At 44.5% G+C, this 59,766-nt stretch overlaps 2 protein-coding genes across 2 annotated transcripts; both read left to right on the plus strand.

Moving 5' to 3' along the window:
- Nucleotides 1–7,370: 7,370 nt before the first annotated feature.
- T265_06856 (hypothetical protein) lies at nucleotides 7,371–33,773 on the plus strand (the record flags this gene model as incomplete). The annotated part of the gene is made up of 7 exons (XM_009172238.1): nucleotides 7,371–7,732; nucleotides 11,468–11,767; nucleotides 16,922–17,042; nucleotides 18,512–18,755; nucleotides 28,550–28,780; nucleotides 30,822–31,037; nucleotides 33,629–33,773. 6 exons carry the CDS (start codon nucleotides 11,555–11,557, stop codon nucleotides 33,654–33,656), a joined length of 1,053 nt encoding a protein of 350 aa, XP_009170502.1.
- A 10,916-nt stretch (nucleotides 33,774–44,689) lies between these two features.
- On the plus strand, nucleotides 44,690–53,909 carry T265_06857 (hypothetical protein; the record flags this gene model as incomplete). The annotated part of the gene is made up of 6 exons (XM_009172239.1): nucleotides 44,690–44,759; nucleotides 44,805–44,977; nucleotides 49,109–49,213; nucleotides 50,786–50,872; nucleotides 51,757–51,837; nucleotides 53,742–53,909. 6 exons carry the CDS (start codon nucleotides 44,690–44,692, stop codon nucleotides 53,907–53,909), a joined length of 684 nt encoding a protein of 227 aa, XP_009170503.1.
- Nucleotides 53,910–59,766: the final 5,857 nt, after the last annotated feature.

Consider the following 59,766-nt stretch of genomic DNA (forward strand, 5'->3'; position numbering starts at 1 on the left):
CTGAATATTGTGTTGTGTACGACGAGGGTCAGAGTGCAACGACAATCAGAATGGCAATGGAAAAGACAGAGGGCCCGAAAGCTAGGCTTTATTAAAACCTTGATTTGACACTGAGAGCTGAAAACGGAAATGAAACGTTTGAAAAACAGAGCAAATATACAACATATCCCGACATCGGGGACTGCTGTCAGAGTCCCCACAAACACTGTAAATGCGAAATTTACAGCACACTTAAGTGGCTTGTCTGACTGTGGGCTCAGTTGTCACTCATGACCGTGATAGCCAAAGCGACAAATCCTATGACAGGGTACTGGAAAATTCTACATACATTGAGCTGGTCACACTGATTCCGAATGACCTGGGAGTCCATAGTAACAAAATGATAGCGAACGCTATCAACTTAGCCACGTAAACTTCACCCAATCGAACCCAACCAATCGAACCAATCGAATCCACCTTTATTCTTTTCTTTATAATAAGGCTTTCAAATAAATCATGGTTGTACAGCAGTGAAGTATCGGTGTTGAACACTGATGTCATGCTGTCGATAATGATGATGATGCACCCAATCGAACATCTGCTTGGTGGTTTCAAAGTGATGTCCTCTGCAAAAAGAGCCTCATGAAAATGTGCCCTAAAAATATGACTTGGCGGTGCCATCTAACGCACAAGCGACCGAACAAGGTCTTGAAAGGACATTTTGCTGGGCAAAACGCGCCCGAAAGCCCGAAAAAGGACGCCTGTTCACCCCAAATTCTCGAAAGAAACGAATCCTCGCGTCCAAATGTTGACATTCCACGAGCTACAAGCAACAGTCATTGCAGTTTTCTGCCACGAAGGGAAAACTAGCGCCGACAGCATTGCTTCTTCAACTCGCCTCCATTCATACTCCAAGCAGTCTTCGTTATCACCACTGTGCGTTCCTCGTAGCATTCCAGCCAGATCAGCTTGACACTCTTCAGCTACTGGAACTTGCCGAATCTGACGAACGGAGCTGCTCTCCTTTGGCACGCGTAATGCTGACGGGAAGCGAAGTGCTAACCGGGCCCGAACAATGGCATGATCGGAGTCGAGTTGCGTAACCCAGAATGAACGACACTTTTGAACTGAGGCTCTCCATCGGTAACTGATAGTCACATGGCCCAAACGAGTCCATGACTGTCTTGTGGTTGGTGGCTTTCAAGTAACTCGATGTGAGCGTTTATTTTGGGAGTTCGTACTGGCCATGAACTGCCCTGAAAATGCCGCTCTTCATTATCCGTACGATCAGTATCGATTCCAAATCTACAACCTAACTGTGCTTCTTCCGGACTTAATTGTCCAACTTGGGCATTCATATAACCCACCAGGATTACTGTATCCGTCCCTCTTGCTGACCGAAACAGTCGTCACATATCTTGATAAAACTTGTCCTTCTCAGTCTCAGGACTGCAGCCTGTTGGGGTGCGTGCCGATACGATAAATAAACACCATTTACAGCATCGACCTGCGTTAATCTTAATTGAGCCGAATAACCGCACAACGCACAGAAAGTTGTTCACTGGGATCCACTTCATTAATGCGCTTTCAGCCTTGGGGCTGAGTGCAACTCTCACATCATACATAGGTACCACGAGCCATTGCGTCAGGATCACCAACTACCCGAAGAGTGAAGTGTGGAACATCTGAGCTCTTCCTAAGCGGCTTGAGGAGCGGGATCTTGTATGTGTGCTTCGGAGACACAATGTACATCGATAGAGAGGGAAAACAAGGTTTCAGCAAGGGATGCCTGTTGTCCAATTTGACAAAGAGTACAGACATTAAGGGCTGAAACATGGGTCAGACGTTTTGAGGTTGGTGAGTGATTGTTTTGGTTTATTTTCCTGAGCAAAGATTTAGACACGGAGTAGTGGCTAGGACACTGGCAGATGAATTGACTGTATCGCATTGTACGATGGGTGGGGGAGGACTGTGGGCCGGTGAGCGAAAAGGTGCAAGGCTAAATGATGCTTCCCGGTCGCCCAGGCCGAAGAAGAGGGTTTAGTTGGGTTACCCCACCTTGAGCCTTTGACTCAAGAGCCTGACCCACAAGGTAATGGGAGGATGTAGGGTTCCGTTCGTGGACCATACCCCTAGTCTCTGACTCAAGAGTCTGGACCGCGAGACAGCGGTTGTTAAGGTTTTCTTAGGCGACCCTTCTCGGAGTCAGTGACTCAATATTGTGACACTTGGTGTAAGGGGGCCGCCTGGTTCGGGGGCGCAGGAACTAAGGGATTACTGTCTCACTGCTAATGCGGCTGTGCACAGCAGGTGCCTTCTGAACAGCACCAGACTCTGGTTTCAAAAGTATTTCGGTCGTATTGAGTAATACGCCAGCGGTCATGGTCATCCTTTGGGTGATCTGAGTGTACGGTTTTTGGGACGACCTTTTCTAACTTGTCCTTCCTCGGAGGAAGGCAGCATTGCTACTTCCATAAATATGGACTACTGGTAGTCTGGGGAAAACCCCTCACTGTCTTCACACTCCTATCGCAGGGGACAGTACAACTTTTCCTCTTGCAGCACGGGAACTCGCTGATCTTCATCGGGCTGCTCTCCTTTGGCCTTCCTGTCATGGTTGAACTTTTAGGAACAGAATTCCAGCCAGTGTAGCCTGCAGGATGATTGCAGCACAGAAGCCCGACCACTCCGACAAGGTGACAGTTTTAGGTCGGGCTATTTTCATGAGAACACGCGCATCTTGAAGTAACGACGGTTGTTTTAAAATTTCCACCTGTGCTCTGATCAACTATAGCTCCGATTCCTCGAGAAAAATGCTGGGAAATAAACACCCTTTCGTCCTCCATGAATTGCTGAAATATAATCTCAATCGCTGGGGATTTCATTGCACATGTGCGGCAATTCGGTCCATCTGAAACGCAACTCCTGTTGGCAATGGTAGAGTCCTTTACAACTTAGCACTGACCGCTAGTTCCTTAGGGGAACCGTCGCGGTGGACGCCGTTTGCTACTTGACACCTCTCTGCTATTGAGCAACCGTGGATCCAAATCGATCAAGGGGCCAGGAGCTGCTGACAGCAAATCCCAGTACTAGGCTGCCTATCATTCGGGAATGTATGTGTTAGTTTAGGTTACATCGTCGCTCGCTGTATGTTTTAATTGAATTCTCAGTTCGGTTTTTCAGCTGACAAACAGTGCAGCGAACTGCAGTGGCTCCGGCTTCTACAGCTAGCTCAATGTTAAATATCTGAGAGCTGTGTCAGTGAATCATCATAACAAAACCGGTGACAGCATCTGTTATCGAGCTAATCAAAGATAATATTGGAGATCTAAAACGGTAGATCTAGGTCTAGACCGCTCGCTTCCCAGCGTCCACTTGTTTGGTGGTCGGTCCGTATACTAAGATCATTCACTTTACCCGTGGTCTGTGAGTTTAGATTCCTCCTCAGTTTATTAGGTACTAATATGTTTTTCTGCTGTGAAGCGCTGTCGAGCTGTTACACAAAATGAGGCCCCGTCAGCACTGCCCAGAGCAAGTTATCTGGCCTCATCCCGTGACAAGAAAGTATTCTACACAGCTGGGACCAATAACTCAGTCTGCCTTTATCTAGAAGAGTTTTCCGAAACGAATGCTTCAGCCACATTGGTATCAGTGACACGCGCTTCACAACATAGAACTGGCTCAACTAATACTGGACACACAACCGCGGCACGTGAGACGCTATTTCTAAAACATCAGGCAAGATTTCGTTCAGGTGGGGTTGCATTGTTCACATTTTCATACCGTGTCTGGATGGCGCCACACCTACCGCCGGCCAATAGTGGTCTTCGTGGGCTTCAAAGGAGCCTTTGACTGCGTTGATACTTCATTTCTCCTACTTGTACTTAACTAAAATGGTACGTCTTCAAAGTTTGTTGTCTGTTCCCACACTTCTGGTCTTCCGAAAATTCACACTGAACTGTCTGAAAAATTTTCCTACAGCTAATACGGTTCGGCAATGACATCTTCCACCCACGCCTTTTGTTCAATTCCGATACCACTGCAATCATGAGATGAACGTTTCAAGATATTGAGAATCTTCGCAGCGAAAGTGCATGCGGAGAAAAACTAGTTGATATGAACTATGCGGACTACATTGTTTTGTTGTGTGACTGTCTTCGGTCCTCACAGAAAGTAATATCTTGTTTTAGTATTGATTACGAAGCATTGTCTCAGTCTTTTCAGTTCCACTGCGTGTCTCTTAGGCTTCAGAGATGAAAACTTCAGTCTGTTGTTAAGTTCCCCTCTCTTTGCGTCTGCAAAAAACCATGGCTGTCTTGTGAGAGAAGCACATGCACGCGTTTTCGTTACAAATTCGCCTCACTCATGGCCTCAAAAACGAGTTTCAGGGAAGCTAGTGAGTCGCATGCACAAGACTTGCTTAAGGGCAGTGGGACTTTTTGATTATGATACTTGGTCTGTTTGGACCATAAACGCTTGCAAGCTTTTGATCATCGGTGTCTTCGTAGTATAGCCGTTTTCAGCTGGCTGCAGTTCGTTGGTAATAAAGTTGGCGCGGTAATGAGTACTTGGTGATGAATCACAGTTATCGAAACAGCAACTACAGGTCACTAGGCGTGGTTGGTACATGCACGATACATGCATAAACACTATCTACCATAGAAAGCGCTGTTTCCCACTCTAAACCGAAAAAGCCTTTGGGTGCAATAGCTCTAAAGTGCCAACGTAAAATGAAGATGGTTACTGTTGAACTAAGTGCTGTGGTATCTTTGCACATTCCTGATTGGGACGGTACCAGTGACGAGCAAGCAACCGGAATACTTATCTAAGGTTTATCCATCATCGTATGCTGGGCTCTTGTTGCCTAGGACCCACATATGACGTTAGATCAATCCAGTTGATAACATTTCAGCTACGACCGTCCTGTTGTTATTGGAAGGTATGAGCATCTTGATCGTCTTCCTTTAGGATATAAGGCTGTTTGAACTAAGTCCCCGTAACGCAGTGAAGCGCTATTTTTCTCCCGTGATGTTGTCAGTTCTGATGGTTGTGGCGATAATCGTGATTCCTATGACGGTGCTGCTGTTGCCGCCAAGTCCTCATCTTTGTTCTTTCCTTCCACTCTTTGCGAAGACATTTTCCGCTGTGGTGTATGGCATTTAAACGCCATTGTTCGCCGCTGGTATATTTCTATCTGTGGTGGTGGTGATGGCTTGGCCGTTATGGGAAGGAATTTGGGGTGAGAGGATGAGGAAAGAGAGAAAACGCTGGAATTTTTCCAAGTAGAGAGAAATACACAAGTGGAGGAAAAACGATAGTCTGGAGACATTGTGCGAATTAATGGTTGTAAGCCTGTCTCCTGGCCCTCAAATATTAGGAGACTATAGCCCAACAGACTTTTCGAGTAGTAAATTTGTTTAGGAGGCTGTATGCTAATGATTTTGTAAATGGGAACTGTACTGTGTAGAAGTGAGTAAAGGGGGTGTTTAGTAAAAACAATTGGGTGAAGGTTGCAGTTTTCTCCATGAGGACAAACTGATTGCGTCAGAGCCAGATATATCTCAGGTCATCAATAGGATTAATAAAGTACATGACGTTTCTGTCAAACTAGAGCATTCCTGGAGTAGCTAACGATATGGTCACATATATCGTTCCAGAATATTCTGCATAAGGCAGGTATTGACGGAGGGACGATGGTTAAGTGAGAGCGTTATAGAACAGGTTAGTCACAAGAACCATGAAACAATAAGCTGGAACGACATGATGTAAGAAAAAGATCAAGGATGTGCATACTGTCTGTCTTCACTATGAGTGTGTGTTAGATATGAGACGAATTATGAGACTATTTAGAAGACAGAATGAGCACACCTCATGGGGATCACCCAGTTCTGTAAGGTTGCGAATTTCAAAGTCAGAATTCGCATCCATATTCGATTGAGTCAAAGAGGCCCATGTAGTTGGAAGTAACTACTGGGGGGACAGTATATGCAGTATAAACACTCGTTCTTCATTGAAAGATTGGAATTGGTATGACGTGATGAGCAAATGCACAACGATCGGAGGAATTCAGTTGTGCAGCTGCCTGAACCTGAGCACAAACCCCTTCATTGAAATGAAACTACCAAGATAGAACAGGAAATTAAGGTGTTTCATGCCAAGGTTGGCAGGAATTTGAGATCCGGTCATAGGAATGACAGTTAAAGGACATGAATAAAAAATCAGTGTAGAGTTAATATTCATTTCGTAAACGCGACTGAACGGCTGATTTGATTTCTGAATTGCGCAAGGAAGGCCAACTTTTCAGTTGTACATGTCATGTTTCTTCGAAAGGAGGGACTGACAATCCAATTCAACGAACTCAATGATTAGGATCCATATTTCCTTCGGTAACAGATATCTGTGGTAGCCTTAGTGGAAGTGGGAACCTTGTCAGTCTGGAGCACCTGGATGACATCATTGAAGGCGAACACAAAGCCCAGGCACAGTTGAATATATGGTAATGATAATTGCGGTCATTTCGAGTTGTATGACATTGTAGCCCCCGAACAACTCTTTTCATCTTTTAATTCCAATTCCCAATTCGTGGTCTTTCTGATTCTGTCAATTGATTCTCTCAAGATTTCATCACTAGTCCCTCCATCTCAGTTGCCCTCAATAATTTTGTATTTTTCTTACTGCTCGTATGACAGTGAGACCTCAGTGTTGAACACTGATGTTGGATTGTCAATGTCTACTGAGTGTCCTGCCAGTCCAAAAATCCGGTTCAGCGTTCCAGTCCTCTTACGGAATATTCTTAAATCTGCTCTCTTGGATCCGTTACTGCTTACTTCCGATTCGCTACGAAAGATTCTGCACATTATTTACTATAGCCCGTTTTCATCTGGCATCCTTCGATGGAGCAGATTCCACCTCTATCCACTACAGACGACACAGCATTTGATACACCAGCCTGTCTGTTGGTGGTAAATGTAATGTGTGGTGTGTGGTAAATGTAATCTAGTCTCCCTTGACTCCCCCCGTTTACTCTGCTTATTTGACCAGCCGTTCCCTCCCGTCTACCGCCCCACAAAATTTTCTGGTAGCTCGCACTACCTTGCTTGCTTCCTTGTATTTGTTGTTGATGGTTTACGCCACCCACGTCTGAACACAATAACTCCCCATTCAAATGTACGCGTTTGAAGTTGAATATTTCCTCTTTGTATTCCAGTGGTTCTGAAACTTCCCCGGCGAACGCTCTGTTTCCCACTCCAATGAATGACGAAGAGGTTGCCAAGCACCTAGATCTTTGTTTAGTGGAGGTCGTAGAGTCTTTCAAACTGTTCGACAGTAAAGATGAGCGCATAAAAAAGTCAGACTTTCTTTATTTCCACAACACTAATTTTTTTCAGACTAAACATTGTTCGTTCTTTGGAGCATATTGGTGAGCAGTGGGTAAGGGAGCTGGCTAGTGATCAGGTATTTCAGTTTCCTTCCAACATCAACTTCATTTAAGATGTATTTCTAGAGACTCACACACCGACTGAATGATAAAGCCGGACTTTGCCGACTACTGGTTCAAGGTTCCGCCGCGCTGGGTATTAGTTCGAGATCTGGAGACATAGATGCAGTGTTGCTCGTGCCTAATTTTGTCGATCGTGATGACTTTTTCAGTTCGTTTCCTTCTTGGTTGAGGAAAAGTCGAGATATATCGGAGCTAGCAGCAGTTCCAGATACGTTTGTACCGCTTATTCGGATAAAGGTATCTGGCATTCAGGTATGCTTCCCGCCTTGCAGCCTTGCGTTTTCATCGTCTGTTTCTTAGACAGTTATCAATTCGAATGATCTTATTTCATGGCCTGTGCACTAAGTCACTACACATTTGTCTTGGTGTCGTTTGTGAAGCCATCTTAACCGAGCCAATGGTTATGACGTGTCTGTCTACACCCCAGTAGTCCTTAGCTTTGATCCTACTAAAGAATGCTTCATTACAACAGGTAAAGTGAGTGCTGTAGTTGTTAGAGGAATGAGAGTGTTTATAGACAGGTTTGTAGCTGCCTTGGCTCAACCATATAGTCTTCTTGAGCTAGATTCTGTGAGCACGACACAGCTGTATGCTGCCAACAAGTAACCAAGCGTCATCATTCGCTGTTGGTAATGATAATGTTAATGGTGATAAGCCGTTTAGAGGCATTGCCAATTTTTGAAGCAACCGAAATTATCTGACGACATGGCGCCCTCGGTTCACGATAAAAACGCTAATTAATGAAATCTCCATAATTTCTATCTGTTTTGGACCATTTAGTGATTCCCGGTGGTTTCTCGAATATTTGGTTCAACTCAGCCTGTGCACTCACTAGTTACTGCTTGTCTTCGCGTTTCTTGGGGATGTGAAAAATGTGCACAACTCGCCCACGACGAAACAAAGCATGTATGCAGGAACTACCTTATTAGACGCCTTTTGACCAGTCTGTGCTCAAAAACAAGCTTATTGGTCGTAGTTTGCAAACCTATGAGCTGTTAGGTATTCCGTTGTGGAAGCAGTACTGTCAGCCGCATGGTTATACGGCAGCGAAGCATCAGTGTTGAACACTGATGTCATGCTGTCGATTATATGCAGACAGTCTGATTTGTGATTGTGAGGCCACTGACAAGCTTCACCTGTCGTCCCAGGTTAAATTTCCTGTCACAGAATTATATGCATATTTATGAAGCTTCTCCAGTGCTACCGGTTCCGAGCACAGGCTCACCTCGCCAAAGCTAGAGCAGCGGACCGTTTAGTCTTCAACTGTTAGCCAAGTGGTCGCAGGTTCGAAATTCCATGAGTTTCGTTTGGTACGCGCTGTTGTTAAAACAGCTGTACAGTGCATCTAGACTTTTCAGCATAGATTATGTTCACTTACAGAATAAAATCTCTATTGTGAGTCTGCATATACTTGTAGAACAACGCAACTGACCTCGTAGTAGCCTTAGCAGCAGTAGCAGCAGAATTCCTGAAGGATCTCACAGGTGCTTCCCTAGGTATCATGGAATAGTGACAATCCACGCAGCCTTCCTTGATACAGAGACGACTTATCATACAGGGCTTCTTCATGTAACAGTCTGTCACACAGTCTGGGACACAGTCTGTGTCCCTTCACAAATCTGAATCGGTCTTTGCTTGTATGTCGAGTGAAAACTGGCTCCGTGCAGGTATTATATTGCAGATAAGTTGTAAGCTTCATAGGTTTGTTGCTGTGCAGTGCGAATAGTGAACCTTTTTTGTGAGGTTGACTTTCGACTAACTGAAGATCGGTTGGGTTGACTCATTCACTAATCGTGTTAAGGTCTAAGGGGGATACGTGCTCTGGTGAATTCTCTGAGATCATGAAGGTCATTTGAGCGGTAGCATCGTCCTACTTGAAATTCAGGAACTATGGGAGCTCACAAATGGTGGCTCGAGTGATGGTATGAACGTCCGAATGAAACTCTTGCCATATAAGTATCGACGTTATGTGGGAGACCGATAGTTCCTAAAATAATTTGTTGAGGTCCCATGCGTCGTTGGCTTTCAAACTCGATATTTTGAAATGGCCGACGTGAAAAGGTTCAGTCATACAATTCTGTAGAAACATCCCATGTGCGAATTCTGTTATCTCAGTAACCTTCGGATGTTTATAAAAGGGCGTACGGCTCGATACTGTTACTCTCTGCACCATCCCTAAGCTGTGGCAACCAAGTTAGTTGCTCGCGTTTATCTCCCGTTTTTTGCCCAGGGATCATCCTCTTGAAGCAGGTGAGATTTCTGAAGGTTCAACCAAGATCTCCGTTGAACGCGCTCATAGAGACGTTTCCTGTATATTTTTGTGCTCCATACAAATTCCACACGCTGCAGCTTTTGTCGCTCCTATTATGGTATCTCTAGTCTGATTCTACTCTTGATCAGCAAGTGCATCCTTCATAGTTGTTTCGTTGAGATAAGCATGTGACGTGAGAGTACTGGTCTCATTATCATTCCAAAGGACTGAGTGATAATTTTGTCTGGATTACTGTAGTATGCCATAGCATCATGAACTTCATGACCTATGCTTGATTCAGTTCCACTGTCCGGTATACCTCAACTGAATAGAGCATGTTGTAACGTGGAATGTGTTCCTTAACAATCTGACAAAGAGGCGCACAATAAATATGGATAAGGAAGTACAGTGAACAGCGATTCGAGCGATATAAGGATAACAGAACGCATGTCATATCGAGTTTTGTATAGTAGGCAGTAAAATGAGAATGTGGCGCGTGGAAGTTCTTTATAAAAATAGTGCGAACTGATTGATACATTCAGGAGGTGGTAGTCGTAAGCGGAGTTAAACGCTGTGCGTGGCCCCGAAAACTCAGTGTGTTGTGATTCTAAGCGCGAGCCAACCAGTGGATCTCGGGGCCACTGTCAGTTTAATGCAACACGTTTTACTCATCTTAGATTGGAGCGTAGTTCGGCTGGATAGTCGGTCAGATAGCAGTTAAAACACGAATCCTGTGGATAAAGACTTGCACTGTTCAGCTATAACTAGGTTGCTTGAGCCTATTATAAACAAAAGAATCTTCCATGCAACCGCTTCTAACTAGTCCTTATACCCTTATTCAAATAGGTGTTTGAAACCACAGAAGTCTAGGCCTTACACATATCATAACATATGGCCCAACCTCGCACGCGGGGCACAAATTCGTCTGTGTCAAGCAGGATGTCGTCCAGCCAGGGAAGCGGTGATCACGTCTTGGGCAGCGCCACACACCGTCGACACACAGGTGTCGACTCCAAAGCTGCCTTTGTTTCCTCAGATAGGTTAGCTTCTGTACCCATAGTTGGCCAAATAGGAATGCCCCTCGAGCATTATTTATACCCTGCGTGTTCTCCATTTCCATACTTTTGGCCACATAAGAGTTCGCACTGAACGGTCCGAAAGTTTAGACGCAACTACTGGGGTGTGGCAGGTCTTTCCTATTTTCCCTCTTTTGTCTGGCTTTGTCATCTACATAACACAGGACGGTGAACTTGGTATTGAAAATGCATCTGGAGAAAGACCAGTTGGCATGGAGACTGCGAAATACATTTTCTTGTCATGTGAAAACCATCAGTTCACACGATCTATCACAAAATTGGATTTCGAGAGGAATCCCTTTTTCGCTATGCATTTTGCACCTCCAAAGTACGAATTTTTTCGTGTATCCTTTGTCCATCTTAAAATTCAATTAGCATAAATTACGTCTGTCAATCTGTTTACTACTAATCTGGGCACCTGTTGGTTCAAAAAGAACCTTAGGTCACTCCTATCGACGCACGTATCTCGTTTGTCAGAATGATCGAACAACTGCGTTTGTCGTACTCCTCCATTCCTCTACAAGTCGCTGATTGACCTCCAGTTGTTGGTCAACTTAATCATTGCATTTGAAATTTTACGCGTTTGGTTGTAGTAATCCCTTCTGGTAATTTGATGTGATCCATTTGAAATAGTTTCACTTTGTTCAACATCCTTTGCAGGTTGATTTGGTGATCAGCCGTCTCGCTACCTCATACATCCCTCGACAGCTGGATTTTGAGCAAACTCCTGGGGATTTGTACCGCAATATGGATACAATCTCAGTACGCAGTCTTTCTGGATTGCACTTGGCTTACGAGCTGAACAAAATGATGTTTGGTCACGCCCAATTCCTCCCACTGCTCCGCGTCATTCGCACTTGGGTCAAGGTTAGAGCAATTGGATCTTACGTCTATGGTTTTCCTGCCTCCATTGCTTGGACAATCATGGTTGTGTACATATGCAGGCGACTGGGAGACAATGTACGTAATATCCACTCGTGTGTTTTTATTCCTTTACTCCTGACACATTTTTCTCTCCATTCGATTTCGGACCTCAAAGTACTTGTTGTTGCGGAGAAAATAACGGTACTTGGAGTTTGACCGTCCTCAACTTTACGGCTTTCTAGGCGGTTCTGTGCAGTTGTGGGATTTAGCGAATCTCTCCTTGTAGCGACTGCTTCTGTGTGGACCTATCAGATAAGAACGGAACTGCTGAAACTAGTGTGACTTAGCTGCGGTACAAGAATGAGCTGCCACACCCCGCCCAGCAATAGCTGCCATTTTGACCGATGATTGGGCCTCAGTGTTTAAGTGATCTGGCTAAACTAACTAGAACTTTGTTCCTCAAGATTTAGTCATACCAAGGAAATCAAAGTGGAGCAGTTGGACAAAACCCAGCAGGCTCTCATACACTATGGGCCTCTGTGATTGGAGTGTGAAGGCAGTAAAGTGTTTCCTCCAGGCGACCAGTATATCCAAATTTATGGAGGCGGCGTTCCTGCCTGCCTTCGAGGGAATACTGTACACTCCGATCACCCAACGGTTGACACTGACCACCGGTGTGTTATTCAATACGATCGAAACACTCTCAAATCCAAATAGTCTGATCTTCAGAGGACGCCTGTTCTCCATGATCGAATTAGGAATCATACATTTATGCATTGCCCCCTGCAACCCCGGCTAGGCAAGTCCTCCGTAGCTAGGTGTGTCAAACTAATAAGTCACTTGCTCCGGTCAGGGTACCTCAAGGAAACTCCTAGCATGTTGCCTCGTTAGCTAGACTTTTTAGTAAGAGGTTACGTACAGGGCACCGGAGCATAATCTGCCTTCCCCCACAGACAAGGGAATCAGACTTTTTAGTCAAAGGATCAATGTGGGGCACCTCAAACAGACTCGCATTTTCGGCCTTGGCTACCCAGAAGTAACATCTGCTGACGCGGCTGTAGAGCAACGAATAGCCTCCTTATTCTATCAGCTCCAACTATAATTGCTGTCCATATCAGCACAACCTCGTCTGGGTGTATCTCTTTAGATCTGTCATCGGTTCCTAACCCCCGGAGAAATGAAACAAACTTATAAAACAAGATTATCTGTTCCCCGTAATGGCGCTTCGTTGCAGATCGGTTGATAGGTGCCTCTCGCCCATACCTGTCCCACTTCCCAAATCGATGTGTGTTGTGCCTGCAGAGCACATTTATTAGATCCTGCCATGGTAGTGCTGCTGAACACAGTTAAAGGCAGTTTATTCACACGTATCAGGTGATCTAGTAGCGATGCTCCGTGGTCACAATGCTATGGGTATTGCGTTAATTGCGAGAGCCTAAGACGCTTAGCTCAATCGGATTCCTGTGAACAGCAGTGCGTGTGCAGTAAGAATGAGCGGCTCTGTCGGCACGGTCTGCAGTCAACTCTCCAAAACCCGAAATCTGTTCATTAACTCTGCACACCGAAGACCTACATTGGTACAGAAATCGAAGTTTCACTAAGGTTTGGACAGAAAAGCGTCCACTCGAGCTCTGAATAGTTGGAGGTTGCTGGCGTTAGGAAGAAACCGTCTGAAATAGTTTTTCAAAAGCCTGTGATCTCGAGGAAAACAAAAGGATAAATAGTTCTGTTTGGTAATTTTACAAGGGTGAATGTCTGAGTATATCGGGCGCAAGCAGGGTTTTGAAAAACAACCGTCTTTATAGTGGTGATAAAATAGAGAAAGGGTGTGTCCCCCATAATTTGAGAACTCTAGAATACTTCGACGTATTCAGGAAAGCCCACTTGAGTGACGCACAAAATCACAAGCCAGAAATTGTGAATTCTTGAGATTTGTCGAAAGATGCGGTACTACATGTACAAAATACTTAATAAAAGGGGTACAAACCTCAAATTATGGGGGTTTCCGTCTAAACTGTTGCACGAAGTAGTGCAAGCCCAAAGAAAGCCCGGAGAAGATGGCAAATCGATCTTGGCTTGCGACCTAGGCCTGGGTACAACACGTGGTCAAACAAAAACGCGCGTAAAGAATGGCTGACCAAATTGGTTCGACAATTCAAGGGTTAAAAGTTCATGAGGGATTACAAATGCATATCAAGTCTTTGAGGTAGACACAGTAAACAGCAGCAGACAAGGGAGGGAAGTGCAGAGGAAGAAGCTAAGGGTTATAGGACAACGAAAGCAAGTCACTGAAGCGTACGACTTTTTCGGAAACTATGCGCAGCTGAAAAATAAGTAGTAGTTGCACGTCAGTCCCTGTGGTTCGTACGGATCCTATGGGAGCCAGGGTAAGGGCTTCGCGGGTGAATGTTGCTCTTGTCTTATTCGTCGATGGCAATTTACCAGTCTGTGAAGTATCAGGATGTGATGTTTTTTTAAACCGCGTTTGGTATTACTTTGACGACTACTTTGTCTGCCGGTAGTAATCATTTTGAATCGAGAGTTTGTCCCCACCCACCATGCAACCTTTGGGTTCAAGTGAAAACACTCACTTCCCTCCTCTCTTCAGCTGAACTAATTGATAGACTACCCTCAAGTAAAGTTTCTGAGTAGCTTAATGTTTCCAAAAAAGATCCACTTTTCCATCCAACCGTGAGTGACAATATCGTTCACCTGATCGTCCTTCTGTCTGATTGGGTCGTCCTACCCGATCGCCAGTCGCATCAAAATGCACCCACAGATTGTTGGGCCGTTCCTCCCTATGGATTAATGTGGTGGTATAGGCGACTAGGAGATGGTCTATGAAAGTCAGAAGAATCTAACAATACCAAGATAAGCGGAAGTCGATGGCTCTATAGGCTTCAGTGAACACGTGATCGCATGATAAGAACAACGTTTGGGACGATGGATATTTAATCTGGGTACTCGTATCCTTTTGGTTCAGATTTGCAACGCAGGTAACCAGAGTTTCTGAATGTCCCAGGTCATTTCCAGGCATTGCTTGGTTATCACTGAATACGATGTGTGCACTCGATAGTGAAGATAACTACATTTTGCTTTGTTGTTCAGTGAATGTAAAACAGCGTTCTAACCTGCCTGTCTGCTTTATTCCAATCAGTCACAGATATCAACGTTTTGCGTCTGCAGATGGTCATCTGGGTTTCGAACTTCTGAACCGGTAGCCGAGCGAAACAGCGGCGAGGAATCGCTGGCTCCCAATAGTCATGATCTTTCCTGTTTGGTTTACACATTCTTCGCACAGTTCGCGTCCTGGCCTTGGCCCCATCCGGTTCAAATTGCCTCAATCAAATTTGCTTCGGATTTGAACATCTTTTCTTGGGATCCCCAGGTAATCCTTCGCTGAACATCTCGACGGTTTGAGGCGGTTTCGTATTTTCCGCTCTGATTCTCACGGCCGAATTCAAGCCTAGATTTCAAAAATACAATCAGAATATGTTGAATTAATGTTGGAAAATTTTAACCCACCACAGATCCAGGTGCAACACGGAGATCACACATTTATGAAACGATGAATGGGAGGCAAAGACTGTTTGTCATATTGTCTGTTCCAACTACCTCTGAGCTGCTGTCTATGGGACTGGATCTGCACGAATCCAGGCGATTCCCGGTTATCGATAAACCAGTTGTTTCTACGGGTACGTTACTAAACGGGTCTCGAGGATAGATGTCGGCTAGCAGTGAACTTGTTGTGTAGCAAGGCGTAGATCGAATTTATTCACATGGGAAAATATGGAGCTAAGTTGAGTGTGAAATTCTGTTAGGTGAGGCGTCTCTGCCTGTGCCGTTGAAGGCCTTTACCTTTCACCTACTAATAAGTAGCGTAAAATTATAGACGACGCACTGAAACTACTAATCCTAGGTTGCACGGTTCTCCCCAGAAAGGAAACCTCCCTGATAAGCCGCCCAATGTATATCTTACTGAAAGCTATTGTTCTTTGGAGATAAAATCACCTGATTAATGCAGTTTCCCTCTCCTATACCCTTACCACCCTTCCGTCACTCATGAAATTCCGTGAAAACTTTTTTCACTCTGCCATCTTTCGATTCACTGAATCGGTTGACCGAATTTCTAGGCAGACAGCAATTATCAGTATGCCACATCCTGGCACAGTTCCTTCTTTGATGGTACATCGAAGGTTGTCGAATGCTCTGGCCTATATCACCCCAGACAGTACTATCAGATCACTGGAAACCGTTAAATTTTCGGAGCGAAAGGTTCTCACAAAAGCCGATGGATAAACCGAGTCGTTTGGAAGCCGTATAATTGCCCAACTTTAATTATCCCCCGATCACAGTGAAAAAACTGTATACTGCTTCAGTTTATTGGCCGATTTACAGTCTTTTTGGCGTTGTTTTTCCACATGGCTTCACCTTCCTCCATTGCCCCGCCATAATGGTCTAAACAGAAGGTTGTGATTCATCATCATGCTGATCCAGTTGTTTAGTCAGGGTGACATATTTGAAGTAAAAACCGTCATAGACGAGAAATTCAGCTGGGTCCAGTCGAGTCTCCCGTTGGAACCAAATTAGTGTGCAAACGGGAGCATTTGGCGAATCGCCATGTTTTATCGCCCTGCTTTTCGTGTTAGTGGGCCAACCCAGCGTAATTCAGATCAACTAAGCCGCGGATCTGATGGTCCACAACGGCTGTCGCAGCGATATAACATGAACGTGATAGCGCACTCTACACTGTTGTGAGGGATACCCGGTCACTGGGAGAAACAGATGTTGTCCTTACTACAGTCTGTGGTCGCTTTCAATTCGCCCACCACTGAACGTGAATGCAGTGATATGCATGTCTATATTCTATGACCAACTAATTCTTCTTCTTCATTGCGTGTCAGATGTGCGTCAAAACTTTTGTTCGGTAGTTTTATTTATCCTGTGGCTATGGAAACCAGAGGTTTCTTATATGTTCTGGTAGAATGGGTCTCCAGCTTCACTTCTCATTTTGGACGATTTGGAGTGAATTTCTGACCAGCTCCCTGAGGCAAATTAACAAAGACCAACCGACTCGATCAGACCATCGGGGATCCCTTTTTACCCCTTAGTCCGGAGGAGCATCACTATAGCGAAAAATGCTCACCACATGTATCGTGGCCAACTTGTTTCTTAGGACACTCCGAACATGTACTGCAGCAACCCTATACTCTCATCGTCTTATACCGTGTTTGTCCCATTCCATCTTAGCGCAATGCCCAGGATGGTCGTGACCTTATGCCTATTCTTACTCCAGTATTCCCTAATAAGAACGCTGCGTTTACAGTACGTCAAGCGACTCGGAAGATTGTCACCGATGAACTTATACGAGGTTAGTGCTATGGTGTTAGCTTGCTTGCCTTAGCATCATCTTCACCAACGGTTTATTACAAAGCAGCCTATATGATAACTAATACAGCTATGGTGACGATGAAGTGTGTTTATACGCTTTGATAAAGCGTTGTAACAACCCCATAACCACTCATTTGTTTGCTGCAGTTGTTAAATTGAAACCGGCTCGTTTCACACGGTTTTCAAGCCCTCCTCAGATTAATCAGTGTTGGACATGAGCCATTCACCAGCTTCACCATCCAGCAGCAATCGAACTGCTCCGAAGCCTAATCTTCACACGCCTCATGAGATGAGGGAAGGCTGGATGAGGTGACGACCGTTTCGATAGGATAATTCAATAAACCACCCATGTTGGGTCTACCAGGGAAGGCCAAACCTATCTAACATGGGCTCTGTGGCCCTAACTGGTTTTTATGCCGATTCCCAGAGCGATAAATTCGCATAATGGGTCATTTAAGTAAGTTTTATCTGTTATTTAAGGAAATTGTAGAGACAAGTTCCCCATTGACTTTATTTCACTGAGTTCTCCAGGAACCCTGTGGTCACCTACTCTCATGTGATAATTCTACCTGGCTCCTTCTACGAAGGATTGCAGATCAGCAGCAGACCGATTCTTATTAGCAGGGTTAGTGATTGGGGCTGAAACTGACAAATAAACGAAACTGTTCAGGCAGGTGCTGTCCCACCATTGACCGAATTGAAGAAGAGGTTTCAGCCAAATTTGGGTCCTTGACTCGAAGGTTTCCCCTGCAAGGTAGCGGAAAAAATAGATTTTCGTTCCCGTAGCTGTGAGAGGTTTACTCAGCCCGCGAGTTCAAGTCTCGAAACATGATTGTCAGACTCTCGGTGCTACTACCTCATTCATGTCCCTTTTGAACAGCCGCAGGTGCCGGCTGACCTTTGGAGTGTGCGATTTTTAGGACTCGTCTTTTGTCGTTCAGAGAAGGGCGGCAGCGCTTCTGTGCCTATAGGCACATCTGCCACAGAGAACAGTGCGAATTGGTCTCAAGTTCCGCTTCGCAAAGCGATTAATCACAGCTCTTGGTCGGAGTTGACCTTCTACAAAGGCCATCGCCCCTGGAACTCTCAACTGTCTGGTTTATGCCTGTTTTGATCTCTACTTTCTACGCTATCCGCATTCATTATTGCGTGATTACGCCATGCTGTCCATTACGTTACGATAGCTAAACGTCTTGTGAATCTGTCATATAACAGTTTACTAACTGTATGGCGGTTGAGGTAACTCTGCGGTTAAAGTGTCAGAAGGTACGTAGTTTTAGTCTAACCATGGTTTTTCGATCGCTCCTGTCTGAGGTTGGGCCACCTAACAACATCTCAACTCGCGTGCTTCCTTCGGGTTGCATGAATAGCTGTACGCCGAAAAGGTGCCACAGCTGGATGCTCATCTTCTTAGTTTCATTCTTATTGGAGTTCAACACTCATTTGTAGCCGAGACTATGCTAACGTGCGGTTCAAATGAAACCGGTGGTGGGCTTTCAAAGCAGTGGTGCATGAAGGCTAATTCATTACATACTCCTCGCCGTGAGGTGTTTCAATTCCGAGTTTATGTTTCATATCCATGTAACTATTTTGTTGTACCTTACTCAGCTCGTGATATCGTTTCGGATGTTCTTCGTGGATCTGGGACATGGGAAAAGCTGTTCGAACGGTACGATTTACGGGATCACCATCGGTAAGTGGCCTAATTTTTCCGCTTCACTACCCATGCGATGTTAGCCATTTTTTGGAATCGCCTTGTTTCAGCACCGAAAACACCAGAAACTTTGGTTTCTTCCACCATACTGTTTCCCATTGTTCTTAGTTTGACAGTAGAAGCAGTTCGATAGCAACTTATTTATCTGACGGAGAACGCTTATGAATTCGTCAGCAGACTGGCTTCTCTGTGGAGTCTCCAGTGGGGGGACTATTGCGTTGTCCCTTGATTGAACAGTAGAGGTGTTTTTAACATACCTTCCTCGACTTATTCTTGGTGTATGATGAAATTGACTGTGAGGATGAGCTTTACAGAGAGCATGAGGAACACAGATATCCGTGATACCTCTCAAAGAGAATCGTTAGCATCCCCGCACTCTCAACACTTTCTTGTTCAACGGCGCCTGAGTTCACAGTTTATTATAACCTGAGATAAACGGTGTAGTATATGCGTGCTCCGAAACGGCACAGTTTATTTTCAGCGGACTATACAGCGCCTTATGTCGTTTGAGTTGGGATCGAGTCGAAGGCGTCTCATAACAAACACGTTTTGGTAGCCACGGTGGTTTTTAATCACCAAACGGAAAACACGTTTCTTCGTTGTATCCTGATGATATAACAGCAATCCACATGAGGACGTGATGTGAATCAATGTGTATTGCCAATTGATCTGCAGTCAATAGTCGATCCTGGAAATCCTAGCCAGTGGCTAGGTGGTCAGTGCGGCACCGTGTTTATTCTGCAGCAGGAGACACCAGATGGTATGACAGCGTTCCCTACGCCCACTGGATAACAACTGATATGAATTCGTCATCACCCCTCAATTCGAGACCATCAAAGTGTGCCTGCGATGACCTTAGACGCTATTAGGACCACTGTTCACCATAGATAAGTATTGCGACAGATGGGTACAGGCACCGGTGAAGGAAACATTGGCTGAGGAACTGTATGCTTCCTCAGTTCCTTCGCAGCCCATTGCAGCACCTGCCTAATCACCGGGTACGCATGCGCGGATATTTCGCTTAGACTTTACATTAGAGTTTCGGGGAACCGTCGATAAAGTAGCCCAATTTCACGGGCTGGAGCTTACATGCTTGATGCTGAAAATATAGCCATAAGAACGGAAGTGCGAATGGTAGTGTGCAACTTGTCACTCCCCTAGGCCTCCGACTGGTGTAACTGCAGCTGAGATCTGTATGAGAGTTTGACATGATGGCGAGCGATAATTAGTAAAGTTTGGAGCATAAGCAACATGACAGTTTTGGCTGTCCATCATGCAGTTTGTGGCCAGTAGGTAGATCCCGCCTGTGAATCTACACGATGTCCGATGTGGGATGAGGCGATTTCTTTCCACATTGGTCATGGTCGTACGAGCGATGAGAATCCGGTTAGACGCCAAAAACAGGGAAGATAATCACGATCTTTATCTTGAAGTTCCGACAACAAAGCAGCATTGGTTGGCAAAAAGCCATTTTGCAGGCAGTAAGCCACTACATCTGCTACAACCAGGTCCCGCGGCTTTTGAATGGTAGACACATAATCATTGGCTCATGTCAAGGAGAGTACGGATACTCTGACAGCTGACATAGAGTGCACTTCTGGTTTTGTAGGAAGTTACATGAAGAGCTTGTATATTTGTCACCATAACCGCTGAGTCAACACATGAAACCTTACTTGCACGGGGTGACGTCATCATCGATCAAGGCAGGATCTAGTTTAAGAAAGACAGCTCTTGTTAATGGCTGTACCTCTAGCCTTTACACAATCAAGTGTGGCCTGAACAGCAACAGAAAAAGTGTAGATGACGAAACCATTGTTTGTTCTTAAGCTTAACCGCATCCGCCAGATTCTTCGGAGCTAATATTGCTCCGATTTATAACTCAGCCTCCGTATTTCTAAATGTCTCCCCCTGGACAACAAATTTCCATGGTATCCAATATCCTCCAGTGCTGGTCCAACATGTCGGAGGCTTCAGTCCATATTCTCGTGGCAACTGACAACCCCCCTGTGGTGAGGTACCGCATGCCATGTGTTATCTACACTGGGCCCATGTGGCGTTGCCCGTCAAAGTCCACCCCCGTTGTCCGTTTGCCCGTTTATTCTTATCTTAGTGAGATTTGTCGCAGCAGTTTGCTTATCTGATATCATCCCCTTTGGGTCCGCGTAAAGATCGGTAGCCTCCCATGTTTCTCCAATATGCGCCAAGCACTCATTTGCATAGGACTTTGGTTTTGACAGGGTACTCAAGTGAATTCAGCTGTATCTATACTTTGTGATCATCTCCCTCCCCCGTCCAGCTGCCTGGTTGCCATGCCTCCCTAAGGTAGTACGAGGGCTGAGGTACTGTCAGGTTGTCTAAGCCTAGACAGGAGCAGTCGAGATGCTGAGGTTGATGTTTAACCATGGACCTTACGGTCAGGAATTTCATGTCTTGACCACTGAGCTGTCTTGAGCTGTCGCCCGTCACGAAGAGACGATCTTACCGTTGTGTGTCTTTGTGATCCGTTGGGCCGTACTGGGTGGTGTCCGTGCGACGCGTACGGTGTCTCTCATGCCAGGTTGATCAGTAGTAAGGGGTCTAACTGGTCTTCCAGGTTGGGAGTCAAAACATGTGTATTCCATAAAGATGGTAATGCACTTGCGTTAAATGCAAGTGCAAATGCCAAACAACGCTTTGACTCTGAGAGAGGACCCTAATCGTCTTTCTGTCTTGGTCTGGGCGCCCTGGCAGTATCCCAGCCCATGTACAACAATGCTACTCACAACTAACAATACTCTCATACCATGTAGGCTGTCACGTGGTGTCGTCAGCCGGGTCACCTTACTTGCTGCAGGTAAGTGAAAAGATGCTACTGCTGGCGGCTCCCTTCTTACACTCATGTATTCCCGCTTCTACCCTACCCCATGCAAGTTTTAATACTCACTCTATAGGTCCCAGCACTAGCACTGACAGCCATGTTTGCCATGCATCACACTCAGCTGCAGCTGCTGTACGTCCGACTTCAGTAACAACTCCAAAGATTTCGAAGTCTGTTTTCAAACCCCGAAAGCCTGTCTACTTAGCTGCCTTTAATGTTCGCACTCTGAAGCAAGTGGGACTACAAGTGGTTCCTACTCGTACGCTGGATCCCGTTTGCGTTGGTGTATATTGTCTGTCAGAAACAAGGATGCAGGGAGCAAGTACTGGGTTCAGACTGACTGCCCTTTCGCTTTCTTCGAGATTCTGACCTCTGGTGATGCGGAGGCCGCTGCCGCTGCATATGCCGGTGCGGGTCGAAAGCGGAAGCGTCTCTACTTGATTGGATAGTTAGTTTAGCAACATCTATGAAAGAACCTCTATCGCACTCAGTTTGTTGTGTCTGCTTACACCACAACGAACTATTGATCTGAATCTGCCAAAGATAGTTTCTATGATGTCCTAGGTGCCCTTCTATAACTAGTACACTCAGAAATCAAACGAATCTATCAGAACACGCTTCTCGAACGACTGCTAAATGCTTTCAAGAAAAAGGTGGACTGCGAACATGGACCCGCCTTCAGCCGAAGAAGTGATCAAGCGTACCTCCACTCAAGCGTTGTTGTGCTCCTGGCCCTGCCGTGTTCAAGAATGGTGGTGGATTTTTCAGTCAGTGTCTGTCTAGCCTGTTTGGGTCTATTCGGGAGAAGGAGACCGTCCCAGACAATTGAGTTGAGTCAATAATAGTCTCCATTCTCAAAAAGGGTATTCTCAGTAAATGTGGTGACCACAGATATGTCTGCTTGACTCCCGTTGTAATAAGGCTTCTGGTTTCACTGATTCTCACGGTGGCACGCGAATCGTTATCCTGTGAGCGTTGTGCGGGATTTCGACCGGATATAGGCTGCGTCGACCACATTTTCACACTGTCAGGTGTTAGAGTGATGCCATATGTACACACAACCCACAGTCTTTGTGTTCCTTGAATTTAAGTGTGATTCTATCGATTCTGTCGACCAGGTAGTGCTGTTAACTACACTTCTTCGACCGGGTATACCCCCGAAAGTTTGTGAACCTAGTCCTTTCCCTAAATTCTCATGCATTTTGGCATGTGACAGTTTATGGTGAGCTCTCCAACAGCTTCCCTACAAAAAGTTGTGTCGGACAAGGATGTTCACTCTCTCCATTCTTGTTCAACTTCATCATTGATGAAATAATGAGGCACACTCCGGGAAGTCTTCAAAACCCCGGTGTTCAAATTATGGCTGGTGAGAACATTACCGATTTGGAGTACGCAGGCGACATTGCCCTCATCTTTAAAGGCCAAAGCGAAGCACAAGTTACTTTGAATAGACTGACTACCGTCACACTGTCTTTCGTTGTGCGTCTTGCACCCTCAAAGTGTAAAGTCATGCTTCGTAACATGCAGTCTCTGGATATACCTTTTACAATTCAGATAGAATCATTGGCAATTGTATAGAGTTTTACATAGCTTGGTAGTTGTGCTAGCTCTGACGGAAGTGTGTCTGATAAAGTCAGTGCACAGATCTCAACGGCCAGAATCATGTTTGCTAATGTGCGTCACCTGTGACGTCAAAAAGGCATATCAGTGGGTCTCAATGGTCGCGTGTGCCAGGCTGAAGTAAGGGCTGTATTGTTGTATGGTTGCAAAACATGGCCTTTGAGGACAGATGATATGAGGTGTCTTTATGTTTTTGAGCACCGATTTCTCAGAAGTGTTGCTGGTGTCGAATGGAGTCAATGAATTCGTAACGAAATAATTAGAAAACGGCTAGTTGGTCGTGCAGCAGGTAGTTCAGTTGCAGAAAACATCCAGCACCATCGATTGCGATGTGCTACGTATGACGAAACACCGTCTGTCTAGACGAGTGTTTTTCTCCGTACCTCCTTCAGAATGGCACAACCGCGCTGTGGACAACGTATGACTTGACAGAACGGTGTGAAAAAACTACAAATTTGGGCGTTGTTGGTGTTGTTCGCCTTCCAGGATGGGGTCCCCGAGACCCACCTGGCTGAAGATGTTGCAAGAAATGGTGGCTGATCGATGTCAGTGGCGTTCATTGTGTCGGTTTCTTTCCAGATTGTCTGATTGGGTGCTTGGAGGTGTAGGCACCTCAGAATGCCTGACATAGGCCAGCACTAGGTCCCCTCTCTCACCCACTCTTTTTCCCTTCTTTTTACTCTGGGCTTTAATTACAATTAGACCAACTTTATGATTGTACGGCAGTAAAACATCGGTGTCAACACTGATTTTACTGTTTCTGATGATGGTGATGGTCTTCTCGCATATAGTTTGTGAACAGAATCAACAATTTAGGATTGGCGCTCTTTCTAAATTCTTTGTGTGATGTCGTCTTCGCGGATGATAGAGGATAGCCCTCTAGGCTTCTGAGTGTATGCTTCGTTTTAGTTAACAAGTACATATACGGGCTTATTCGGCCGCGTATCAGCCAAATGATGCGTTTTTGCTTTGACACGGACGTGAGTTTAATTGCACCCTGGGTTTTAGCTGAATACGAAATATACGTCAACCAATACATTCATCCTCTGTTCATCGCTACTCCGTCTTGAAATTCGCCTTCTGCAGTTTCTCAGTACCTGGCTGAATCTCACCTGCATGCATGGAACCTGCACTTGTCAGTCGACCAGTTCAAAGTTGGTTGTTTAAGCCTCACAAACCATTATCATTTGTCTGTTTACGTTTCAAACAACCTGTTACATTCGCTACCAATCACTCCTCCCGTGCTCGCCGAATGGCATAGATATGGCCGCCTATTCTGTTTACGTTCAAATTCTTTGTCTAAGTTTGACTACAGCTTGATTTGGACATGGAACCCAAACAGGCGCTTACTTTATGTACTGTGGGCCTCGTAGTTCCATTCCGCTTACACGGTTTTTGTTTTGTATCGAAAAAAGGGTTCAAATGAGAATGGTGGCATTCACTTAACGTTCCCATTCTGACGATCACCGTATCGAAGCATCGGCGTTGAACACCGATGTCATACTGTCGATGATGATGATACTGAGACACCACACATGAACTAATCTGATTTCACGCATATCGTGGATCTCTCGGTGCACTAGCTTCTTTCCGTACATGACAATGATTCCATTACGTGGTTTGAGGGTGCGGAGGAAAGCGACAGGTTTTATTTTATCAGGATCGATTCCTGTTCAATGGTTGCATTTTCAAAGATGCCATTTTTGCGCCTATTCTAGTTTTACTTTGGTTTTCGGATACTACTACCAAAAACTGCTACTGTGGTGTAGTGGTCAAACGCCGCAGGGATCTTACTGACTGTATTATTTGAAATTCTGTTCCTCGTGAATAATCCATACGACTAATTGTATTACATCCTACCACATACCCGATACGGCACCGAACACATCCGTCGTTCGATCAGAAGCCGGGTTTCCTTGTTTCAATTGCTGTGCCCTCTTATTGGGCCAGTCTTTCAAAACCAGATGGGCTAGACTCTTGCGTCGTTGGTTCTGGACAAAGTCGCTCGAGAATGCCCTGACATGCGTTGCCTTGCGAGGCAGATCGAGTTACAGGCCACCAGGAGTGATCCCGGAACACAGATTTACGTTATCTCATTACCTTGTGGCACACTTTTGGGTCAAAAGATCAAAGTTTTGTCTAGGCTTGGGCAACCTGACATTATGCCGGCCCTCGTGCTTTCTTCGGGTAGTATGGGAGCTAGTCACCGAAAGGGTATTACAGATGAACGGTTATCTCAAAGCATCAAAATAGGCTTATCACAATCAAACACCCTTGCTTAGTGTGGAAGATCGGTAAACACAGTTCATCCTCACAGCTGATTGTCCAATTTTTTTACCCTTCAGTAGACGCTTCTGTCAGCCGTCCAACCGTATTCTCTTATTCAGTCCATTGCTCAACAAAAATTAAAGTGGCACTGTAGTCAACCCAACAGATCCTTTCTGCATCGATTATTTCAATCTTTCTACTCTGTATCAAATAGGTCAACAGGTTTCTTGCCCAGGCCTTTCAATCCCTTATATTGTGTTCCTGACCCCATAATACGCTATCTGAACCGGATCTTGCATCTTAAGTCACTTAAAACCACTCCAGGTTTTTCATATTTGACTTTCTTGATTCTAGGTAATCTTGAAACAATGATTCGTGGTAGGAATGGTGTGGGAGTTGCACTCAGCTCCAGTACCAAAGACATTTTTTGCGTGAATTCCAGTAAACGGTTGCCTTCGCACCTTACGGCTATTTAGGTCAATCAAGGTTAATGCTAATTCATATCCTAACCGGCAGTTACTTGGAGTGTCAGCGTATGCTGCGACTGAGAGCAGCTGGAACACCTGCTTAGAGGTTCTGAGGTCCAATGGGAAGATGAACTAGCCTCACTCCATAGGTTGCGCCGATTTGGTAACGTGATCCGGATGCCGTGGAGCCATTTTTATCGCAGATCCATTCAGCCGGAACACATACGGGAGATGGTCCAAAGGGTGTTACGTCATGATCTGGTAATGAAACGTCAAAGGAAGTGCCAGCGAACTTTGTCGCGATAGCAACTGCCTGGTTGAATGGGGACTCCACTGCGCATCGTATCAAAGGTACGACACGCTGACAGAAATAGTCCAGTCGCGTAGCAAATGGCGCTCCTGTATCTAAGCTGTTGCCGCCGGTGCATAGCGTTAACTTTTTCGCCGACCCATGTACTAGCAGAACAGGTACGATTCTCTCATGCTAATCTGTTATTCATCGGCGGACACAATAACCTCAAGATAGCTCAATGGTTAAGGCGCAAGTCTGCCAACCGAAAGTTCCTGTGGTTGACACCCAACCCTGACATCTCGGCTGCTCCTGTCCAGGCTGGAGCAACTTGACAGCGTCTGCTTCTTCGGGTATCGTGACACGGAAAAAATGTTAGAGGTGGCTTGGACCATTGCACGGTCAATACACGGTTTTCTAGCTACTGTTGTTAGTGATGACGTGAAAGCTCTAATCTACATCCAGTATGAGATTCTAATTACCATTGAAACAACGGAGACACGGCTCCTGCGATAATCAGCGATAGATGTCTGTCTACACCGATATACCGCTTAGGAGTGAGGGCTTCCCAGGCCTCTCAACACAGGCCTTTCTAAATAATACGCCCATTCCTTTCACACACTAAAAGGTGAAAAATGCAGAGAAATCTATTGTGGCCGTTTGCAGAGACTGACGGTCTCATCAGCCTCACCGTATAACGTTGACCCCAGATATTACAAGATTTGAATTCTGAAAGCTGTCATTGCTAATGGTGAGGTTGATCTAGTCCATGTAACGTTCCAACTCTTCTTCCCGTATAGGTATGCAATATGTGACGTTATTTATGATACGCACGAAGGGGCAATCTGTAGATCTTTGTATTTCCTCACATAGTAACACGTGTACAACCGTCCCTATGGCTTTCCAATTCCAACCACTCTGTTCTACGGTTATAAGTCTTGTTGTGTCGACTGTATGGCACCAGCCTAAAACAAAGGATGATCACTTTTTTCATAAGGGAAACTACTCACAAGGTTGCTGAAAACTCTTCGACAGCCCACGACCGGTTTCGTCCTTCTTGGGGCTCATCAGGTAGGCGCAGTCCCCAAGTTTCCGTCAACCTTATGTTCTACTTGAACCCAAATTGCACTGTTTTTGAGAAATGCACTCATTTCAGTTGTAGAATATCATTAAAAAATAGGATAGAATAGTAGAATATCATAAACGAGAGATTCAGTTGGGTCTTTCGTGAAAACCAAACTGATTTGCAAATGAGTGTATTTCTCGGAAAGGATGATTACTGTTCATGCATATTCACATTTTGTCGAAATTCAAGGCTGCCCTGCGCTTTCTCACACTGAACTCACTGATTTGAAGACTTGCGAATTGGAATAGAAGAGTATGCGAGAGGTTTTTTTCTTCTTCGGACTATTTTTGATATTCTTTTGTCTCTAGGTCTTGTAGAGAGTTCCAATATAGGAAATTCAGAGAATGTGCGCATTTTCGCTATGTTCGCTCGTTTTTTTTACACTTTGAAAGTGACTTACAGTCAAGAGGCTTATGCCTATCTAGGATGCACATGATTAGATGAACTTTACCTCTAGCAAATCCCCGCAAATGATCTGCGGAGTTTTTTATTTACGTGACACTAGCGGTAAGCATGCCTACAACTCTTTGACATCTCACTACCAGCTTCGTCGTTTTTTTGTGGGTTCATCAGTTAAGCGTAGTCCTCGAGTTTCCGGTTGAATACTTAATTTGTACGCAATTGGCAAAGTACACATGAATACTGGATCTCTCACTTATGACATTCCTTCGACTGAATGAACTTCAGAGAGTCCTCATTTTTCGGCTGGCACGATATTCGATATACCGACCGGTAGTGGATTGTCGGAGAGTTTTCACGAACAATACAAGTAGTGTGTCGCGTCAAGAAAATATAGTATGATATATCGAGTGTCGTACCAGCCGAAAGATGAAGGAAAATCGGCGCAGCATATTCATGTCAATATTCAGCAGAATCTCTCATGAGCACTACAGTAATTTGAAGGTGAGTGTATTTTACCTGTCTCTGGGATTGCTTGGCCCAGTGCCATAGTGCGTTCTGAGGGGAAGAAACTGCTACTTCAAGATCATTTTGCACAGAGTTTCAGTGTTCTTTTTATAACGCTGGCTTAGCTGTCCAAAGAAGTAAGTTCAGGTGGATAAACGCCACCCATAAATGAGCTACCCGAATAGACCAATTCTAATGTAATTTCGAGTGAGTTTTTCCGCTTTATCATCATCGTGACAGTCCTGTTTGGCGTGTGGCTCAACCACCTGTAACCCCTGCCACTTCAAGTCATTCTATTCTCTGTCCTTCTCTTATCAACAGGCATTTTCTGCTGTTGACGCTACAAACCACTTCCAAAGAGGAGTTAGTTGTGGTTGGTGGCCTCGTCGACTCGCGATTGCGAGATTTGGCCCAGACGCTGGAGGATGAACAGTACATTCGATCCGCTCGCATTGCTCCTGTTCAAGAAAGGTTTGTTTCACGTTTTAAGTGAGCTCATAGTCTACTGTTGTTTAGCTAATAGTCGTTTGTGCGAAAGGCGCTTGGGATACAGCCAATCGTCATGGGACCAGTTATGGGGAATTGTTAGCAAAAGACACCAAAAAAGGTATCCCCTATAACGCCTTGAACGGGGTGAAGGAATCTCGGGTATTTTGGTCATTATGAGGGCCGCTACTACGTGTACATCTTTGTCGGTTGATATAGCTCATCTTCAGGTCAGGACGTGTATACAAAGGACAGATAAATGTTCGAAAGCGCTCAGTTGAATTGAAAATCAATGTGCGGAGAACCGGATTTTGTTTGGAACCAACAATTGACACTCATTTGACTGTTTGGCCGTATAATGTTTGTATGAATTGCTTTTGGACGCAGTTTTCTGGTGGATAAGTTCTGCAGTTGTAGTAACGGTATTTTCCTCAGCTTAGTTCTCGGTCTAAGCCTCCCAAGCTAGCGTTCACGTCAAAACATTGTCAGCTGTAATAACCGCGTACTTGTCGTACAGTGGTTGCAGCTGCCGCAGTTTCGTTCACCGATGATTTGGGGGAGGGGGGGGGTAGCTGCGCATTGCAGGCGCGAGCTGGTAAATTGGTGCATAAATCCAGCACTTTCAGTGAGTTGTCAAGCGGGGGGGGGTTGGAAAAGGAGCTATGCATTGAAAGCAATAGTTTGGAAGCACGAGCGCCATTGATGGCGCGACTGGGCTATGTCTGACAATGTCTCCAGCCATTGATGTGGCCAGGCTCGGGGTCCCCATGCAGGAGGACGGCAATTACCAGCCCAAAACGAAGTCAAGAACAATTGTACAGCGCTTCGTATATATATAGCGTAGGTGATTGTAACCTACTAGAAATTCTGATGCGTTCTGGATGTGCCATTGGCAACCGGCATTTGGCCAATACTGGGTCATGATTGGCTGTTGGGTCCATATTTTCGACCAATCAGATCTCGTCTTGATGCCGGACCGGCAGGCGTCCCGAATTTTTGGCCATTCTCGTGCGGGCTAGGCCTATCGGCCGTAGCAGCGCCTGAAGACGTGCGGTCTAGCGGGATCCGTGTGGAATCCTGCCTAACAGCAATAGTCTTGTTCTTTTGGACTTTGATGTGCGCTTAAAAGCTGTCGAGATGCCCTCTTTCTAGGGTGCATTCTAAAGTCGAACTAGTTGCGTTGGAGGCCATTTTCAATGTGTTTGGACGTGCGTTTGGACAATTGGTTGGTTGGGAAACAGCAGCTATCCTACAACGCTAGCAGCCAACCCATTTCATCAGAACTAACCCACTACATTCTGATCAGTGGGCAACAACTTAGATAGCTAAGACCTTCATCAGGTCTGAGATTGGTCCATGTGTAAACGGTCCACAAGATTTCAAATATAGTCCCCATCTTTGGTTTACAAGAAAATTTGTTGGGGGAAATACATCCCATCGGATGGTTCGAAGATGCAGACTGGTCGATTTCGTTGATTCTATTGCTACCTCTCTCCTGCCTTCATATGAACAGAATCCTGGTTTTTACATGGCATGGTTGATGGATACTATCAACCACAGCATTCAGCCGTAGCTGAAATGTGGGCGTACGTCGCCGAAACATGTCACCTGGCATCAAGTAATTAATGGGGTGTTGTGGTTTATTGAAGATGAACCACAACCTGAATAACTGATATCTTCTCACAGAACACTTTCGTCCGAGTAGGCTGTCATACCACCCGACCTCTGCTTCTTGACTTCCCCTGTCTAGGCTTGGGCAACCTGGCAGTATATCAGTGCTTCCTTATGGTGGTATGGTAGTTGAGCACCGGAAGGGTGCTAAAGCTGTGCGATTTTTTGTGGACAATCTCCGCAAAAACTCATAGAAACAATGATAAACCCCACTATCCTACTGCCTAGTAGTGTGGGAATAGCAAGAACAACGTGAGCACTAGTAAGTTCTGTTGAACCTTAAACGTTGTTAGAATACATGATGCGATGTTCCTAAAGTTCCATCATAATCTTATTTCGCCCCGACATTCTGTAGCCCAGGAACCAATCAATCCAATGCTTCCTGTAAGCAGCTCCGTCGCCAATGGCTAATTGGCATGGACATCGAGTCAGCGCCGCGGTTGCCCGACGGTACACGGTCACGACGTAATGTGGACATCACTGGTTGTTTGTCCACATTCTACCAAATTCTCCGTGAACGAGATGCTTTCACGGATTTTGGTGAAAAACTAACTCATGTTTATCTAAATCGGTGAGTAGCTTCTTGTTTTTGTTCTGTCCAGATTCGACTATAAAAAGCACAACCTAACAGGTCGCAATCATGCTGCAAAATGACCGTCGATTTTAGTTTGTCAAACTATGCAAAACATTTTCACGTAACCAGGAGGGTAGTTCCTCCGCATTAATTGTTATATTACTTGTCGGAAGTGACAGACATATAACAGCCTTGGCTGGATGTTAAGCTTATCAGACTTGTATGCAGGGCTGTTGACTTGAAGATTGTTGGACAATCGGTCTTAGTGAGTTCTGTGGGATGGGATATCAGACGCGCAGTGGAAGTTCATGATTCGCTGAGGTATGCAAGCCGAAAATCCGTGGTCGAATCTGGTATTTGACGAATCGCAATAATTCTGGCAGCGTTTTGAACGCACCCTCTGTAGGTGAATATGTGGAATGCGTGATAAATCACGCACAAAAAAAAACATTCCGAACATAATCCTTCCATTCCACCCGAGTTCGAACCCACTTTTTCTCGTTCTGTTGATAAAGCATGCCGGTCGATTAGAACTCATGTGCTAGGTCACTTTATGTTCTTTGGTATTCGGTTTCTGTCATTTCAGTATCCTGTGTACTTTTGAAGATACCCTGCCTTTCATCTAAATGTTGGCCTGCGCCTTGTATTTCTCTCTGATTTCCGAGTGTTCTGTAACAAATTGTCGCCTGTCTATTTGAGATGAGGGTGAAGTTGTGACATTGTTCTACTAATAATGAATGCATACTTTGGCTACTATTTCCAGTACATTTGTTCGTTGGTGCATAGTTTGCGTATGTCTTTGACACACTGCTTCGCCTGTTGTTGTTATCGTTACCGTGGGTTTGTCAGCCATTTACGTTCAACAAATCGCTTGCATGCCAACTCCTGCTGATGTGGACTTGTTTTACACCGTCCAATTGAGTGGATTCACACGGTGTCATACGGGCTTTTTGCATTGCGGTAGTTACATCATGCATTTTCTAGTGATTTCTGCGAAACAACAATGTACTTCCTTGGGTGGGTTGAGACCGCTGTCATGGGGTTCAGGTTTGGTGAGATATATTTGATGGGAGATATTTTGGTGCCCCATCCATAAATGTCTATGCCTCTATCAGTAGAACTGCAGATAAAATGGCAGTCAGGCACCGGAAGGGCTGAACGATGTGTCTTCTGGATGTGTGTGGGGTACCACATGACCCTTTGCATATATTGTGAGGCTCAACCGTTCATTCGTACCCGATTGATTTTGTAGTTATGAGCCACCAGTGTTGCGTGCTGGTGGCTTTAAATCCTCCCCCTTATCCACCCTCTGGTCCTATTCCCCGGTTCTACACCGGGAACAGGACTTCCGGGTGAATGCGTGTGGACGCAAACGATATATGCTATCACTCATGGTGTGTGGGAAACTATCGGTTCAATCAGGTAACGCAACTCATCCCACCGTGTCTGTTTGTCATGGCCGAGAGTCGTGATCATCCATAAGGAATTGGCGACCAGTTGAAAATTGCAAAGCCGTAGAGTTGTCGCACTGATGCAGTCTAGTGCCTCTATTATTATTCCATTCTTATATGCTCCGAATCCTTGCTCCCGTCGACTATACTGTACTATTCCGTACCAGTAGAATGTCTATACAACTTCCTGTAATATTCTTTCTTCGGTTAACCTAGTTTCGCTCAGAGTATTTATTTCGATGCGATAACGTTTCACTCTTTGTTTCTATTGGCTAATTTGGTGTGCAGGCTCTAAGTATATTCTGGTTATTGCTAGTCTTGTATCTCAACCATCTGAACTTTAGTCCCACAACCGATTCTCTTCTCTTGAGGCGGCTTCATGGAGACCAACGCCTTGAGAATGTGACTCGATTGACGATGAAGGCTCCCCAAGCCCAAGGACTTGACTGGACATAGTTTAGCTTCTAAACGTATTTCAACCGTATTAGTTAGTGCGCTGGCAGTCGCGGCAAACCGTTGGGTGATCAGACAATGCGACACTGAAGGTTCTCAGAGGGCCGGGCGTTTAATTCTACCCAATCGGCTTTTCTTGTAAGTGTGAATGACCGTTCGATGCATGCCATTTTTCAAGCGGTCCGTTTCTGGACCAGCATAAGATCTCTCACTTGATTTTTCGGTGAACTGATGGCGCTTTGGTTGTGTTAGGCTTTTTCACTGGGCACAGTTGTCAACCTAGTCTGACATGCCATCCTACCCAGTCCGAATCCTTGTGCACGATCTTTAGTTTACACACCCCATTTGATTATCACAGAGGAATAGCTGCTCGCTGTCGAGCGTTTAGATCGCTTGTGTGAATGCGTAGACAACGAGGAGTTAATGACATTTTTATCGTTTTTTTACGTCATGAGTACGTACCGTGTTGGCAGATCCGAATCCAATGATTACATGTAATTACGAACTTGCTTTATGGTCATTGTTGAGCGTGAGTGGCTTTTCAACTATAACCTACTCCTAGGACAACAACTCAATTGTTGGGATTCCTACGCGATCGCATGGTTGGTTCATATTCTTACACGCTTCATCCCATTGCTTTGGCCAACTCCTGAGTCTTTTCCCTGTCTCTCTCTCTTGTCACAGATCACAAGCCATGCAACTCATACTATGATGGCGCCGCCTCCTTACAGTTCGTTGAACTTACGCAAGACTTCTCCACAGAGTACTATATTTCTTTTTCAATTCTGCAAGATTAACTCTTTGGAATAATATCTGCATTCAATACAATTTCTATTTTCGCCTTTATTGTTGTTTTAAGTAATCGCGGTGTGCTGGTTAAAAAAATCCGGCATCTCAAGTTTCTCATTCATGAAGCAAATGCGTATGTTTGATATGCCCACCGTGGAGCCAAGCGGCCGTCAACAAGTGAAAGTGTTTCTGTGTCCATCTCACGGATGAAGACTTACGGTGGACCTTAAGGTTTTCGTCTTCTGTAACTCTGGAGCTGTTAGGCTGCGCCATAAACGTACTCTATAAAGCCTTCGTGCATATAAACCGACAATCCTGCTGTTCACGGTCACACTACTCTCGTTTAAACGGTCGTGTTCCTATTCTGGCGTAATAATTCGAGTGAGTCCACACCAAAGGAAAGCACTGGACTCGAGTTTCGCTCTAATTAGAGCTCATCAGCAGTGCATATCCAATGACCGTTCCGGGATTCCTGCCTGGTTCCTGCTGTGCGTACGAGAAAAACAACGGAATTCACTTGAGCAGAAGAAGTCGGTGTGCTTATCACTTTATTCTGCAGCATGAAGTCCGTATAAAGTTACCCCGGTTTTCTCAAATATCTGAACTTCCAGTTTGAACCCTTTTGATTTGTGGGGCCATAATTCTATTGGTGTCATATGAGATGCTCTTATCATAACGAAATTCTGGTTAAGGAATTCTGCCGGGAACTGAGAACAAACGCTGTTTCCATTAATTTCACTGACCGTTTTGTCTGATAAGCAAAATACTGTCACTCAGCTAATCTAAATCAGGAAGTTCAAGGTCACACCATCCTTGCAGTATAACCGTGTTGGTCACCCAGATGGTGTGGATATCGTATTCGGTAACTTGTGCTACTTTGGACATCTCCATTGGTGCTAATAATCGGGTTTGGTACCTGACGGTCCAGCATCCAAATGCCTCGAAACAGTTATTTCTTCGAACGTGTCTAACTCGAGTGCAAATGCCACAGAGAAGTGGAGGGTCGCGTTCCGCTTCTTATTTGTAGTCCGAGGCGTTTCTGCTATTCGGTGACAGGATGCGCAACCGAGAGTTGTTTGTGAATTCCAACGTCGTTCTGGCGTAACATACGCCCAAGTCTTTACAGACTAGGTCGTCGAAGGAGCTTAAATAGACCTTCCAGCTCGTGACAATGCGTTCAACTCTTTCACCAAAAATCCCTTCTAGATAACATGTCCTTTGTTGGTAAGGGTTACATTTCATAAAGCAAAAAATATCAAATAATCTAAATAATTCCACCTCATGTTTTGGCATGCGATCCACCCCTGGAAAGTGCAAAGTGCTGCTCCAAGAATCATGCTTGTGGGTGAACCGATCGAGGTAGTAGACAAATTCTTTTACCCTGGCAGTTGTATCAGTCCTGCTGGTCTTGCAAAAGCTGATATTTCCATTTGTGATCAAGATACAATGCTACGTTCTTAGGCATTCATGGTGCCTTCAGCTAGGTTGAACTGCTCTCTGGAACTGCCCCCACCCCATGAACTGCACATCGAATCGATCCGTGAACGCATTGATGGTATCTTAGAACGAAATTCCAGGCTTTTATTGGGCTTCCGAATCACCGACGGCGTTCGCCACGTTTACCCTGTATCGCTATTCCTACTCAACTCTGTGACCGACGATGTCTTGAGAATTCCACTTAAATTGTGACGTAGATCTTCTAGGGAATTGAGCCCAGTATCTGGGCTATGCCGTTACTTCTATTGTTTGAAATGAAGGCTTGAAAGACTGGAGAAAGGACACGTATTGCTCACCAGTTGAATGTAAGACCCCTATAGAAAGCTATTTTTTCGCATACCCGTGACTTCGAATCACTAGATGCTGTGAATTGCCTTGCGTACATCCGGGTGATATAGCTTCCCAAGTAACTTCTTGTTCTGTTGAGAGAACAAGAATGGTTTTCTTGGTCTGGGTGAGTGTGCAACGCATCAGTTTAGGCTATGTGAAGGCTGGCAGTTTTGTACACGGTATTCTCAGTCGACCTTCGATGTCGTCGGAGTATCTCGTAGGTCTGCTGGCGGTTATGTGTATGCAATGAGGAACTAATTTTGGAATTGGTCGACTTCGTTCGGTAGGTCATATTCGGTGAATGCAGCAGGAACGACTACCAGAGATGGTCTTGTTCTCCTAGTCGGGTCAGCATTGAAAGAAGCCTCAGCTTTCGAAGTGGAGGGTTGTGGTACAATTCTCACGCCAACGGAGAAACACTCATCAAGGCGGTACCCTCTTAGGGTAATAGAGCTGCTGAAAACTCGGGAGGAGACGCGTTCTGCATCTTCAAATGGCAGTTCTACTCAAAAGGGAGCATTACAATGAAGTTACACTGTGATTTTGACCCAGCTTTGCCAGTTGACTGCGACGTCAACTTTTTGGAATTGTAAGTACCCATGATAAGTGGAGGGTTGTGGTACAATTCTCACGCCAACGGAGAAACACTCATCAAGGCGGTACCCTCTTAGGGTAATAGAGCTGCTGAAAACTCGGGAGGAGACGCGTTCTGCATCTTCAAATGGCAGTTCTACTCAAAAGGGAGCATTACAATGAAGTTACACTGTGATTTTGACCCAGCCTTGCCAGCTGACTGCGACGTCAACTTTTTGAAATTGTAAGTACCCATGATGGACCATGCCTCCATATTAGGGGATTTTTTCCTTGGCCATAATCCAGCCTAGGATACGTGCACATCATCTCAGATTGATGATGACGAAGCTGACACATCAGGCAGAACAATGCGCGTTAGCTCAATATCCGTCGAGCTTCCAGTAACTGCTCCAATTTCCAACGGTGCATTGAAGTATATATTATTGATAGATTGGGGTTTCTAGTTGAAATGGGTTCACTGTAGCCTGGACTTTTTATCAAAGGTTGCAAGATTATCAATTGTACCTCAGATAAATGAAGCAACCAATTGCACACCTCAAAAAGCTGTTTAAAACACCCGAATAACACTAAAATATCAGCTGCCTAGTACAGAAAGCGTGCTATGTATTTTTTGGTAGTTCTAGGTCCAACTAGGACGCACTCCCTCGCTGCTAGGAGATCTTTTGTTACCCACGCTTGTTTCCACTGGAGGAAACCACTGTATCATGTTGACGTCTGCTGGAGTGTCTTGCCGTCCGACCTAGAGCGTGAATGTTTGTGCTTAGGCAGTAGTTGGGTTCTTATGTTCTCTATTACCTATGTTCCTTGTAATGGACTCTCGAGTACAGTGACTTCTGAGTCTATGGTTCCCTATTTTACATCAGTATTTGGTATTCTACATATATATGCTTATATGTTTATGGGCGAGATGGCCCAAGTGGTTAGAGCGCGAATTTGCTGACCGGGCGATCTGAGGCTCGAACCCGACCTCTGCCTCTTGACTTCCCCTGTCTAGGCTTGGGCAATCTGGCAGTATCCCAGCCCTCATTCTTCTTTCGGGTAACTTGGCAGTTGGGCATAGAAAGGGTGTCACAGCTGAACGATCTTCTATACATATATATATATGCTTATATATATATATATATACAATATGTAAACTCTATCGCCAGTGTTCACACAATCCATCCGTAATATTCAGATGTAATACACACTTATGGCCCACTATCAAGTTCCTAGGAAAAAAATCCAACACCGTGGAGGTCTGAGTTGCCGACTGACTCACTATGATGCAGTCGATAATGGACGTCTTTTCCAGACACCTGAATTCACTCAGTATCGCAGTAAGATAGCCGATCAAGTTATGTCTGACCGACAGTTCCGAAGAATGCACGTGACACTGGCTAGTTGATTGGCTTTGATAAGAAGAGAACAGATATTCCAACATCCAACAAACAGTTTATTTCCTGTACTGGGGACATCTGTCTTCAGAATTCGTGATCCAAACTAATAGAAACAGAAGGGTGACCTCTGCCATCTCCGTAGTGCACATTTCGCACTCTACAGGTCCATCCTCGCTCATTAGGTTCGGGTATCCCGCCGGGTGGTTTGAACCTTCCTAGTTCCCACCCACACTGCGGTGCTCAGTCTTCCAGACCGAAAACGACTTGTATTACTGCTTGGAAATTATTAAACTTGGAATAATTGTCTCAATTTGTGCAGAAATACTAAGTTTCTGTTTGACGCTTCACTAATCACTTGCGAAGCACTTGACAGTCGACGGCCGATCTTGCCCCTCTCGAGGCTTATCAGGTGGACACAGCCCGCGAGTCTCCCGTTAGAACTAAACTGACTCGTCAATGGGTGTTTTTCGCGGAATTGTAGTGGTAAAAATTACTGATCTGGAAAGATTACAGTATCCAAATGCCCTGTGGCATTCTTATCAGATCCGGATACTAAACTGGTAGAAGTACATCTGCAAAATGATGGAGTGCACAATCAGCCATTAAGTAACTCACTGAAATAACCGGCCTAGTTTCCAGGAGTGGTAATTTTGCCGGATAACTACCGGAGAGGTCCGCTCAGTTAAAATCCTACCTTACTTTCTGGGTACATTTGCATGGTGGCTGAGGAAAGCAGACAGAAAACAATCTAATCTCTCAACAACGGACTGTCCCTAATTTGGCTGTGGTTACTGAACACTGCTGGCAAGTGTGTGGAATTGGTCCAGCAAAATCGGGAAGCTCAACTTGAACTCTGTTCTCTAGTTGAGGGTTACTCAAAATGGACAGCTTTGGGCAGCGATTCCATAGCAATTGGCAAGATATGGAAGCATGACTGAAATGATCGCCGCATTTTGGCTCTTCCGCATACGGAGATCACCAATACAGTTTGGTAACATCGATCCCTTCTTAGGAATGTTCGCTGTTCGAGGTACGGGAATGCTAATCTCCTTGATGGTACAAGTGGAGTGATTCGGTGCTTTGATCCAGACAGCGGAACTTGTACATGATCCACTGCCCGATACCGACGAACGAAACCCTATGCCCAACGCGCAACCGAGGATGTAGCTCTCTCGCACCGTCCTCCTGGCTTGCATTCATGAAACTGGATGTAGGAGGCAGGGGAATCTTACGCCTGTTGTCTATGAGTTGTTGTCACTTATTCACGCTTGTACTATCGCAAAGCAAAGCCGTTTCTGTTTGGGAAATACTTGTTAATCACACTATTTTGCTGTTGTAGCACAAGAAACGCTGCTCCTCTCTGCTGGGTTTGTGTGCAGCTCTTTGACTAAGCATTTTATGTTCATGTAAACATAACATTAGCGTGGCGACTTGAACACTGTTCACGTGTGTGGGCCGCAAGCAACACACCAGAGGCTGCTGCTCGAGACGACTTGGATCACTGAATTTATCGTTTTTACCACAGCGGCTACTATGAAGCACGACGCCTAATGGTATTATGTTGAATCGAAGGGAGACTTTGCCTCTCTAGACAGTGTTCTACTGATCCAGTCAAATGCTGTGCCAGAAGATAAGTGTCACTAGGCTTTCTGTTCAGCTGCTAAGATGAAAAAAGTAATCACAAATGATAACCCAAGTGCGTACTCGGCGTCGCTTAAGTGGACCGTCCAAGCAGACTTCAAAATACCTCCCAAAGTGACTCAAACCTGAAGATGAAAACCAAGTTTGCCTTTGGCCCACGTAGTTCACACGGGGCACGTCGTTAGTCGGAGCACAGCATGGCAATTTCGGTACCTCAGAGGGTTAATCGGCTGCTGATCAGGTGGCAGTCGGCCTGTTCGCCGAGCAGTTGCAAATTGCCTTGTAACCTCGGTGAACGGATCCATCTGATCGATAGCCATAATGTAGCGATTCTGATCGTGTAACAAGCACCAAAAACCGGTCCAGAATGGTCAACTTACGCAACCTTCCTATTGCCAAAGCTGCTGCAATCCAGCCGTTCATACCCGAACTGTGAACACAGAAATTTGTCCAATCTACCTAACTGAACTGACTCAATGTTAGCCTGCTGTCTGACAACAGTTCACACATAACCCAGATAGCTGAGTGTGTTAGCTATCCCTTACCCTGGATAAAGCACTGGTTTATCATGTCACCATGTCTGTCTCACCATATTTAATTCCCCTTTATTGCACATGATCCTATATGTGGTCTGCAACGAAAATTCATGCTCCCCTGGCGCTCATTTTTCAAATATTGATGAGGTTAGCAACTACGGATCGCACTAGCGAACCAAGAGGTCAACCTCAGGATATCAGTTTTTTTTAGACCAGAGTCCGATACAACTAAGCAGAGAATGACTATGTTTTGAAAAAACCTGCAACGGGATTTTCGAGACCGGGTTAGCCATTTAGCTGAAACTGGGTTACTATTTCTGGCTTTTCTGTATCACGGAAGCCTTTACTTACCACTTTGTATGAAAGCTGGTTACATCAATACACGAGAATTACTATCTAACTGATCAAATTCTTAGGATTTGACGCGCCCGGTACGATTCCTATAAAAGACTCACAATTATTAGAAATTAGACAGAGCTCTTTTATTCATATGTAGACTAAAAGGGTTTTGACGGGTGACTCGACTGATTCCAAGATGAATCTCCCGTTTCTGGTACTCCTCAGCTGAACGTACTGCACAAAGGCCGTCGCATGTTTCATTTTGGGGTGATGATATTCGAGATGCCAGGGTATATCGCCTTGGCGGGACATTACTAATCATGTGCTAAGCCTGACGATTTGTTCTTCTTGAGACAACAGTTTCAGCTGGAATGGGATTGAGTCTCTGGTTAAAACCCAATTAGGTTACAAAACGGTGTAATTCGCGAAATGAATATGATTCAGTTTGGAGAAGAACATGGGGTTGGTGGAAACCCAGAGAATGCACCTACGGGCAAGATGGCTCAGTGGTTGGAGCGCGAAGTTCCTGACCGGATGGTCCGTGGTTCGAACCTGACCTGTCTAGGCTTGGACAACCTGATAGTATCCCAGCCCTCGTACTTCCTTCAGCAATCATGGCAACTAGACACCGGGAGGGTGTTACAGCTGAGCGACCTACGTGACCAGTCTCAAGAGGAACGAAAGCTGTCCTGGGATGTCAAAGAATTCTCAGCATTCTTATGAGTGGCGCGTTCCATCAAGGAAGTTTCTCCTACCTTCATAGGGAACCGTTACCCAGATAAATCTCAAATGTGATCGAAAGCGATCTCTCTGATTAAATAATTCCCTGATCAGGTGGTTAGTTGGGGGAAAACTGCATTCTTTTGGGCAGCGCAGGGTAATGGCTCAAAGTTCACTTACAAAAGACCCCGGTTTTGCTCTGGTAGACATAATGAGTAGTTTTTCATCAATCTAATTTCTTCTATGTTCCACCAGCTACGAGAAGCTAACGTGGGTGAGCGCTGTTTCACCTTCTAGATGCTTATCTACGCAAAATGTATTCATTTTCGCCGAAAAATGGAAGATTTTGGACCAAAAAGTCCATGCAAAAAAGGATAACACAATGAAGAGGAATATGTGAAAACAAATCCTTGGGTTTGTACATTCCGAAGTGGAGCTTTAACTCTACAGTTGAAGTCTGGCCACAAGAAGCCGTATTATCACCAGTAGTATCACATTCTAGTGACACCTCACTACGAGAGTATGAGCAGACAGCGGACATTTATTCGACGCAACATCGAGTGAAAAGGCGAATAACAATACTGTGGAGATACTGACAACTGCATGAACCAGTGGTTTCTTCCCTTTCTCACTCTTTGTTCACCGAGCGACTGTGGAAAGAGAAAAAATACCGATTTGTCAGGGATAAAACTCCTTGTATGTGAAATGAAAACTGATTCCCCAATTGTTTTCTCTTCTGACAGTCTGCTGCGTTATAAATTGATAATCCAATAGTTTTGGAGCCTAACCTTTGTTCGCCCTAATTTCTCATCAAGTTTCAATTTTTGCCTAGCCACATCCAATCTGTATTATAGTAATCACAACGGGCAACCAAACTAGACCGGAAAATAACTAAACGTTACAGACAAGCGCGACGATTGAAAAATGCTCGCAAGTTCCACTTCATAGATCGGTTTCTCGACGCCCTTACAAAACATCTGCCGTGTTCGCGCTTAGTTTACCGCTGATTAGCCTTTTTCACCGAGGCGGATCAAGTGCCCTAGTTATCAGACATTTCACGGCCTACGGTTACTACGGTTGTAGCTTACTTCCAGTACAATCCACGCCCATTCTAGGTGGAGATTGTGAGGCCGAGTTTTATTAAGTAGATCAAGTGGATTCCAGAAAACAAGTAACGTACAACCAGGTCCAAATTCAAGGTCACATCGGGAAGCCCAAGGAAAAAACCAAACACGTTATTTAACGTTGGAAAATAAGACCACGACATATGTGAACAGATCTGCCAGCATGCCGAATTGTCCGTAAGTAAATTTGCAAATTTTGTCTCTCATCTACATGAATCGTGAAATTCCCTGTAGATCCTTTTAATGGTTTTGGAGATACTTTCTTTCGAACGTCGACTTTATCAGACAACATAAGGGTTACTTTCGGACGTACCCGCATTTGTGAAAGATGCATGTGCAAGTTAGAACGACACCGAGTGTTTTGCAGGAAAAAAGGTGATACCATAAGGTTCTGGTTTGAAGTTTGGATTGAGCAGTGGACCTATTGAAAGATTTTGACCCGATTTATATGATTTGCTGGATTAGGTGAGAGGGAAGCGACGCCTTCAATGAGAAAAATTCGCCTGCACTTTCAATGTCCTTAAATAACTGAGCCGAAACCTATTATTCAGTTTATTTTTGGAAGAGACTACTCTTTTGAGAAGCTTTCTGATATAGCTCCGAGTTGAACCATTAACTTAGATGCCTATCATAGCTGTTCACAATAAGCTTGGCCTCCAGTATTTTATCCAGTTTAAAAAGAATCTCTTCAACCGATCGATACATTAGTGGTGGTGAGCATGGTTTCCGAGGAGAGGGACGTTACTTTTATCTGCATTAAAGCAAGCACTGTTCTCAGGAGAACAAGTTTTCAGTCACATTCTGTAGCCGACTGAAGCGTAGTAACTCGAATGAGTATAGAAGGCGTTTTGAAGTGGCATTCGAAGGATATGCTTATGCCATCATCCGTACTAAGCATCCATGTCACAGCTTGCACGGATATATGACGAGTTGTGGCGTGTCTTGTACCATTTCAGTGCCATACACACAGTTTGAACGCTTCATTAGCCCGCTGCGGTCATGTGCAGGCACTTTTGGGATATCGCCACACCCATCTTTCTGTCAGTTCATCACGTCCCGGATGAAAACGCTAAACATGGACTATTCTGGTCAAGAAGACCACCCTTATGCAGTGTGTGAAACTGGATCCTGGTAGGTGAGGGAAATAAGATACATACTTGGACAGCTTCGCGGAAACCTGGATTTGTGAGTAACCGAACAGTTCAGTAAAACGTGACGGTATTCTGCTTGCTACTGCTGGCCCGCCGGTTGGAAACTACAGCCAAAAGCTTTGTGCTCCTTAGAAAATAAAAAAAAATCTCACAACTGTAACACTCTTCCTGTGCCTAACTGCCATGCTACCCGAAGGTTGCACGGGGGCTGGGATACTGCCAGGTTGCCCAAGCCTAGAGAGGGGAAGTCGGGAGGCTGAGGTCGGGTTCGAACCACGGACCTTCCGGTCAGGAAATTCGCGTTCTGACCACCTGAGCCATCTCTCTGCTTAGAACAGGTGAGCAAGAAGAGTATCCTCATTTGGGTCTTCGCTTATCTACCAAGCTGATAAAGCAGTTCCTCCACAAAATTATCCTCTCAGCTGACATTATCCGAAGGACATCAACCCGTCTGATTTCTACCTATGAGAGATAGAAAAATATCACTCAAAGACTGGGCTAGATTCACTTTTTACGAAGGTCATGCCTCAACAATGAAATATCTACTTGTTCCCGGCTAGTACGGTCCTAGAGACAGAACGGACAAAGGCTCGATGCGCAATTAAAGGTGCGTTCAAAAAACTAACGGTAAATCTGTGAATCGATACCAGGTCGATCGATACTGAGCCAAAGGTTCAATCTAGTTGGAATAAGTTATCCTATTATACTCTACGCATGTTTAGTCCATCCACTGATAAATGAGCTACATTTGCTTTTGTCTAATTCTGCTCTTCATCGTTCAAGTTCAGGACTTTATAGAGCAAACCTCAAAATGTTTCCGTCGAGTCATCCGTCTCCCTTGCAGTTAGAATATGTGCAGTACAACGGGAAAAACCCTTGTACTTTGTATTTATCGACGTCTGTCTGGTGGGGTCCATTCGGTGAGGTTCCGAAAAAAAACGGAAAGCGATCGATCATCTCTGTGTATAAAAAATGTATTTCCTAGTACAATACAAACTACTAAATAGATTATAAAACCTTACGAAACCTCATTTTCACCTTATTTTAGCCAGGTTTTTTCAGAGATGCAACTGAAGTGAGTTAAGAAGGCCTCCGGTATCGTTTTCGCCAGTAACACGAGTGCTGTGTAAGCCCAAAAAAACGGAATTCACTTGCTTCATCATATACTTGAACATAAAAGCTTGACATCTTAGCCACTTCCTGATCCTGCTGTTTGTGTGACCTGGTTCCGGTCCCAGTTGCTGAGAAAACGTGTCCACAGCTTTAACCCACTGCAAAGTTGGTGTATCAAAGAATAAACTCATTCAGCCTAACTTCGTGCACAGACCATAAATCTATCGCCCCTTTCCACAGTCTATCGCCATCGCCTGCTGGTTGTTTGAACATCGTGCGGAAGTTTATGAAAGTTTGACAGAGAGACAAGAATAAGTGTTTTTTTACTATCGGTCGATCGGAGCCCAATGAACTGTTTGTGTGAGATTGCAGGTGTGTGCATGTATCGCAATACCTGCCCACAGCAACAGATCTTGAAGCTGCACTTTGGATAGGCCACCATGTACGACCTTGACTGTACATCCGTATAAAACCTACTTGACACGATATCGTCACCTCACCTTCACTTACCACACCGGACCTCTGGTTAGACATGACACAGTTTTTGGGGACCTGGAAATTGAAGGATTCTCGGAATTTCGATGCAATCCTTCAGAAGCTCGGTACAATAGTTGTTTTCTACCCAACTAACCGCTTCAAATGATCAGGTGTTAATGTTGTGAAGAGAAAGCTGATTACAAGCAGCAAACCGGAAGTCACCTACACCATAGACGGTAACAAAATGACCATTAGGACATGCTCAGCACTTAAGACAACCACAATCACTTTCGAGTTTGGCAAAGAGTTTGAGGAGAGGACAGCTGATGACCGAACAGTAATGGTGAGTCGGCTTTGTTTGCATTCGACTTGTTGTAAAAGGTCCACGTTTTCTTTCGTCGTTTTATATAATCAAATTGAAGCTGGTTCCGTACCTCGTCTGTCACGCAAACCAGACTCCTAGTCTCCGGACATGTTTGCACATCCAAGAAGACCTGCTGAGATCAACAAGTATTTCTCATTATGTTGTTCTTTGCATCCAACATATAGGAGCGAGATGGCGAATTTACTGACCGGAAGGTCCGTGGTTCGAATCCGACCTCAGCCTCTCGACTTCTCCTGTCTAGGCTTGGGCAACCTGATAGTATCCAAGCCCTCATGCTCCTTTGGGTGGCATGGCAGCTAAGCGATGAAAGGGTGTTACAGGTGGGCGATTATCTTTTATCTTATCCAACATATACACAAATAATCATAAAAGTTCGGGTAGATAAAAGAGCATTTCAGAAGTTGGAGTAGATGGCGGGTTGGTTGTGATGTAACTGTGGTCTCGGGTCACTGAAGTTAATTGACTGGCTTCAAAACTTCCCTGTATCAACCGGATCGGAAGGACCATTCGGTGTCATTTGCAAGAAACTCAGGTCTTTCTATGGCTGAGTTGGACGCTCTGCTTCTGGTTTAGGACCCACCTCGCAGATCGTCTTTGCACCATTTACTTTATCGTACTGAACTGCTAGTTATTTGCACAACCGCTTTGTCAACGAGGCAGGTTTCCATATAACTACTTCGCTGCCTGGTCAAAGCAGCAAACCCCACGTGGACGGAAAGGTCCACAGATACGCTTTGAGATGGTATCTATATCTCACTTGTTTACCAAGCATGGCATGTCTGATTAAACTTAGATGCATGATGCTGTCGAACATACTGGTAAGTCTGTTTACAAGTAGCATACTTACGCCTTATGACGATGTCAAATGTATGGTATTTATCGTGAACATAAACTGAGGCTGTAAAAGCAGAATTCCACGAACGCGTTTTAACATTCTGAGTGTCAAGCAGGGGCTCAAGCTTTTCCATAAGATCCGGATTAAATTTGACCAAGGTTGCCTGGTTTTCGTAAAGTTTACCCGAGAAATACATAACTGCCAGTGTGACTGTAGTTTCTAATGGGCGAAGTTCCAAGAGTTCAAATTTATCGGCCAAATGTATATGCTGAAGTTATCTAATGATCTGAAAGCTACTCTTGCCTGTTCGAGAGAAGCACACAGTACAACAAAAGCCTATAATTTTTACCAACTTCGAGAACAATTCCCACCGACTGGAGCAGATGAATTTCAATTCACAAACTTATTCCATTATATTTCCCCCCCTTAAAGACACAAGATCTCAAGGAGTAAACGGGGGACAGTTCATGGTCCCCAAACTCTCTGGTTTTGTCCTCAAAGAGGGGATGACATCGCGATAGAAAGGCCTAGGGAGGATGGATCAAGTTTATCAGTTGGCTATCATTTTCACTGCATGCTGTCGTAAGTTGACAGCTTCCATGTCATGGGACCCCTGCTGACTGCCCTTAACTTGATTAGGTCATTATCTTAGTCTTGAATACTCCGATTTATTGACAAATGTCATGGCTGTAATAATGACTGAAGCATAGGATGAAGCAAAGCACCATCTTCCAAGGATAATCAAGTTCTCAGTAATTGTCATTGCTTGCTTTGCAAGGACTATCTTGTTCCAGGGTACTTTTTCCTAAACAGCTAGATGTAAAATCAAGCTGACCAGGATGGTTTGAAGTGGTGGCCATATACGGAGTTGCCATGAATCAGTCATGGAAATAAACAAGTGATGAACATTTGAAAGTTTCACATCAAACGAAGTGAAATATTTTATCTCACCCTCTCGAAAGTCATTTGGCACGCTCCACTAACCCACTGCACTAGGCGTGCGATTACGTTCTTTTTCGTGACCCCTGATGACGAGTTAAACATTGCGATCTCCGGTAAGAAAAATCGCAGTGTTGAAAAATCACTCTCCCAACTTCTGCTACTACCAAGTCTCACAACTTTTTGAAACCATTCTCGTCCGACAAAGGCCGTCAACACTGTAGGATCCAGTTGGGTCGGTCGTTTTTGTTCTTTGTTTATTACAGTCACAGTGCTGACGGATGTGCGAAATGATATTATATGTGTAGGAACTCGATCGCCATGTATTGGCATTCATCCCTCCACGGTTACTATTGGAAATATGTGTATAACAGACTGTGCACTCAACCAACATCAAGATTGTAGCCAAAACGATCTTGCGCAAAATGTGCTATTGACAGAGGCTTCCTCCTTATGACGAAACCATCCTTCTGTGATTAAGTGATACTTCACCTATCTGGAAGTTTTCATCTATCGCGCTTAATCCCATGATGTTACTGATTTCTCGTAAACTCGCTCCGGCCTAGGTACCAACATTGAACTGACTAGAATTTATGGATCATTACTATGACCGTAGTGTTTGGCTCTCTATCCATCTTTCGTAAGGTAGGATGTTTGCGGCGGACTGAGGACAACAATTCCAGTTTTTGTGATCTTAGAATTTCAGGCCATGATACTGTGGCCTAATGACGCACAAGAATGAGAAAGTGCTAATTAAACAGAAAATTTTAGCCAAATGTACCGCCAATTTTGGCAATTTCGTACGTCCAGAGTACTCAAAACAAGTATGGATTTCAAACGTGCTTGGCGTTCAACCTCCATGTTGCAGCGGAATTTTGCTAAGACTCAATAGGATTCAATAGTGTTCTCAAAGTAAATCTGGTGACAACCAGTGGGAACCAATACATCGTGATGATGACAGAACACATGTCGCGATGGATTGAGGCGGCAGCCGTGCCGAACCAGCGGGCGGCGACGATCAGCGGAGTGGTAATGTATCACATCGTGGCCAATCATGGGTTGCCAAAAATGATCCTAACAGATCAGGGTTCTTGCTTCGGGAGCGAAGAGTTTCGTAATTGCTTGCAGAAGCTGGGTATCAGACGGCTAAGGACGGCACCATACCACCCGCAAACAAATGGCCTGACCGAACGTAATGACCGAACGATTAAGGAGTGGCTTGCGGCCAAAGGAGGTGACTGGGAAATGAACTTGCCGTGTTGTTAGCTCATCGTGCTTCCACGCAGTCAACCACAGGCAGGTCCCCGTTTATGTTAATGTACGGTCGACATCCGCGCCTTCCGGTTGATCATGAAATTGGGGTGTGGCCTGTAACACGCTTGTCTCCGGGGGAGCAGTGGAATCAACCTCAAAACTCAGCTGCAGGTTCAGAAGCAAGGAGAAATTGAAGGCATCTCACTATTTTTTCTTAATAGGTCTTGTAAAGGAGAGCAGTCGCTCTTGTCCAGTTCAGTGGGGCGTCACTAGTTCCCAAGGAAATTCCAGTGGTTAACAGTCGAATGTCGTTAGATTTTGTTAGACTTTTAAACTGCGCTTTTTTTTCTTGCGACGAAACTTATGAAGTCTTTGATTCCATGGAACTTTTGGTCTTGGTGCTAGGTTGGACTTGACGTGAGTAAAAATAAGCAACTTTGAAGTCGAGCAAAGTTTAAGGAGGGACTGCTTTTCACTTGCTACCTACTCTGTCTTTCTCTCCCGATTTGAGTAAATCATATCCGCCATGAAGCATATTCCGCCTCAGGGGAAATTCACGTCATAAAGAGCACCGCATACATGATCACCCCAAGACTGGAAACACTCGTAAACTTGGGTCGCGCTGAGCGTAACGAGGGGTTGGTTGCATTTTCTCCAAGTCGTACAATCGTCCAGCTAAATGTCTAGCGGAACGCGAGCTGCCACCTGTTTTTCTACCACAAATTTCTGGCAGAGGGACCAAAATTCACTGGATACACTAATAAAGTCGATGAAAACTTGTTCACATTCCCCACTATGTTTCCTAATTTTTTTCAGCAAGTTTTAGTTCTGGAATCCTTTTAGCCACCTGAAATCGCCAGAATCACAATAAAAGTAACCGCGTCTTGCTTTCCAATAATCTATCTGCATTTTGTGTCCAAAGTTCCCAGCTTACCTAAGTAAACTTAAAATTTCGGTTACGTTCATTTCTTTTATTTAGTGCACTGATAGTAGCCAAGTTCCTGATCAATACTTGTTAATCCTGTGAGACATATCTAATCATATTTTTTTCTGTTTTCCAGTCTACATTTACGAAACAATCGGAGAGCAAAATTACGCAAGTCCAGAAACATCCGAATTCCGTTACCACCACTGTACGAGAAGTATCAGGCAACACCTTGACAGCGGTGAGTCTGTTTGCCTTGATCACTAAGTGTTGCTTCAAGGACACGCAAAGCTCGGATCACCTGAGTCTGCTGTTGTGTGTCTCTGGAACTGTACTTTCGTAAACATCTGTCTCCCGACCAACCGCAAACAAGTATAGATGAGTAAAGTAGAATGGGGCATCAATGAAACCAAGTGCGAGTTATTCAAGCTGTTGACCAGCCGCTCGTCACTGAACGGTGAGGTGTTCAAACCACTAACCAGAAGTTCGCGGGTTCACAACTCCGTAGAGTTTCGTTAAATGCACACTGCTGGTGGTCCCTAAGAGAGATGAAACTGATATAAGGTGGTTCTCCGCTTTTCATCATGTACTGGCGTCACTTAAAGGACGAAATCTCATTTTAGAAATAATGAAAAACAATACGTTTCCAAGGAGCAGGTTGATTGAGAATTACTTCGTATGAATCAGTTAGGTGAAAACCTATGATAACCTGTAAGTCTGTTCCTAAGAAAAAAATGAGATTTTTCTAGTGCCCACAGAATTCAGACTATGGCCACTGAGGCAGTTCCCAGTAGCATAGAGAACTTTGGTAGGAAAAAAGCTTAAAGACGCCTAAATCCCTTACAGTAAAGTCGGTTTTCAAAACCAACACTTAGTGATTTGTGTTCAAACCATAGTTTACTTGGAAAGAAGACATTCAGGCTAACAAAATCTGATATTTTTGTATCATCTTATAGTCAGGTTGAAATTATTGCTTCTATGAATCCCTTTTTTTATTGTTTTCAGACTGTGACGGTCGATGACGTGAAAGCGGTGAACGTCTACGAAAAACATTAGAGCTCTTTCCCGTTCCAAAACACTGTACCCATCCACTATGGCCTTGACAGTATCCGTATGCTTATCTTTTCTATGTTGTATGATTTAAACGTTTAAAGGCATTCAGCACAGGAATTTGTTCTGGTTCCATAACAAACAGCTTCAGTTCAACAACAAACTGCTCATGCTAACCTTCAACATACAGTCTACCGGGCGGTTTAGATTAGTTTCGAATGTTAAACAGAACTAATCAATCATCCAGACATGTTTGATGAGAGACAACCAAGTGTTTTCCATTGATTTTATCGATTTTAAGTAATCGAACTATTACGACGGCCCAGGGGCTGCTGTCGCCGTGTTCACGTCATTCTGCCAAAATAATCAGAACGCAACATGCGGGTAAAATGGTGTTTCAAGTTTCGGACAAAAATGTATGGATTTTTTCACTTAATCGATCAGTCGATTAACACTCACCCGATCCTTCATGAGGTCTAACTGCGGTTGACCTGAGCTATCCTACCGTTGATGCAATACCAGACTGAATGGCGGAATTTTTGTGAGGAATCTCTGTCAAATCTCTGGGTGATTATTTTAACGGTAATATGAGATAGTAAAATCCTGCACCGAAAGCAAATCGCCTGACAAAATGAGAACGAGCTTTGGGGCGATATATTGCAATGAATTTCTATTATATCCCTCCCCCCGTTCTGCTTGTGGAAATTTGCCGTTCTTTTAATTCTGACGGCTGACACAGTTGTACTAAATTCATGACTTTCAGGTGATCGTCTCCGAAGACGTATTGATCAGCATAAATTTCAACCAAAAAGTGTTCATTTGTCTAATGTCATTCACCTGCATGATGCACGTTAGTGCCAGTCTTTTTGTGGCATGAGTACCTGTGCGCTAGATGAGATGACACAGTTCACTTCTGTTTGGCGCACAGGGCTTTCGTCACTTTGTGATTGGCGACTGGGGCATTGTAGTGGTTGATTATGTAACGAGATTGAAAGATACTCTCTTCGCTAGTGGACAACTGTAGAAACCCCAAAAAGGGAAACAACTAGGGACAGTTTACGAAGCACATGGTTTTCAATGAGAGACAGTGGTGGAAATTTAACGTGAAAGTGTAAAACACAAGCCGCCACTTGCAGACGATCGACAGATAGGTTCCCACATGTTCTTTTGCACTGAACTATTATTTTCGCGGTTTTGTAAGTATCACGTGCTCCACACAAGAAGGCTCATGAACGGGGATCTCTTGTGAAAGAGACTAGATATATGGGGTATTCTCTACGTCTCTCCCAGCCACTAGATAACGAAGAGTCCCGTTTAATAGGATGTCTTCAGCCGAAGACGCTGGGGTGTGATAAAATAGTCACTACGAGCCTAAGTATTTGGAACTGAAACATAGTGACTGGCCAGCTACGTTAGATGAGAATTCAAAACAAAAACATTTTCAAAGCGGAAAACTTTGAGAAATGGAGAAATAATTGGTATTCGTCTGTTGCTTTACCATTTTGTCAAGCCTCAGAGTCTTCTGTAGGAGTTATCATTTGTTGAAAGAAATTTCCTTGGTACCGAAAAACTAAACCAAACCCCATCCATAAAAGGTCGTAGCACAATCAGATAATGTTAGAAACGCTAAGAATTTCCGCTACACTCACTTGCAAACTAAGTGGATTTTTCTAGTGACTCACCTGGAACCCAGCTGAATCTCTCGTTTGTATCGCGATATCTCGAATATCGTAGCGACTGAAACATGAGACGGCCCCGTGCAGCACATTAATTTGCCTGGAAACATCACAAACGAGAGATTCAGCTGGGTTCCAGGTGAGTCACTCTAAAAACCAACTTAGTTTGCAAATGAGTGTATTTCGCTAATTTCGTGCAATTTGGTTTCAAGTAGGACAGAAGCTTGACGGAAACTGTGCTCACCTGATGATCCCCAAGAATGCAGAAACCGGTCGTGGGCTGTCGACCAATTTTCAGCAACCTTATGAGTAGTGCATTAAAAACTTCGGCTACCTTCAAGACAAATGTCGCACGCACTGACACAACGTGGCGCTTCTTCCTGAGTTAATATTCACAAAATCGGGAACACCAGAGTATCTGTTGTCCAAGAACCCGAGGGAATATCAATATATGTGGCATTATAGTAGATAACGAAGTGAGTTCACAACCACCATCACCAGTCTGGATAGTGAGAAGTATTCTGAGACTGCACTTGCCGAATGACACCGCCTTTTCGTTCCAGAATGTACCTATTTCCTAATGGTTAATCATCTTGCTTCGTGGAACCATGTGTTTAACATTTTGGTTTATCTCCATATATCCTTTAAATTTACACCACCTCCCTCATGAAATCAGCTTAGGGGACTTTCTTTTCCTTCTCTTTCTTTGACGAGGGAGTCTTTCCCTGAGAAGGGACGCAAAAATTAACTCTCATGTTAAAGCTTTCAACGATTTGGGAAGAAATCTCTTGTAACTAGGTAGTTTCAACAAAGTTTCCGCACCTCTACGAAAAAACTGGAATTTTACTTTACATCTTCTTTGTCGCTAAATCCGAAACTTGTTGCCACTTGTATTAGCGTCCTAAAAATCCGATAATATTCTTCATATTTGGACTTGAAACTTTTACTATGACATGTCTGATAAACTACTCAAAAGGCTACTGAAAATTCTGACAGCCCATGACCGTTTAAATCCTTCTTGGTGCTCATCATATTGGCGCAGTTTCAGAGGTTCTTTCAACCTTGTGTTCTACTTTAATCTAAAAGAGGCGGAATTTGCCAAATACTCTTACTCACACGCTAATTTGGTTTTAATGAGAAGAAGGCCATCAAAACGCAAGGTTCAGCCGGATCCAGTTGAGACACAGACAGTGTAGTCATTCCGTAGAACGTGCAGCTTCTGCGTACAGATGATGTGAGGCGGCTTCAGGTCACCACTGCCTCAGAATTGTCACTGGTGTCGGATGGTGTCGATAGATTCGTAGCGAGGTAATTAGGTAACCCGTATTTGGTTGTGCAGCAGGTAATCCAGTGGTAGGAGATACCCAGTACGACCAGCAGTGGTGATTTGGTCGTGTGCCACGCACGCCAGAACACCATATACCTAGACTAGTGTTGTTCTCCCACTTCCTTTAGAATGGAGCAGAGCGCGAGATGAACAACATATGACTTGACAGGAGAGTATGAAAATAAAAACGGAGAGTTACGGTTATGTCGTTCGTATCCCAGGCTGGGGCTTCCTTGACCTAACTGCACCTGGCTGCAGACACAGCTAGGAATGTCAGCTGATCGATAACATTGTCGTTCGCATTGCCAGTTTCTCTTCAGACTGTCTCGTATCAAGACAACCGTCTGGTCGGAACACCCTTTCATCTCCCATCTTCATAGGGCACAGATTTCAACCCTTACCGCCAACTCTTGTTGTCCAGGAGCTTCCTTGCAGATTCAAGCAAGGGTTCCATAGATCGAGTCGCATTAATGAATACGATAGAAATACAATAGTTATCTGAATATAATTGTCCAACCTTCACGATTTTAATCGATTTTTTTCACTCCAAAATTTCTAACACAGCTGTTGCCAGCAGTTTACTTATCGCAGATGGTGAGCTATTCACAGCTTCGAGATATCCTGTTTCTAATATTCTTCAAAATACGACAAGACTTCCGTGACCTCGCCCAGGAGTTCTTGACGAGATTTCTGTTGGTTACTCAATAATATGACAGTGCTTTATTGTTGCAACTTCTATCAACGTAAGTTTGGGCGAGATGGCTCAGTGGGTAGAGCGCGAATTTTCTGACCAGACTTTTGCCTCTGGACTTCCCCTGTCTAGGCTTGGGCAACCTGACAGCATCCCGGCCCTTCCTTCCGGTGGCATGATAGTTAGGCAGTGAAAGTGCGTTACAGCTGAGCAACCTAAGTGGAACCTTACGACGCCCATTAACCAGTATTATCTTACAACCGTTCGGACACTTAAGTGCATGCATCATCTTCCAGATGGGATGCTGGCTGTAGCAGTCACTTCCTTGTTCTTTCAACCAACTTCGCCTAATTTGTCTAGTACATCTGTGCTCACCAGATCACGCGACTCCTTTGTTCCGAATCACGTGACAAAACCCTCTTCCGCTTGGAACCCGGACCGACAACAAGTCAGTTCCTGTCTTGTTCGTGTCGGAACGGTCCTAGGTGTTATGCACCCGTCGAACTTCCTATATACAGGAAGACAACACAGTCACCGCATATACTCGCGCGCGTGCAGTGAGCAGGGAGTCAGCAAAACTCTTCGTTTCAAGGACGATTACGAAACACGTGTAGCAGCTATACTGTGGAGAAAACACGTTCCCATCGTTCGAACTTTTACCAAGGAACTCTCACAAACGACAAGTTCCCTTTTTGTCTTGCTCCACCTTTCGCATTGCATTAATTTTGTACATGGTGTAACTCACCTCTGTGAACTACTATCGACCATAGTAAAAACTGCTATTAATGCATTTACCTTCCGAGCTATCTTATGGCTATCATAACCCGTGTACAAATATCTCCACCTTCAACCGTCTTTTTGAAAGAACAGCAAACTATGCTGGGTGCATTGTGAGTCTTCAAAATAGATCTTGCCAGGAGACTACACTTGAAATGCCGTGAAAGGCCACCTGCTCGCGATTCCAGACGCGTTTGTCTACTTTGAAACTGCTATAGGCTCCTGTTACAGTGCTCGTGTGAGGTCACCCACAGCATAGAAAAGGCCGTCACGTGTTTCAGCACTCTTGTTTTGCCTGTTCGTCAAATTCGACGCCTAGAAAATGTTAGGCTGCCTATCAGTGACAAAGTTTTGTTGCTTTTGTACGATCGGTTCACCGGTGATATTCAAGGCAGGTAGATGAAAATTCTCGAATTCTCACCATGGCTACCTCCATCAGCTCAATTCCACCAAGCGTTCGGCTGAACACCGCAAATTCGTATAACGGTCACTTGTCAAATGTTGACAATTACAGTGAACTCAGGCTGGGTCATGCCTTCCGAACGTCAAGAAAAAAACTTTTGTGCCATCCTTTTTTGCCTGAAAAGCCTTAATCAAACTGATATTAACTATCAGTGATCAGGTGATGGCAAGGCCCGAGCTACAAACACGTTAATTGGACAACTTATTAAGGTTAACAAAATTTATCCATCCAGTTGAATAGAGGATGTAGCTCTGATCAGTCAGTGGAGACACTGTTTTGGTACAAACTACTTCAGTTGTGAATGACCTTGCATCCCTAAACTGATCAAACTACTCTAGGTAGAACCATTCTCCAGTTTCAGTATCTGTACCCATCGCCCTTGCTTCTAATTCGCTTTTTGGCATCCAGATGTTGCCTTCTCAAGGTCAGCAGGAGGTAGGTACTCAAAGAGCGGAGCAATAGCAAGATAATGGTGATTAGAAACAGGCTGAATTTCTTTGACCTCATCCTATGTGAAGGTGTAATATTCATTCGGTGCAAGTGTCGATCATAGTTTGAACTGTGGGCACATCGAATTTATTGATCTGATGAAGACCCGTTCGCACCTGGCTGCTTCCTGGGAAAAAGCCAAAGACCTACGTTATCATATGTCACGAATGAAACTTTTCGTTATCCGAGAGTCTTCTAACATAGAAGATACACGAATATCTGTCACAAATGGGATAAACCATGGTGTACATTGGATATGTCTTCAATGTCCTTTCGAGATAGCTTTCCGTTAGAGTTTTAGTGCGGAAAGTATTGTCTTTGTCCAAGTGACTACTAACTTAAGTCAGCTTCGGCTTAAAATCAGTTTATCCTAAATTGTGGAAAAAATCAGAACCGGGCCAATACTTACAAGAAACTAAACGGAGACCAGCTCTGCGGTGAATTCTGTTGTGGTGGCTTGGAATACGTTGGTTTCAAGTACAAACTGAAATCTTGTAGCTAATCATTGGCCACCAATCAGGAACATGAATGTAGTCGATTCTGTTGACTCGATTATCCGATATTCTTGGCTTGTTTTTGTGATTTATAATAGCATATCTAGTGTCATATCTTACTGTGTAGGTACTGGATGCCTTCGGCACCAAATCGTCGTAATATTAGCCGTACAAAAGCATTTACCGCCTTTCCAATGAGACATCCACAAACACACTGTTCTTTATCCGGTGCCACATTGCCTAGACCACATCTAAAAGTAGTTTAATCTGTCGACACCTTTTTGATAAACATAAAAATGTAGAAAACAGAAGCCAAGAAGTAGTGGTGGAGGTTTAAAGGCGCACTGTTTTGCCGTGATTTTCTGTAGTCCTGGAAAAGTCGTTTGTTTGTTTCCAGTCTTGAAATTGTCCTTTAAAGGGGCGAAAAAAGCTCTCAGCTCCGTTATACAAATTCAGATATGGAATTTTTTGCTTTGGCCACGGATTTTTTCAATTTCCGCTCTGTAGCAAATCTAGGTGTAGCATCTATCTTTACCAGGGATGGCTATTATAAGATAAGTTGACCAAAATGATCAGTGTACAGACGCAACACACCACTCATCATAAACGAGGGATTCAGTCGGGTCCCAGGTGAGTCTCCTGGAAAAACCAAACTGATTTGAAAATGAGTGTATTTCGCCAAAATGATCAATCTTACTGTGTGTTTATTAGTTTTCCAGTCACAAATATGGTCTGAGAAGCTTTAGCACTGCATATCCGGTTGAACGACATCATATACGAGCATCCCGTCACAATCTTGCTAGATCTCTTTTTTTCGCATTAACTGCAAATGAAGACGAGCTACGGGGAAGACCGCTATCGCAACTGATCCCTTGGGGTTTCCAGTAAATTTTGAGAAACGCCGCATCTGCCGAGGACAGTGATAAGTTTGCCCAACAACTTTTATTAAAATGCTCCGCTTGTCTGACGCGCATCCGAGACTTCCATTGTTGTTTCTGAAGGTCTCGCGGTTGTAGACTCAAAGAAAATTCCTGAAAAGTCTGATTGAAACTGTAGTTTTGCATACCTTCGGGGCGTGATTTGCACGAAATGCGATGGTCGCCAGATGTAGCGGCTCGTTTTTAAATCATCCGAGAATACTGACTGCCTCGTTTCAATTTATAGTCCTGAAAGCAATCAAATCGCTTATTGCTGGGTACAATTTGACGAGCTTGGAGTAGGTTTTGTCTGAAGGCTTCGGGACACGAGTTACATAATGACGTCGAAGCTGTGGATCTGGCCACCACTAAGTTACGATCCAAACAAAGTCTTGTATGTCCGATCAGATACCGCCAAAGCCAGCTCTAAAACTTAGGCTGTGGCCATTCTTCGGTAGTCAACCTAGCCTGGCGCTTGAGTCTTCATCTACCACCACTGTCGGAGCATGACACCTGCTGAAGGAACTCGCGTATCTATCAGTAGAAGCAGTACTTACTTTCGCCTGCGATGCACTCTGAGAGAATGAGGGGGCATACGCAGCGATGGCAAACGTAACACGTTTGCCCCCTTATGGTTTGCTTACATGAATCGTGTAGTTTAGCCCTAACACAAAGTAAGTCGCCTGCCATAAGCTACTTCCATTTTTTAGAACGCAAAATGCGCAAACGCTGTAGCTTTTAAGGCTTATTCATCTTTCATATGTGTGATGTTTCATCCCAAGAAAAACCTCTTAGTGGAATCCCACTCGCAACTGATGAAATGAAATCTGCATTGGGTAGAATGTGATCTTGTGCTAGCCGGGTGCCAACTGCACCAGAGCAACCTTCCCACATGTGAACAGTAAAAATGTTCATCGTCCTAATCAGTGAGCCCCAACAATAGTCTGACAAATATAAATTTGACGCTTTCAATTCGACTTCATATGATCGACAGCTATTTGACCGAAACAGCCCATGAGCGCAGAGATTTTAGACGAATTTGTCGTGTCCCATTAAGGTTAAAAGATTTTGTACGGTTGGGGTTCCCGAAATCCTTCAAAAAGAGGATAGAGTGAGCCAAACGTTGTAACGTTTGGCAAATATTCTGCGAGGCTTATTTTCGCCTTTCTAGATGATTCTTCCGTGGAAATCGTAAGTTGAGGGCACAAAAAGGTCAGTCAGGCGGAACCGGTGACACCAACGAAAGCACTACGAGGCAGAGAACAGCTGGAGAATTATACAACCTGTAACTGCTTAGTCTTTCAGGTAATGCACATTAAGACACCTAGGTATGCCGCCAGAATTATAATCACATTTTGGAAAGAAATGATTTCTCCTGATGAAGCAGTGCGAAATAAGATCAAATTTGCTTGCAAATGAGTGTATTTTGCTAATTTCGTGCAATTTGGTTTCGAGAGCTGCGACATTCTCGAATCAACCTTTAATTGTGGGATGCAGAACTTCAGACAGTGATGTTGAACCGAATAAAGAACTTTGAGTTGTTCCAGATGAACCCACGAGCAAGTTGTCCCAATTATATTGCTGAATCTCTCGCTTATGATGTTTCTAAGCAATTTTTTGCAATTTGGCTTCAAGTAGAGCATAAGGTTGGTCAAAACTCGGGGACTGCGCCTACCTGATGAACCCCAAGAAGGGCAAAACCAGTCGTGGGTTGTCGAAGAATTTTCAGCAACCTTATGAGTAGTGGATTATTACTGTGCCCGTGCACTCCGAGCTTCAACTCCTGTCTTCCACATACTTTGCATCTGCACAGACGCGTGCTAGAATGCCATTAAAACACACATTAGTAAGTCTTTATGAACTAGTGAAAGCCAATACTCGGGGTAAACTATGTCTTTCCACCGCGCTACCGAAACACGAAGTCGCGTGCATACAGTTTACACTTCTGTGGGCGAGGTCAGGCGAAATTTTTCCACCGGTTTTAGCCGCCGAAAGGAGAGCAAAATTTGTCCACAAATTTATTTGTTATGCCCTTCGGTTTTATCAGGAAAAGGGCCGACTTTTATGATTCCCGACACTTGGTTCAGGCAAGCAAGTGGAAAGTTTCCGAATAAATATTTGGTCATTGAGCGGCGCGGACGGCTAGATTGGTTGAGCAGTTAAGCCATAGACAAACCTGTCCGTCGCCAATGTAGTTCAAGTCCGGGGCTATAAACATTTTCAAACCATGCCCTTAGCACTTCGCCGATGGTTAGACAAACTGAGTTCCTTTCATGTAGGGGCACACCATCCGTTTGATTCATGTCAGCGAATTCCTCTACAAACACTTGTAAGATGCATTAGCAAGAAAGTAAAAAATTTGCTGTGAACCGTGTTCTTTTCTGAGAGTCTGCGGAAGGCTGGTACAGTCAGTTGGCACTGAAGCAACGATGTTCAATTATTGGAACTAAAATTGTCTTCAAAACTGGTCGTCCTCTGTGTCAGTGGTAGTCCAGGCAGTACACCAAAGAATCATTGAAAGGTTGATAAAGGAAAACATAGCCTTTTAAGCCCAATAACCCGAACTTCACCAACCAAAGTGGGAAGCCTCAAAAAGCAGTTCCAAGCATTCCCAAGATAACGAACGATGCTTAGCGGATATCCTCAACACTTGTCTCACTGAGTGAGAATATCCGCAGAAGATTAAGAAAGTGTTTGGATCTCTCGAGAACTGCACAGATTTGTTTGTAACGAAGAAGTGGTCCTAGCTGTTAAAATAACTCATGTGCTAAGTGCGTAGGTACGTGTCTGCCCATATTTTCTGTTCATCCTCTCTCGGATTTTTGCTCAGCGTATACTCTATTCTCTTTTATGGATAAGCCGAATTCGCTGAATGGGTGGAATCAACTATCCCCTCAGAAGTGTCATATG

Source organism: Opisthorchis viverrini (assembly GCF_000715545.1).
Source record: "Opisthorchis viverrini unplaced genomic scaffold opera_v5_148, whole genome shotgun sequence".
In the NCBI taxonomy this organism is placed as follows: Eukaryota; Metazoa; Platyhelminthes; class Trematoda; order Opisthorchiida; family Opisthorchiidae; genus Opisthorchis; species Opisthorchis viverrini.